Source organism: Borostomias antarcticus (genome assembly GCF_949987555.1).
Source record: "Borostomias antarcticus genome assembly, chromosome: 19".
Taxonomy (NCBI): Eukaryota; Metazoa; Chordata; class Actinopteri; order Stomiiformes; family Stomiidae; genus Borostomias; species Borostomias antarcticus.
Window position 1 is genome coordinate 14,186,999 of NC_140252.1, and position 70,389 is coordinate 14,257,387.

At 47.1% G+C, this 70,389-nt stretch overlaps 6 protein-coding genes across 7 annotated transcripts; 3 read left to right on the forward strand and 3 right to left on the reverse strand.

Moving 5' to 3' along the window:
* Positions 1–2,854: 2,854 nt before the first annotated feature.
* Positions 2,855–6,237, forward strand: clu (clusterin; the record flags this gene model as incomplete). Its single annotated transcript, XM_084454004.1, has 7 exons — positions 2,855–2,951; positions 3,352–3,500; positions 3,863–4,033; positions 4,200–4,641; positions 4,892–5,032; positions 5,267–5,493; positions 6,058–6,237. 7 exons carry the CDS (start codon positions 2,855–2,857, stop codon positions 6,235–6,237), a joined length of 1,407 nt encoding a protein of 468 aa, XP_084310130.1.
* A 946-nt stretch (positions 6,238–7,183) lies between these two features.
* reps1 (RALBP1 associated Eps domain containing 1) lies at positions 7,184–24,028 on the reverse strand. The gene is made up of 19 exons (XM_084453330.1): positions 23,457–24,028; positions 22,236–22,359; positions 20,619–20,818; positions 19,919–20,078; positions 19,649–19,710; positions 18,531–18,693; positions 18,314–18,377; positions 17,524–17,678; positions 17,264–17,385; positions 16,408–16,488; positions 15,600–15,687; positions 15,009–15,107; positions 14,631–14,703; positions 14,318–14,519; positions 13,957–14,121; positions 13,667–13,750; positions 13,394–13,542; positions 9,454–9,559; positions 7,184–9,340 (listed from the first exon to the last, which is right to left on the reverse strand). The coding sequence occupies exons 1-19, from the start codon at positions 23,607–23,609 to the stop codon at positions 9,272–9,274; spliced, it is 2,319 nt and encodes a 772-aa protein (XP_084309456.1). The 5' UTR covers positions 23,610–24,028; the 3' UTR covers positions 7,184–9,271.
* A 1,794-nt stretch (positions 24,029–25,822) lies between these two features.
* Positions 25,823–28,849, forward strand: abracl (ABRA C-terminal like). Of its 2 annotated transcripts, XM_084454209.1 has the most exons (3): positions 25,823–25,916; positions 26,682–26,747; positions 27,403–28,849. In XM_084454209.1, exons 2-3 carry the CDS (start codon positions 26,687–26,689, stop codon positions 27,585–27,587), a joined length of 246 nt encoding a protein of 81 aa, XP_084310335.1. In that variant the 5' UTR covers positions 25,823–25,916; positions 26,682–26,686; the 3' UTR covers positions 27,588–28,849. The 2 variants fall into 2 exon arrangements, with proteins under 2 accessions (XP_084310335.1, XP_084310336.1); XM_084454210.1 differs by lacking the exon at positions 25,823–25,916 and having other exon boundaries at positions 26,588–26,747.
* Positions 28,850–29,394: 545 nt separating this feature from the next.
* On the forward strand, positions 29,395–43,059 carry heca (hdc homolog, cell cycle regulator). Its single transcript, XM_084454203.1, has 5 exons — positions 29,395–29,718; positions 35,560–36,553; positions 37,615–37,781; positions 42,002–42,156; positions 42,633–43,059. Exons 1-5 carry the CDS (start codon positions 29,556–29,558, stop codon positions 42,795–42,797), a joined length of 1,644 nt encoding a protein of 547 aa, XP_084310329.1. The 5' UTR covers positions 29,395–29,555; the 3' UTR covers positions 42,798–43,059.
* Positions 43,060–43,982: 923 nt separating this feature from the next.
* Positions 43,983–54,848, reverse strand: txlnba (taxilin beta a; the record flags this gene model as incomplete). Its single annotated transcript, XM_084454005.1, has 12 exons — positions 43,983–44,981; positions 45,194–45,331; positions 45,447–45,542; positions 45,746–45,838; positions 47,027–47,089; positions 47,175–47,249; positions 47,869–47,988; positions 49,518–49,712; positions 50,737–50,907; positions 53,785–53,876; positions 54,369–54,495; positions 54,672–54,848. 12 exons carry the CDS (start codon positions 54,846–54,848, stop codon positions 43,983–43,985), a joined length of 2,346 nt encoding a protein of 781 aa, XP_084310131.1.
* Positions 54,849–68,772: 13,924 nt separating this feature from the next.
* On the reverse strand, positions 68,773–69,477 carry cited2 (Cbp/p300-interacting transactivator, with Glu/Asp-rich carboxy-terminal domain, 2; the record flags this gene model as incomplete). The annotated part of the gene is made up of 1 exon (XM_084453419.1): positions 68,773–69,477. The coding sequence occupies one exon, from the start codon at positions 69,475–69,477 to the stop codon at positions 68,773–68,775; it is 705 nt and encodes a 234-aa protein (XP_084309545.1).
* Positions 69,478–70,389: the final 912 nt, after the last annotated feature.

The window sequence follows — 70,389 nt, forward strand, 5'->3', positions numbered from 1 at the left end:
GACTGGTAGGAGAAGGGGAGGTTACAGGAGCGGGGTGTGGGTTGAACACTCATTTTGTAATGACATTGTGAGTCAAAGGCCTATCTATAGGTATGGGGTTAGTAGCCCTGTTCTGTCGATGGTTAACCACTAATAATTGTCCTCAACCCTGCATAAATGCTGTTTGCTATTGGTCAGAACTACCATGTTCAGGTTCCTCAGTCTGAATCATGGAGCTATAGGTGATTTAATCACAGATCCGCGTGTGCCCGTTTGTTTACAAAACAACACATTTCTCCATCCCTCCGATTTTTTGCTTCGTCTCAGTGGACCAACAGAGAGAGGCGTCAGACTACTGACAGTGCAACACTGCTCCCGCCTGGCCGGGCCACGACTAAACCCTGCAGCGTTGACCAGAAATTACACAACTTCTGGAAAAATCCGGGTGAATCACCGCGTCAACAACGCCGCTGACCTCAGTATAAATACCTAGCGGTGTACGGCGAGACTGCGCTTCATTCCAACCGGAGAGGCAGAGGTGAGTGGTCCAGGCGTCCATGAGCGCTTCCCTCAAAGGAAAATGCGTCTTATGCATGTGTGGTTTCTTGGTTAAGGTCCCTGTTTTTTGTTTTTTTTGCTGGAGCCTGCAGGGCATGAGACTGACCATGGTTAGAATAATGCAATTTTTTTAAATCAAGTTTTTGTTTTTTCTTGATAATTAGAATTGGTTAGGAATAGTCTGTGTACCTATGATTTTGATATGATTTATGCATCGTTTGTAAAAATGTGACAACAAATTGTGATTTGCCCATCTGGTAACCTTATACAAGAGTGCTTACTCATTGGTGACCTCCATCCCTCTGTGTGTGTGAGCGTGTGTGTAAGCAAACAATTGTGACTATTGTTTAATTCAGCTTATACTGCAAGCCCTGTCCCATTATGAATGTTAGAAATCGTGCGTCATATCCAACATCATGGGGATATCACCCCAAAAATGATAACGCTATTGACTCGTGGCAGTCTGCCAGGGCTGGACGCTAACTGGAACAGCTACCTGTGATCCTTTGATGTTTTCCCAGCAGAGGAGAATTTGAAAGCCCAAATCCCCTCTAATGTGATTGGTCTTGCAGAAGTGTCCTAAAAACTATTCCATAGAATTGTTGTGATTATATTTTGGAGTAAATAACGTTTGTGAATGTTTTTTTTTCCACACATGGGTATTATAGCGTAATATTAACTTGATTAACTTAAGCAATTAAAGAGTCATTTTTTCGTGGGTTTGGCAGGCTGTAAACCTTGAGGACCTGTAAATTGTGCAGTAGAGATACTTAACAGTTTCTAATGTTTGTGTAGAAACATTCTGTCTATCTGTCTGGTCTCCGCTAGACACCCTGAGGAGCTGATCCACACAGCTGATATACCTGCTCACAGCTGCCTCAGTCATCTAGGTCAGCAGTGTCCCTATGGACAGATAGGCAGACAGACAGAAAGGCAGACAGACAGACAGGTAGGCAGACAGACAGACGTGACCACAGTCCCCTTAAGGAATTCAGTGACTGCAAAGCCTCTTATATAACCCCGGCTCCCAGCTGGCAAAGAACAGTCTCCTCCAGTTTATTCACTCTCTCTCTCTCTCTCTCTCTCTCTTTCTCTCTCTCTCTTTCTCTCTCCTCTCCAAATGATCAATCTATTCTCCATCTAAAGTTTGCTCATGCTTTGTCCACTCTTTCTCTATACACTAATTTCCTTCTGGAGGCCTCCTTACTTGCTTTCCCTTCCCAGTTCTCTGTCCCAGCCTGAATTCCAAATGTGACTAAGTGTATTGGTATGCACCATCAGACCAAAGCACATACCTTTTATATGAAAACACTCGGCAATAAACCTGATTCTGATTCTCTCTCTTCATGGCATTATACTCTCTCTATTTCTCTCCTCTGCATTGTATCCCCTCCCTCTCTCTCTCTACCCATAACCTGCCCTCTGTCTCTCTCAGCAAGGACACCTACATACGGAGTAGAACATTGCTGCGGTCAGTCGGCAACATGTAACGTTTTCTGGCAGCTGTGAGATTTGCAGCAGACCAGCCTGATGTAAACACAGGAGGGATTAGGGTGACAAGGCTGCAGGAATAATCAGTGAAGATTAGTCTGGGGGAGATCTACGTTTCTGGACGAAAGACAGAAACTCTTACCAATCAGCCTCATAAGAGGGAAAAGAGCCACGTTCTCCTCTCTGCACAGACATCCTTATATAATTATAGAGAGGGCAAGAAAAGGAGAGAGAGACAGAGAGAGAGAGAGAGAGGGAGATGAGTTCTGACTAATAATGATAACCTAATGTTGTTATGGGGGAAACAGAATTGCTGTTTATCTGATAACTATCTCTAATGGTCTCGCAATCTCCCCAGACCTCAGCTGGATGTCAAACGCATACTCCATCACAATGATACTGAAAAGCAAGAGTCATCATGACAGGAGGAAAAGGTTCTCTCTCTCTCTCTCTCTCTCTCTCTCGCTCTCTCGCTCTGGGCACTGTTTCCCTCTGATGGTCACTGCTGGCATTGCAATAACAACAAGGTCAGACCAAAGATGAGGTCGTCAACCACAAACATAACGTCATGCTTCAGAAATACTGCCAACAGTCTCCAGACAGATGAGAGTATGCTATGAAATGACACAGACTATGCGTTTGTCTACTTTGCTTCACGTAGCTGTAGGGTTTAAATGATATTGTAGGGCTTTAGGGAAAGGTTTGCCATAATCTCCGTACAAGCTTGCAACACCAAGTGTTATGACCCTGCCTGTGTATGTGTTGCCAGGTTTGTTGTTTTTCAGGACCTAAGCTTCCCTGAGAGACATTGATGCTGATGATCATGATGTGGAACAAGAAGGCGCCTACGCGTCTCATGGCTGTGGCCATGCTCCTGCTCTCCGCCCACTGTCTTGTGCCCCCGTCCCAGGAGGACCTCAGTCGTAAGTCTGACACACACTCAGGACAGGTTCCCTAACACCCCTCTTCCTCCCCCAAAACCTGCATACTCTGCACAAGCCAACCACTCTGCACAAGAAAACAGGGATCAGTCTCCCGGTTGAATGTCGGCCATCTTGTCCTTGCCTCTTCCCCTCCTTCGAGATCTAAGAGAAGAGGCTTGTGTCGATTCTGAATAGAACCATTGAAGATTTATAGTGCTGTCATGTTATTACTGAGTGATGGTGGTTTGACTGATTGATTTATCGATTGATTGATCGATTGATTGACTGATTGATAATACTGCCGAGATCTTGTTTGCCTATCAGCAATTTCTCTGTCATTAGTGTCAGAGGTCAGTATTCAGGGTTATGGTTTGGATGACTCTAGCTGTCCCCCTATCAGAGATCTCTCTGCTGGGAGAGAAGTACCTTGACAAGCAGATCGAGAACGCCATCAGCGGAGTGAAGGAGATGAAGAGTATGATGGAGAAATCTGGAGAGGACCACAATAAGTTACTCAGCACCCTGAAGAAAACCAAACAGCAGAAAGAGGTACAAAAGGCTACTCTCTCAGGGCCCTATTTTCATGTCAGGGCTAAGTGCTAAGGGCTAAGTTTTGTCCGTCACAAACTCAATATTTCAAAGGTCTTCATTGCACACCAAACTTAGCGGAGGGGAGAAATATTGAGTTTGCAACGGACAAAGCTTAGCCCGTAACACTTAGCACTGAGCCCCGGCAGGAAAATAGGGCCCTCAATGTTCGTAATGTACGATGAGCCGTTCGGCTCATACTTCGGTTAGCTCTGGCTGTGTACCCTCAACTATACAGTATGTTTCACCGATAGATGACCGGATCCATTTGAAGTTTCTGCTAACCTTGAGCGTGTCTCCCTGCGACCCTGTGCTTCTCCCAGGACGCCTTGAGTGCGGCCCAGGAGATGGAGCAGAAGCTGGACGAGCAGCAGGAGGTGTGTAACGAGACCATGCAGGCCTTGTGGGAGGAGTGTAAGCCCTGTCTGAAGAACACCTGCATCAAGTACTACTCCAGGACCTGCAGCAGCGGAGCCGGCTTGGTCGGCAGACAGGTGCGCATCAGCCAGAAGATAACCATGATGACCATGTAGCACACATTACGCTGTCAGGCCCACGTGATTCACGACAATCAAATTGGATTACACAACCGAGGAGGGCCACGAAACAAGTTGTCAATATTTTCTCGATCTCTCCTCTTCTCTCTCTTTCCTCCTCCAGCTGGAGGAGGTCCTCAATAGAACCTCTCCGTTCTCCATCTGGGTGAACGGCCAGAACGTGGACGTTCTGCAGCGCGAGGACCAGAGGCAGAGCCAGGAGCTCCAGGACCTGGAAAGGCGCTTCACCAAGGTGGCCGACGGCGTGGACGGCATCTTCCAGGACAGCATGAAGGTCTTCGACCACATGGGCTCCTTCGACCTCAGCCCCTTCCGCGTGCCCAGCCTCTGGGGGGGGCCGAGGCGAGGGCTTGGCCAGGGGGGGGCCAGGCCGGGCTGGGAAGACCGGGGCGAGGTCCGCGTGGCCCGATCCCCGCTCCGCGACCCAGAGTTCCAAGGGTTCCAAAGCATGTTCATCCCCATGATGGACATTGCGAGGAACTTCTTCGATTCCATAGGGCCCCTGGTGGACCCTGAGAGCAGCCTTGACACCATTCCCTCTGGGGGTAAGGCCTAGATGTGTGGCTGTGTGTTGTTCTAATATTTAGGATGACTAGGTCTTTACTCACATCACACTGGAAACAGGCATACGCTACATGGCAATGCTAACACATCCATTATGAGGTTTTTGTGTACATACAATATGATGGACGCCGAAAAGCAACCCTCTGGAATAGACAAATATCCCTTTTCAGCTATGCATGCTGTGAGCTGCCTGAGATTTGACCCCTTTTCGGTCTCTGATGTCTTCCGCAGACGGGGGCCTGAATGAGGACGTGGTCGTGACCCGGCCATTCGGGAACGGCCAGATGACCTGCAGGGAGATCCGGCGCAACTCTGCCGGCTGCATCACGCTACGCGAGGAGTGCGAGAAGTGCAAGGAGATCCAGTCCGTCGGTAAACTCGACTTGTCTGAACGAGATTGCGACAGTCATAAAACAAGCACATGTGGATTGAGAGACCTAAACAGGTTTCATGCATCACTGCTGGCACATACAGTAGCCTACAGTACACCATCACATGCAGTACACCTGAAAGAGCTCTGGATATCAGGTTCAGGACTGGCGCTAGGAGGTAGGGGTAGAAATTGGGAGCTTGGAGGTTTGAACTGCTGTCCTCTGTCCCCCCCAGACTGCTCAGGCACGAAGCCGCTGGAAGGTCCCCTGAAGCAGGAGCTGGAGCAGGCCCTGGCCCTGGCCGAGAGGTTCACCCGGGAGTACAACACCCTTCTGAAGAGGTTTGAGGAGCAGATGGTCAACACCTCTTCTGTGCTGGACCTCCTCAACCAGCAGTTCGGCTGGGTCTCTGCCCTCGCCAACAACACCAAGAACAAGGATGGCATCTTCAAGATAAAGACGGTGAGACAGAGAGAGAGAGAGAGAGACATGCACACAACACACACAGACTGGGCCTGATTGGTCAGAACGGAGCAAGAAAATACTGTAATATTGTGATAGTCAGAATAGAGGGAAAAAGCACCTCATATCAAGTTTCAAATGTCAGCGATGCCATGACATTTTTGCTTTGTTTACACAACTGTACTTCAATGATTAGCAACTTTCCTGGGAAGTCATGAAATCAACTTTTAGGGGATCAATATTACACTCCCAAAAGCACAATAGTTTCAGTTTTACGGTGAAATCTACTCCAATTTGATCAATTTTGCTTCCAGCAAATTCAGGCCCACAGTGCATTGAACACTCCAGCACGAAAAGTTACAATACTCATACTTCTTATACATCTTATTCTAAAATGTATTATCTCAACCGTTCAATTTCTCTGGAACCTTGTAGTGTCATTATACAGCTGAGGTTGAGGTGAGCTGTATGTATTTATCGAACCACAGGCTCTTTAGCCCTCCTGAACATTTCCTCTGTAAAATGTCTCACCATCCTCCGTCCTCCATCATTCCCTCCCTCCAGGTGATCTCCTCAGACAGCGAGAGCCCAGAGGAGCCAGGTGAAACCAGTGTGTCGGTGCAGCTGTTCGATGCTCCACCCATGACCTTCTCCGTGCCCTCGGACCTCACCTGGGACGACCCAAAGTTCTCCGAGGTGGTCGCCCAGGAGGCTTTGGAGCGCTACAAGCAGACAACAGTGTGAGTAGCAGTACATCTCTCTAGGACTGCCCTGTAAAGCAGGTACTGTCTAGATACTTTTTTATGTGATTCTGGTCCTGCCAGTGTAACCGGTTGACTAAGTGTCCTCATGATTCCCAGGTAGTGGTGGCCAGTAGTTGGTTAAACTCACTCCTCAAAGGAGCGCCAACAGTCCCTCCAAGAGAGGCGTCCCTATTGGCGCAACTGTAAGTGCGTCTGCCTCACAAGTGGGCCCTGGGCAAGCCCTTAACATGGGTTACACCAGCAGCAGTATAGCCAGGTTCCGGGCTGATCTGAGAGGTTGCATTAGCTTCAGTTTGGAATAGACGGAAGACAAATGGATCCATTATTTTCAGTCAACCTTTTCTTGTCCCTTCCAGAGTTGCGAAGTGAGCGTCGGAGGAGACCCTGTCGCACGCCATCCTGTCAGAAGAGGAATGTTCCAGATTGAATGAAACATAATAGAACACTCCATGTTGTCATGTCAACCTTAGATCCTGTCTTTTGCGTTTAATAGTTACAGTATGCCAGCTCCCTAGAGCTTTTCCTGCTGTGAAAATCTAACCACCTATAACAGAGTAGAGATTATGCTGAGTCTCAAATGAGACAAGGGGGTAGGAGACCCATTGAGACCCCCCGCCCGGTAGTGTCCTAAAAGACGATAGTACTACTGTTAGTGCTGAGTGATCCCTGCTCTCTGCTGTAGCTGGCTACTGCTCCAACATGTTTTTGTACTGTGTGCTCCTAATGCAGGGCTAGAAATAAAAGTCTGGTGAGACCCACAACACGTCGTGTTTCTTCTTCTGGCTTGATGTGAATTGGGCTTTAAAATTCAGCCTCTCTTTGAAATTATTTATAACATTTTTCTCCACGAGAAACCGTGAGAAAAGTAAGAGGACGGGAGAGGGGGCGATTAAAATATTGTGCCGTTTTTTATTTTGGTGTAAAAATCACACAGCTGCTAGTTTATTCTGCAGAGATATATCCATGCAGTATAACACCTAGGATCCCACAGCCATAATAGAAGCAATTAAATAGAGTATTTTTGCTGTTAGTCAGCAATTAATGCAAATTTACACATGAGATCAAAAGGTGTGTATCATGTACAATATACAACATACTCCTCTCATACAGTACGTCTTCATCATCATAGTCACCCTCTACAACAGAAAAGAAGGCTGACCTTGGTGCAACGCAAAGAGATTACCGTGACAACCTGAACGTCAGGAAGGAGTAAGGCTTTAGAGGACAGGTTATTAAGAAAACACAGGAAGTTCGAGGGGAAACAAACAAAAATAGACAAGTTAAACAAGATTTTAGGTACCAAAACAAAAAGCCACACTAGTTTTTAAAAGATATACAGGTATAAATCGAGTGGTTCGGTTTTATTTGAAAGCCCCGTTTTCGGACCAGGTAGGACATGCGGGTTTAGATGACGTCAGAATTGGAACAAACACAACAGTACAAAACATGAAGGGTTTCGGGGGGAGTGCAGTCGGATCAGTCAGGTCTCACTTCCATAGCTGGTTATCATCTGACAGGGGAGCCAGGGGCTGTGATAGGGACAGGGCAACACCTCACACCTTTACAGAGAGAGATGAAGAGGTCTCTCCAGATTGACTAATCTACAGATCAGGGAAGCATGTCAGTTCTGCGTGATATATTTCTACCCGAGCATTCCACAGCACTGTAGCAGGTGTCCTGCTAACAGTAAGGACTGCCCCCGCTTGCCTTGAGCACAACACCCGGATAGAAGTATAACAGTGGATTAAACTACTAGTGTACATCAGAGATGTTCTCAATTATATTCAAGTCTCTTCTCCAGTGCAACGTTTACGTTAAACAATGTTGCTGGCTCTTGAATGAGCCCTTGGTGTTAAATGACAAGAGGCAGGTCTGGATTAGATGATGGGCCCTGGCTGGAGGAACAGGAAGGCTATTCTGCATGAGCGCCTAGAGAAGGCAGGATTAGAGAGAGAGAGAGAGAGAGAGAGAGAGAAAGAGAGAGAGAGAAAGAGAGTTGCTAGTCTTGTCATCTGGGAGTTGATCTCTTCACAAGCTTGTATGGCTCTTATCGAAGTGCAGATCAAATCGCAGAAAAAAAAAAGCAGAAATCGTCAAATGAAAGATGAGTAGAAAACAATGCATACACTCATTGCATCATGCTGTTTATGTAACCATTGCCTGCACACACAGGTACATATACACACGCAAAATATGAACACAGGTACGCACACAAACACACACACAGGTACGCACACAGACACACACTTGTACACACACAGGTAAAGCACGCACTCACTCACTCACTCGCACACACACAAGTTCTCAACTGTTACATCGTGGAGGGAGTAACATGTAGATTAGTTCCTGTCACATGATCACAGGGTCAGTCCAAGGCCCTCCAAGACAGGGCATCATCATCAACATCATCATCCTGTAGACTCCTCCCCCATATCCTAATCAGGATTCTATGTCCTTTACAGGCTGACACACACACACAGACACACACACACACACACAGACACAGACACACACACACAAGGGCACATGCACAAACACACACCCACCCCTGTTCATCAGTTATCTGGACATTAATCATGGTGAACAGGGGAAGGACTCTTTAGCTCCTATTCAGTGTGTGTGAGTGTGTGTGTGTTTGTGTGTGTGTGTGCGTGTGTGTGCCGTGATTCTTCAGGACTGCTCGTCATCTTTGTTTGCTCTGGGAGAAAATAAAAGTGCCAATACAAGTAACATTCCCCACCCCGGCCCTCTCTGGTAAGACTGGTCGCTGTGTGTGTGTGTGTGTGTGCACGTGTCAGCAGTCAGCCCATGACAGAAGAGCAGAGTCCAGAGGGTATGGAGGTGATGGGGAGGGCGTTGGAGTTGGGGCACGTGCGTCACTCAAAAGGCCCCTCTTCAGACTTCTAGAATCTTCTGTTGCGGAGCCATCCTCCGCACACACACATACACACTCAAAACGCACCGTGCAAGCACGCGCACGTGCACACACACACTCACACACACACATACACAGGTTAGAGATGAGAGAACGGTCTGAGCTGCTCCAGTTGAACCTCCAGAGATATCCTCTCTTCTAGCAAGTCCTGAAGAACAACACACAAGATGGGGCCATGTTATGAGGTTTCATCTCCATGGTGGTTGTAGTCCAAACTCCATGTTTGTGGTCCGTACTCCATGTTTGTAGTACCATGCGTACCTTTAGCTGCTGTTGTAGTTCGCTGTTGAGTCTGGCCAGCACTGTGTTGGTCTCCTTGTTTCGCCTTATGGAGGCTTGGATGGCCTTCTTATCTTTCCCCAAAGACCTGGAGGAAACACAGAGACTGGGGGTTAGTGTAAGATTACACTCCCAGTATGATAAAGATCTTTACATTTTGATAGTTTTCATACATTTCGCACAAGAACAAATCCAAGTTAATCCATAGTGTTTGAGTTGAAACTAGAAGGGCACTCGAAGCGTGCAGACCCCCACTCATGATGCATGTCGTCAGCATGTACAGCTCTTGAATGATTAAGTGGACTGGGCTTTTCTAGTTTAGAGAAACACGTCTCTCGATGTCAATGTTAACGAAAGCTAAGAACAATTTGTGAATCTGCCAAATGCCGCAATATCAAAAATAACTAATGAACTAACATAAACACCGAAAACATAACCTCCCTCGGACCTCGTCCTGGCCGGAGGCAACTACAGAGCAATCAAGATATAAGCCTCAAGAACATGGCATGTGTGGTAGAGACTTTTCAAACATATCATTTGTGTCAGCGTTTCCCATACTGTTACAGCCATTAACACAGGTCTTTGTTATACAGTTTATAACTCCAGAGTAAATAAGCTCCTGTCAGTTGACCATTTGGGTTAGGGTGGGTTTTAGCAACACAAACTAGTTATATACACACACAGTTGTTTTATATAAAGGTTTTTTCATGGTTTTAAACTACTTAACATATCGATGGACTTTTGCACTTTGGACTATTGGATGAATTTGAAGTTGTAGGACCCCATGGGGCAGTTGTATACTGTGGTCTACGTCGCATTTACCTCTAACCTGAAAACGTGTTCTGCTTGTTAGTATTGTCAAAGGGATTTTTAATATATACTATTGTGGATCTGTTTTTACAGTTGGGGGAGTCTTGAATGGGTGAGCGGTTGTGTGTGATCATGGACAGTGAGACACCTCCAACATAGCCATGGACTGCAATTGCGGGCTGTGCTTAAACACTGACACTGGATGTTGTGTTTTTGAGAATTAACTGTGCCACGAGAGAGAGTAGTGTGCATGTTGCCTTACCAACTGCCACAATAGCCATGTTTCAAAAGTCCAGTCGCAGCAAAAACGGCAATTAAAGTAGATTCTTGTGGACCTACATTATTTCTATATTTCATTTGGGATAACTCTCATGGCAATACTGAGATGAAATCAGCGAATTCTTCACCACGGCTATTAAGGAATTGTTTTGAGAAAGCTTTTTTTCTATCAAAATCTCTCTTAAAGTCCCTTTTTCCCATATGCCCTCTTTAGCAATAATGTTAAGCCATTTCACATTAGAATTATTTTGAATGTATATGATTAACAAAACCATGCTTCATTTTCTCAATCTTACTTTCACTTTTCATTTCTATCTCTATTACTTTGGGTATTGTAAAGTGCGAGTTGTCTAGAGTTGATCAATTATTGGTACTGTAAGTATATTGGTAAGAAACATTCATTCATTCATTTTGTTTTGAGGGCCACCAAATATGAGCACCTAATGTCAAGTTAGATGACCAATCAAGATTTATTTATTTCAAAGACAATGAATGAGCCCTATTTTGTCTCCACAGACAGTGAAGATGGCACATGTCCTCTTTATAGTGATCTTGATGGCAACCTGCACTGGAGGCCCCTCTTTAGGTCAAGGTGAGTTACTTTTCTTATCCGGTAAGCATACTGTATTCATACAATATTCAATACTGTACAACAGTGTGTATTTACCTTTTTGTGTCCTGTTACATACTGTTGTCAATGCACGGGACTCATGTGTTTAATTATACAGCAGCATGGACGATTGGTAAAGATAAAAAGAGTGTGATGACGAACCCAAGCCAGGTACAGTTTGTCAGTCACATGGGCACGTTTACTGGATCACCAAGAATAAAGGTTTGAGGGTTCAGGTGGAGTCCGTCTCAGCTTCACTAAAGAGGGTAGGTGTTCATTTTCATCAAAGCTCTGTTACTGTATGGATAAATCACCATGGTGTGTCAAACGACTGTCACATCTTGTTGCTGTTATACACTCATTCTGTTCAGGATTCACCCATTGTCTGGTCATCCATTTTTAGCTGCAACCAGCAGCTCTACAGCTTGGTCGGTCAGTTGATTGGTCGGTCCACAAAAATACAATGCTGCTGTTGTCCACAAAAGTCCAATGTGGCACCATGACTGTTACTAATCCACTAATTAGACCAGAGAGGAGAAAATTCACCAAGATGGAAAATGCTCCCCCCCCCCTTTTTTCTCTCTCTCTCTTTTTTTTTTTTCTATATCTAATTATATATTCTATATCTTCGATATCTAAATTATACTTTTCATACTGTTCCCTATTTGCTAAGTCTGTAAACCCAACAGAAAGGCCACCAAAGGAAAACACTGGCATGTTGATGTGAATATAAGTCGTATGTAAATATGTATTTTATAATATTAATTATAGCTCTTCTGGGGCTGTTGTTGATCAGTGCTGGGTGTTCTTACAATAACAGAAGGTAGGAGCTTAAGCTTACCTTACCTGGCTTAATGTTGATAAATATAGAACTGTCCTGTCTTTCTTTTCATTTTTAAAAAATTATGGTGGTTTCAAATTTGGTTCAATGTTTTGTTTTACTTGTTTTGTTTCATTATTCTAAGGAGGCTGGGCAATCAACCGTTCCTTCTGGTTTTACGCTCACATTCATTAAAGGAGGAGAGAAAACAGGGATTTGGACAGGGAGCCAGCAGGACCAGAAATGGAATGAGTCTCAACAGAGCCAGCCGAAGACACATGCTTATATTCTGACCCACCCATTATGACCTGTACACTCTCGTCAGCACATAACAAGGCTGGACAGCATAACAAGGCTAGCTGTAGGCCTAGAGGAATCCAATGATGTCCACCTCTTGACATTTGGTCGATTTTACTGACCACTAGATCAACAAGAATCATTGTTGTTGAATTTTATTTCAACAACTGTACCTGATGACGACATGCGTCAGGGGTGGGGGACACGAGTTTCACTGTGCACTTGTTGAAATATGCATCGCTGAGCAATAAACGTCCCCTTTTTTAATTCAGAAATCTGGTCACCTTATGTTTAATTGCAGTCTGCTATTTGGTGCTTTTGGTGGACCCTGTATGCAACCTTCCTCTGACATAATTCACCAAAATGAAGTGCTGATGTAAAAATAAAAAATAAAAAAATAAAAAAAATAAAAAAAATACTTTTAATAATCGATGATGTTGTTGATTGTGGCTGCAGCCCTAGTCATTACAGCTTAGGGATTTCAGTGCACGTGGAATGATTTCTTCCAGTGTGGAGATCTTCTGTCAGAATCAAACAAGCACTGATTGTTTTTCCAGGTTGAGGCCACAGTGAACTGTCCTCACACTGCCTTAGCCAGCTGAGTCATAGTCTTTCAGTCACACACGCCCCTGCAGTGCATACATAACGCTGATAATGCAGCAATACTCCCCCTTGTGTGCGTGTACAGTAGCATATAGACATTTACTCAGTTCAAAAGAAATATGGCACCAGGTTCTTATGACAAAAGAACTGGTAATAGTTAGAACACCAATTATAAAGCCCAATTTTATGCTTTGTCGAACGACACTTTTTTTAAACCTTTTGTCGAGCATCACTTCTCAAGAAGCATAAATTAGGCTTAAGCCGTCTCTTTTACAGTTCCCCAGAGCACTGAACCTCAGCCTCCACCTAGAGTGAGTTCTGTGACAATAATCTGAATCAGCTTTAGTATTCTAGAGCAGAAAGCCTAGACTCATGACTTTCTCAGACAGGGAGAGCCGGACACCAGTCGGGGCTGAGGACTGTCCTGCTCGGAGGGCGCCCTCTGGTGGGCAGAGGGGGCAGTGGCCGGCGCAGTGAGGGTGATGAGTGTGTGCGTCTCTGACCTGGGTATAGAAGGCTGCGTGGCCAGGACGGCAGCGATGACGGTGGACTTCTGCGGCAGCTCGTCCTCCGGCCTCAGCTCGTCCTCGGACTTCAGTCGCCGCCTCACAGGCTTAGGGGGCGGGGCCAGGGGACCGCTAGGGCCCTTGGCCTGATGGGAAATAAAAATTAAAAAAAACAGAAATGATTGGGGGTTCTTGTCCTAAGCAAGGAAAACTGACACTGAATCTCCCAGGCTGTCCCGTGGCCATCTTTAGAGAAACGATGTTACTTACAGAGTTGACGCTAGCAGCCGATCTCTCCTCTTCTGTGCTCTTCACTGTTCTCAGCGGACCTGCCGTCTCTGCCGCCTTCTCCACCTCAAGAGACACACCCACATGAGCACACACACGGAAAAACAGACACAGTGACATGCGTCACTACCTCGTCGTAACGGTGTGACCGTTGCCCCCAGACAGAGAGTGATGAACTGACGCTACAGGGGACTTCTCGGTGATCGCTACAGTCTTCAGTCACCTGCCCTCTCTTAGAAGAGCACAGATGGTTAAGTCGCCACCCCTCGTACCTGGGGTGGGTCTGGGTGTTTCTCTGTCTCCGTGTTGGGCTGGTCCGAGGTGGCGAAGGCCTGGAACTGGCTGAAGTCGGCAAAGTTGGGCTGTTCTGGGATCTGATGGGGAGAGGTGGCGGACAGACCCTCCCCCTCCGAGCGATGGCCGTGAGAGCCTGACGACTGGGGGGGGGGGGGCAGGATGTGGAGTAGTCATACCTCTGTGCGTAGATGTGTGTATACCCTGTGTGTGTGTGTGTGTGTGTGCCGAGTGTGTATGTGTTAGTATAACATCTGTAATATCTGTGTGTGTGTGTGTGTGTGTGTATGCATGTCTACCACCTGTCTGTATGTATGTGTGTGTGTGTGCGCGACCTACCTGTGTGGGTAGCGGTCTGGGAGGCACGGCGGGGGGGTAGGCCACGGCTCCGGCCTGCTGCTGGCCCGTGGGGGGGACCACGGCCGAGAAGCTCCGGTTCATGTCCAGCGAGGAGGAGCGCGAGTGCGAGGCCTGGGGTCTGGGGGGAGGAGGAGGGGGGGCCACCACCTTCAGACCCTCCGGAGATGTCCCCGAATGAGACCTGCAACACTCACACACGCACGCACGCACATACAAGTGGACTAGTCGGCATCATAAGAACAAAACATCAAAGCGTTGTTGTAGTGTAAACCAGCCAGTGGGGATTGGTTACCGTTGTCTTGTTACGACAGTAGCGATTGGTTCCTGGTCTGAAGTGAAGGAATCTGAACTGCTATATCCATCACCTGCAGGGAGAGAGGACATAATATAATAATAATAACACCTATCACATTCACAAACACAATCACATTCACAAACACAATCACATTCACAAACACAATCACATTCACATTCACAAACACGATCACATTCACAAACACAATCACAATCACAAACACAATCACAATCACAATCACAATCACAAACACGATCACATTCACAAACACAATCACATTCACAAACACAATCACATTCACAAACACAAGGTGATGCACTACAACACAAGCACACTAAATCATGGTTAAATTCGGGTTTCTGTGGTTCTACCCACCGGCGTTGGCGGGCACAAACTTCATGGAGGTGGCCAGCTTGGCGTCTTCGGGCAGCTCTGCGGGCTTGGCCATCAGGGGACTGGTAGGGTGGGTGTGGTCTGCGGGGAAGCGAGAGAGACGGAGAGGAACGTGTCAGTTCCCTCCGCGGCCCACCGGTTCCTTAAAAACAGAAGCTCGTGCGCCGTTCCCTCCCTGCGGGTTACTAATTTATATTAGATATCTGAGGCCGAAGGTCAACAGAAACTGCCACGCCGATGTTTACACTGTGTGTCTTCAAACAAACGCCGGACGTAACATTGTACAGCCACTAACGCGTTACTAGAACACTGCACCGCAGGTCTGAGTTCTGACTCAGTTCTGAGGTGAAGCTCTACATCTCTCTCCGATGCTTGGGAGAAGTGTACCTAGTGCTCGGACAAGGGGACGGGGACAGGGGTGTAGGGGACAGGGAGACATGCTAATAATATGAACGTTATAAATATATATAAGTATACAGTAAGTATATATAAGGATATGAAAGTTATAAATATAAAACGCCTCTTTGCTGCCTGACAGTGGCTGTGTGTTTTGAGTGTCGTAAGACGACTGACCGCTGCCTGTCCTCTTCAGTTCCATCTCCTGCATGTGGATCTTACTGGGGGTCATCCTGATGGGCACCGGGTGGACGATGGCCGTGTCCTGGCGAGGAACAGAGAGAGGGAACGCGGAGGGGGTCATGATCTGACCATGAAACACAGCACTTCGTCATTTAGGCTACATGTTACGCTCAATAAATCAGTGTATCTATCCATCCCTCCATCTACTGACGTCAAAGAGAGATGGTGACAGAGCACGGTGAAAACACTGCTTTATAAAAGGTTAGAGAATAAGCAAAAGCGTGGTAATTATGCCGATAAAGAGCAGGTAGTCCACTTGGAACGCAATTCACGTGGCAACCGCATATCTAAATTAGTTCACACTTCACAGATGGATAGAAGCACCCGTGATGTCACATCCTGAATCATGTTCTGGAACAGGAAATTAAAGCATGACCGAGTCAGTTATCCAATAGGCTTAGCGAGCCAGATCACATGACCGCTTCAGAGTCGGCTGATCGGCAGGGATCCTCGTGCACTTTTTAAGATAGACGGGCCTGTCTCAAAAATCTCTCCTTAACTCCTCGCCTCCTCTCTCCCCTCCTTCCCCTCAAAACTGCATGGGGTAGAGCCCATCTAATGTTCGAGCTTCTGTCCTGGGGCGGTAAGAGGAGGAGGCTAGGAGAGAGGACACGAGAAATGGAGGGATCTAGGACAGACTATGAAGTTAGGCCCAGAGAGCTCTCTCGGGCCAGGGTTCGAGGTTAAAAGGTCACTTGTATTAAGGAGAAGGGGTGTGTGTGTGGGTAGGTGTTTGACTTACAGGGTCTGCTGGTGCAATGTTAGAGTCAAACTGGGTCAGAGTTTGTGAGCTGGAGGAGCGTTCGCTAAAGGTCTCCCACTGCTGCAGGGACAGAGCAGAGACACATCAGCACTCCAATAGCATCACCACAACAACAACACTGTGACATCATCACACCAACAACAACAACGACGACGACAACAGCAGCAACAGCAACAACATGACGCCATCACAGCACAGACAATAGGACCACCCAGGACACATGGGGGATACGACTCTTCAATCTTTTCCTCCGTGACAGATCTTTCAAACTAATATCTGGTCCAAAGAATGAATGGATAGGTGACAGTGTTCCTCTGTACAGCTGGCACACATTCCCTATCAGATCAACGATGCCGCGGAGGAAGAGAGAGAGAGCAGGAAGAGGGATGTGTACAAAGAGTGTTGAGAGAGTCTTCAGGAAGAGATTAGAGACCGCTTCCTGACAGCGGATCTGCTGCTAAAGCAGCTGGCCTGCTATTCACTCCTCACTCAGAGAGAGGAAGAGACAACGGTCTTAAAACAACTGTCGTTTTCAGTAAGATATGTAGAGTGTGTGCATGTGTGAGATATATATAAACTGTGTGTGTTAGTATGTAGTTTGCGCGCGTGTGTGATATCTTTGTGTTTGTATTATATTTATGTTGAAATGTTGTCTGTAACTGTATGCTGCTTTCTTGGCCAGGTCTCTCTTGTAAAAGAGATTTCCAATCTCAATGAGACTAACCTGGTAAAATAAAGGTCAAATAAAGGTCATATAAATGTGCGTGCATGAGTGAGTGAGTGAGTGAGAGAGACAATGAGTGAGTGTGTGTGTGTGTGTGTGTGTATGTCCTACTTCGTTGCCCTGGTTCATCTCAGGCCAGGTCTGGTTGAGCGAGGGCATGGAAGGCGACTTGTTGGGGGTCACCTCCACGGGCGACCCCGAGTAGCCCACGTCAGGGGCGACCTCTGGAGCCTCTGGCACAGAAAACAAGAAACACAACATAAAGGGAAGAGTGAGATGAGGGCCTGGGTGTCTGTCAAGACTGTGTGCGTGTTTGTGTGTGTGTGTGTGTGTGTGTGTGTGTGTGTGTGTGTGTGTGTGTGTGCGCGTACCTGCAGAGTCGTCCAGGTCTATCAGCTTTGGCATGAGGCTCTCAGGCAGTTTTTCGGGCAGGTCGTAGCCGTTCTTCCTGGCCACCACCAGGTGAAACGCGGCGCAGAACTCGTCCAGCGTCAGAGCGCCGTCCTTGTCGAAGTCCGACAGCTCCCTGGGACACGCAGACGCACAGAGAGTCAACGGAAGCTACCCATGCAGAGAAAAGCATTAGTAAGACTGCTTTTTGGTGTCCCCGCAATTCAGCAAAAAGCATTTTTAACGCTCACGATTAATCTTTCAACTTTAACGTGTTAAAAAGAATTATCACAAACTAATCATATTACCAAAATTTACCCCCACTTCCTCCCGTAAATCCAAATGTGAGTGTTTACTTGGCTGAATTATTGAAAGGCATGTGAGACGTAGATGAATCTGTGTTTCATATGCAGTAATTCAGCCAAGTAAAAACTCATGTAAACACTCGCTGAGCAGGTTGCGCTGAGATAACAAGATGGTCTGAGGGGAAGTTGTTTTCATATTGGACATTCAACATTCACATCTGGCATGGTGAATTACATATTGCACTGATGTCTTTTCACCGACGCAAGTGAAGTAAAAAAAAAAAAAGATTCCTCTAACAAGCCTGGCTCCAGCCCCTGAATCTGAATGTCAAGCTACTAAAGCCAGTCATGCATTTCTTTATTGGAACACCACACTTGCAGGCTCTCTCCATCTGAACCACCGCCTGGTTCATGGAAGGCCCAGCTGCCCCAGGCTGCCACCGAGCGGTGATCCACGCTGACTCACCAGATGTGCGAGAGTTCTAGAATAGGCAGCTTTGATTTGGTGAAGAACTCTTTAGCTGCCGAACCTGAAACGCAAAAACACAAACGACGGACGAGTGGTCACACTGGTATCTGGGAGTCTTTGAATACAGGCTGTGGTCTCTCCCTCCCTCCTTCTCTCTCTCTCTCCTTCCTTCCCTCCCTCCCTCAGTCTCTCTCTCCTCATTCCCATCTCTCACCAGGTATGAGTCCGTTGAGATCGGGCTGGATGGTCTTGAACTGGTTGATGTAATACTGCCTCTGCTCGTCTGTGATTCGCCAGGGGTCGTCGTAGGTACTCGACTGTCTTTGGATCTCATTGGTCGTTGCGGCCGAAGCCACGGTCCGTATCGACGTGCTCTCCTAAGGCCGGTCATGTGACGCAGTCAGAGAGAGAGAAATAAAATAAAATATTGAAAACATCTGATGATGGATTTGTTTACTCTATAAGAGATGAATGGGGATAATCTGGGAACAGAAACGATGACGTGTGAGTTGACAGGGTCATATTATGGGAGTGTTGACTGACGTTTCGCTACTCGTTAAAACGTTGATCAAAATAACATGGGACGAGTCTTGCACAATCGGAAGAGAAAAAGAACGGGGGAATGAAAAAGGCGACTATTACACAGACGACGAGAAGATGGGAAAGGAGGCGGAATGAGAGAAGGAAGAGTAGTGAGTGTGTGGGACCGTGGGTATCTCCCGATGCACATTCAAACCATTTCTATGGACCTCGCTTTTTGGGACAGGAGCTGATCACAGCTTTGTGAACTACGTACGCTGTTCATTTGACTTGACCTATGACTGCCATGTTGACTAAGGTCAACAGAATCAAACATCTGGAGACATTTCCTGAAACAAGGAAAGCATGATCCAGCCGCTGCCCCTATCCCCCTAGGCCCCATAGATCCAGCCCCCATAGCCCCAGCAGACCCAGGCCCCATAGACCCCAGCCCCACAGAACCATAGCCCCCTAGACCCCATAGCCCCTGGCCCCATAGCCCCAGCCCCGTAGACCCCCAAGCCTCTAGCCAGAAAAAGCACAGTCTAAGAACGCCGGCAGAGATCAGATCCCTTCGTCGTACTGCCGTGTAGTTACAGCCATGTAGCAAAGCTCTTGTGCTCTTGCGCTGGTGCAAAGCATCCCGGGTGTCCGTCTTGAGTGCCTGGCTACAGACAAGAGTGTGGGCAGAGACAGGCCGACGGGACGCAGGTGGGTGGGCAGGCCAGCGGGGGGCTTACGCTGCGCTACCTGTAGGGGCGAGGAGTGCATTGGTGGAAGTGTACTGGAGGGGGGGGTGCCTTTGAAACTGACCCAGCTTTCTTGGACCGGAGGGGGGGAGTGGGCGGACCACATCCCATCGCTGGACACTGGTCCTGGGGAAAGGGAGGAGAGACGCACAACGTCAAGCACAAGCGGACAAGAGATCTGGCGAGTTATATTATGGAGAAACAACACCTCAAGTCGTCTAACGACACTGTCATAGTGTGTGTGTGTGTGTGTGTGTGTGTGTGTGTGTGTGTGTGTGTGTGTGTGTGTGTGTGTGCATGTGTTTGCCCATGTGCTCGGGTGTGCGTGGCTCACCTGATTGTGCCTCTCTGAAGGGAGTCCAGACGGCCCCGGCCACCACCGGCTGCCTGTCTGAGTTCCCCCCGCTGGCCTGACGCTTGTGCTGCTTCCTCCAGGAGGGGGGCGAGGTTGGGGGAGACTGGTGGGGTGACACCACCGGGGAGGTGGAGTCAGGCTGGGGGGGGAGAGCGAGAGAGCGAGAGTGAGTGAGAGAGAGAGAGAGAGAGAGAGAGAGAGAGAGAGAGAGAGAGAGAGAGAAAGAGAGAGAGAGGAGAGAAATACATAACATGAGAGGTACGAAGACATGTAGGAATCAAGTCAGATCTAAATCTGTAAGTTTATTTCTCCCAGCATGTTTCAGGTGTCACCCCCTCTAGGGTTTTGATGGTACAAATGTGACCTGTGGTTCTATGGTGGTTCCATGGTGGTACTGTGGTGGTTCTGTTGGAATTCAACTATGGTTCTAAAGTGGTTCTATGGTGGTACTAACTTGTGGTTCTTTGGTGGTACTGACCAGTGGTTCTATGGTGGTTCTGTTGGTACAGACCTGTGGTTCTACAGTGGTACTGACCTGTGGTTCTAACTAAGGTGGTGCTACAGATGAACCGACCTGTGGTCCCATAGTGGTTCTACTCAGGTACTGACCTGTGGTTCTGCGGTGGTTCTACTGAGGTATTGACCTGTAGTTCTAAGGTGGTTCAGCGGTGGTTCTGACCTGTGGTTCTATGGTGGGCCCGCAGGGCTGGATGACCTCGTGGTGTGCGGTGGGGACCTTCTTGGCCAGGCCCCGGCCGGGGGGTCTGGGGATGACCCCAGAGTAAGGCCCCTGGTTGTCCGAGTCGGGGTACAGGGTGTGGTGTCTCGCCTCTTGTTCATTCTTACCCACCACAAACCTGGGCAGAGGCAGGTCCTTCACTGTGGGAAGGAACCAGATATACATGGTTAGAGCATTGTTTGTATTAGTAGTGACAGTGGTAGTAGTGTTTGTGGTGGTGGTAGTAGTAGTAGTAGCAATAGTGGTAGTAGTAGTGTTTGTGGTGGTAATAGTAGTAGTGTTTGTGGTGGTAGCAGTGGTGGTTTTAGTAGTAGTGGTAACACTGACAGCTTGAGACTGATGATAAATAGCCTAATGCTCCCATCTCTCAGCAAACCAAGTGGTGGGGCAGTCTGTTGAAGTTTGTTGGGCCTGCAGGCCTCTATATACAATGCTCCAAAAAGTTAAGGGAACACTTAATCATCAATCATTATCGCGGATCTCGATGAACAATATATTCCAAGTTGAACATTTTTATTGATTACATTGTATAATTTGTCAAGAACAAAATTACCTAAGAACCCACTGAGTGCTGGATGTGATGAAAAAGTGTTCCCTTATTTTTTGGGAGAAGTGTATTTGTATTGATTCTTAATGAACAAGTCTAAGCTTCAAACTGTGACTGTCCCAGACTGTAGTTTCAGCCATCCACTGCTAGTCACTTGATCAAGGGTGTGCCAATTCCAGCAGAGCTCAGTGGCTCATTCATATTTTCAAGGGCATCCTAAAGTGCTCTGGTCCCTGCTAGACTCTCTCCCCTCCCTCCCTTCCCCCCTCCCTCTCTCCCTCCAGCCTGAGGTTAGCTACTTCCTGTTGACGTAGAGTCTCTATTCTTCCATTCTTGTCCTACAGGGATGAATTTGTTTCCTGCTCACACAAACTCAGGATCTTATTCATCTCTCGCTCTCATGGAATCTCTATCAATAATTCATCTCTCTCGCTCATCCAAACTTTTATCTTCCTAATTCATACACCCCTCCCTCTCTCTTTCAGAAGATGCCCGGGTCGAGCATGTCATTCTACATGCTACCTGTAATTTGTACCTATAATAAACATCCTTGAATCGTGGAATCCCCAACACAACACGTCCACAGGCATAGTACCAAAGCAGGGCCTGATCTGTCTCTCATATGTCCATGTCAGTGTGAGGAAGTAGCAAGAGATCACGGCAAATTTATGCAACCAGCTCTGTTGTTGCAATGTTGTTAAATAAGTGGCATCGTGCAGAACATTGCCTACAGCATGACCGTGAAAACATCCCTGTTTTTCACTGAAACCACACAGACAAACACCACCATGGAAACTACGTGACCCAGCCTGCCCCTGAGCCTTACAAACTCCTGTATCAACCCTCACCCAGGCTAAGGCTTCAGCAAAATATGCGGACAGGACATTCTAGAATTATCTGACAGGCAATTCTAGAGCTGTTTATCAATATTGACACATTCTAAAAAAGTGCTCTTCAAGCGTGGACCAGGTCAGGCCATACATGTTAGATGTATGCAACTAGACACTCACCAGAGTTGAGGCTCTCAACACGTAGAGGCAGTCCAGACTGGGCTATGGCGATCAGTTTCAGTGCAATGTAGAACTGGCTCCGTCCAAAGTGGCCCAGTCTGGTAGCGCCACACAGTTCTGTGATCTGTGAGGGAAAAAAAACACAAGCAGCGACAGACAGCGCCAACATAAGCCTCAGGAACATAAGCCGCAGGAACGAGGGCTGGTCACAGTGGGTGTGGACATTCAGACGGCCTCTCCAGACACTCAAGGTCATCTTTTAAAGTCTGAAGACAGAACACTGGGAGAGGGTGGGGGACATTGAAAGGGACAAAACAAGTAACTTAGTTCACCAAGGTAATATGCAGGTCTTATCACGAGACTCTTAATAGCGGTACATCCTGCCTTCCTTCCTTAAAGCTCATTACATTATCTTCCACTGTGCTTTATCAACTCATAGTTCGAGATTATGCCCAAGGCTGCGAGACTAGTCTGTTTGTGCCAAACAGTTGGCAATGGACCTTTATCATCGCAGAATGGAAGGGAGAGTTCCTGGGGTGCTGAATCATGATGCCTAGCTGACTAAGGGCTGCTGCCCGATCAAATGTATACTCTGGTATGGGACATAAACATCAGAGAAAAATGCATCACATGACCTTTTCACGTGAACATCTGCTACTCAATTACGCTAGCTACAGCTACAACGATCTGCTTCATCGAAACTGGATTTCAAAACATCCAATGAAATAAGCAAAAAAAATAGGCTAACTATGATTTTTGTTGTTGTGGTAAATTGGCTAGCTAAGTCGCTTTCTAGACAATTAACGTTGGATGATGGCGAATCTGAAACTAGCAAAAGAATGTCTAGCTACTCAACCGGCCCAAAATGGGTTCATAGTCCACAACGTCGGGCACAGTGAACCCACTCTAGGTTCTAGCTATGGTGAAGCTGCAATCCCGTTATAAACACATAAGCCCTTCTCAGTCATTTTGCTCTAGAGCAGTAAGCTTTAGCCAACAAGAAGGTGTGTCTCGCCCATGGTCGCCCCCATTCGGCTCACTGTCAACAAGCACGCCACGGTTAGCGTTAGCTAGCCGGCTAACACACTGTCAACATGCGTATTGGCTAGCCATCCGGCTGGTTTCAATATATTTCTCACGTATTCACAAACAGCTTAGGCACTGACAGGTTCAGTGGCTCCATCAAACTGGGCAGTTGAAGTGAGCTGGCTGGTTGGTTACCTGCAGGACAACCTCGCTGGGGAGCTGGGCCGCCCGGAAAAGGTCCAGAACTCTCCCGTTAGAAGCCACTTTCTTGGTGTTGTCCGTATCGCAATAAACGAACAAATCGGAGTAGTATTTCTGCTCCACGTCGCTTAACGTTAGACTTTCCATTATGGCTCAAAGGTACCCGAAAAAACGGCTTCAGTCCTAGCTAACGTGACTTGAAGAAGTGATCCCCAAAAAGGGCGAGAGGACCGACGATGCTGGTTTTGTTAGCAGCTAGCTGGTCTTCCTGCTCTATCTAGCTTGCGGAATGCCCCACAGAAGCCTACAATAGGATATAACGTTAACACTTAAACGGCTGCATGCGTAGGGAACTATTTCAACTATTTATTTAGCAAAGTTATATGTAGACATATATAACTGCCAGAATAACGTAAAACTGGCCTGCAAACAAATGCTAGCTACAGGCTGTGGCTCTCGTCTACCTAGCCAGCCTAGCTAGCTTCAAAGTCAGCAGTAGTGCACTCTTTAAGTCTGGACGTCTGATTCCAACCGAATGCTGTTTTTCTTGAACTAGTCGGTGGTCGAACAACGTGTCTGCCTCTCTCCAAAGTGAGGTTCGCTCTAAGCGACGTTAGAAGTAAAGTTTGAGGGTCTTTTGACTCCTTCCTCCATCAGTCACAGCCGCCATTCCTATGGCCCTGTGATGTCATCCTACAGACTGTGCGAGTCAGCGTAACCTGCATGGCAGGAGGCGGGGCAACACAGGGACCCGGATAGAGGATGTCAACAGTACATTCAAATATTCCAATATTCATATCACCCTGTAGCCAAATATTTGGCATCCTTTAATTTGAAAACTGAGTCACAATGTTTTTATCCACCCCCTGTTACTTGCTTCATTTTATGTTGATTATTTATTTATTTAAGGGGAGACACTACAGTTGAATATGATTTTTTTTTCCTTTAAAGATATCCTCATGAAGTTTTACCAGTTTAATATTCACATCATAAATATCTGCAGAATACATCTGAGAATCAGTATGTAAAGTTTAGTGAATGCACCTGACCTGGAAGTTGAGATAGCAGGTACCGAGTGACGTCAGGTACTGAAAAAACGTAATTTTAAGAAATGGCTGATAAAGATAAGCATCATGAATTCATTGCTGTATTAATTGGTTCAACTAAATTTAATGTTACAGTCCAGTCCTCACTTAGTGAGGATATAACAATACGTACATCGACAGTGGGTGCTGGGTCAAATATATGATACTGATACCGCTGATATGACACTCCAGTCCACTCCAGTCCTCACCGCAGTCATATCAGGGGCCATATCATATTGCCCATGAGTAATGCTGTGTTCACACCGGGCATGTATCTCCCGGGCCGGTGCCCTCCGCCTTCACTGCCACCTATCTAGCAGCGCACCCAACCCCGACAGTTCCTCCTATGGGTGGTGGGTCCACAGGATGGAGGAGGAGATGGTGTTTCCACATTGCTCTTTCGGGCTGGGCCGGACTCCGGGTCTCTCTTCCTTTGATCTTGTTTCATCAGGGGTTGTTTCCCCCAGGTAGGGGGGCTAGGAGGGTACTACCACTTGCCCAAGGTTACTTCTCCATTCTAGTTTGCACTGAAACTAGCCACTGCCCCTTTGCGTCGAAAGGAGCCAGTTGAGGTGGTTCGGGCATGTAGTGAGGATGCCTCCTGGACGCCTCCCTAGGGAGGTGTTCCAGGTGTGTCCGGCTGGGAGGAGGCCACGGGGTAGACCCAGGAGCAGGTGGCGGGACTACATCTCCGCACTGGCCTGTGAGCGGCTAAAGATTCCCCAGGCAGAGCTGGTTGATGCTGCTAGGGAAAGGGATGTCTGGGGCCCCCTGCTGGAACCGCTGCCCCCGCGACCCGCCCCCGGATAAGTGGATGGCCTTTTTGTGTGGAGTTTGCATGCTCTCCCCATGTTCACAAGCGTTTCCAACCAAACGAACCCCAATATAAAAACATCTAGGAGAACAGATTGCTTTCCTGTTCAACCCTTTCCCCTGTTTACCGTTGGAGGAAGGACAGCAAGGATGGGTGCAGGAGACAGTTGGTCCTCGTTAAGCCTATTACACACTAAGCAAGCAAGTTTGACCATTTTCTAACGCCCGAACAGACTATCAGTCTAGTTCACCTATCTTCTGCCTCCCAATTTCATCTGAAATGTGAGTCATGTCACTGAAGTGTGCACACCTGATCACAGCCCATGAGTTAACAAAGCCTACTAGTTACATAGAGCAGAAGGGTGGGTTGATAAGTGCACACACAGAGAAGTATGTAGAATTGGCACGCATCAGAATGTCACACCCTCCGCCCAGAGGGAGGGGTCATGGGTCGTGACGTCAGCAACACTACCTTTCATGGTGCTTTTTTGAGTCGTCGTCTGCCCACCCTGTTCCGTATTCTGCTCCCGACAGAATTCCGGCAAGACTAACTCTGGTAAGTATTGCAACAAGTAAAGTGTTCTTTGAAGGGTTATGTGGGCTTGTGTCGATGTTTTTAGTGGCTTGGTATTTACGTTTTAGAGCTCCCAGGCTATTTTACCTATCCACCCAGTGCATCCTTCAAGCCCGCTGCATTGAATCAATTAATTATGGAGATGATGGATCAATTTGCAGACCCTGATGGGTCATCATCGGCTATTATTGCCTGCTGTATGTTCAGTGTTACTGTAAATTCCCCTGCGGATGCACATTGATTCAGCTGGTCGCAAACCGGCAGCCACTTCCGCATTGATTGTGCTTCCAATGTTCAATAGAAACGCGTAGATTGTTACAATGTTGTAGATTTGTTCTTATTTGAGTTTGGTGGCGGATTTGTCTCTTCTGACGCGACCTTTTAAAATGTCAGTGTAGAGTATTCATCGTAAATTTTCTGTATAGTAACCAGATTTAAGATATTAGCCCCCGGCTACTCCGGATAGATTAGGCTACTGTGTCTAATCCTTGCACCCGGTCTATTGTTGCCATGAGTTGCACCAACTGACTAGAACTAATTCCTAGTAGCCTATGTGTAAAAACCTACCTGGCGAAAAGCAATCTGATTCCGATTCTGATTGTTTTTTATAGTGTACGATAAACAGCCAATAAACTGTAGCCCACTCCTATCATATAATGCTTATAGGCGATAAGATAATGTGTTCCATTGATGCAGAGTACAGCTGCAGATATACAGTAGCCTATGACTAAACTCTTTCTCTTGTAGTGACAATGAATGTCCAGCACGAGGTAGAACTGCTTGTTGAGGAGATCAAACGTCTCGGCACCAAAAGTAAGTGTGCAGCCCGTTCAGTACCAGATCTGATAATACTGAACTCTGATGGAGGACTGGATAGACGTTATGCTTAAATGTGACCCAACCCCGTTCAGAGCTCCTGTCTGGGAGTGGTTTGTGTGGGGTTATTGCAACCGGTTTGCACAACCAGTTCCTGTTCCATCGCAAGCAGCTGCTGGTTAGCTGCCCTGCCGCACTCTCCAATGTTGAAAATCCTCAGGCTAAGCTAACACAGACTGCTTTCAGGTTTGTTTACATAGGCATGCTTTCTCTTATTACCTCTCAGCTGCCATGGCCTATTTTAGCCAGGCTAGCTTCGGCGCAATGATCCCCTGTTTATCTGTGCCTATAATGAATGGGCCAGTCTGGAGGGACAGATGGAGAGATGAAGGCAGTCTTCCTCCTGACCCTTCCTGGCCATGCCCCTGCAAGGTTAGGAGGAAAGGTAAAGCCAGCCTTACAGGGTTTCAGGACCGTTCTTTTACCACTTAAACTCTTTGAAAAAGGAATGCTTTTGGCTGATTCAGCAAGTCCTCTGTCATTTGAGAACATCCAATCAGAGGACCCATAAAGCAGAATCACTGACACAGGAGTTTTGTGTTGCTATAGATACGGCTGGATTGATGATCTATCACTTATTTCATCTGGCTAGATACGGACGGGAACATGAGTGTGAAGTTCGGAGTGCTGTTCAGCGACGACAGGTGCGCCAACATCTTCGAGGCACTGGTCGGGACCCTGAGGGCCGCCAAGAGGAAGAAGATTGTCAGCTTCGAGGGAGAGCTGCTCCTCCAAGGCGTCCATGACGACGTTGACGTGATTCTCCTGAAAGAATAATAGACAGGGTGGTGTGTGTGTGTGCGCATGTGTGTGTGCGTGTGCGCGTGTGTATGTGTGTGCGCGCGCACGTGTGTGTGTGCGCGTGTGTATCAGTCTCTGAGGCTTTACTATTTCTGCTCCCAGGGGTCAAAGTTGTCAGCATTTTGATACACTTTTAGGACTGTAAAAACAGGTTCTGAATGTAACATTTTGTATACTACACACGCACATTGGAATATTGCTTTTTCATAATGTTTAGAAATATTTTATAGAAATCAAATGATATTACACCTAGACTGTTTGAAATCCAACACCTCCTTAGTGAAACTGTTAAGAAGCAATGTCACCAAAATGATTCCATCTATTGTTTACATAGTTATTTTGCTACCTCTTGTGGACTTTGTATAACATTCTAAGACCAACTCCTATAAAGTGTATTGCAACATAGTGCAAGTGCTGCCCGAAAGATTGTTTGCACCTATTTGATTTTGTATATGCTACTGTCAATATGAGTCAGAGCCAATATGCAAGCTTTTATATCTTGCAAGATTGTCTTTTCTCTAATTCACCATACAAACCTTTGCCTTTAAACCAAGCAGGGAGGGATAAGCCAATGGGGGGTTCCTGTGCAATGTGTATTAGTATTAAGTGACAGGGTGATTTGTGCCAAATTGGTTTTGTGATTCTGCTCAGGACTTAATCAACACAACCAAACTGTGTTTAGCAGACCTGTGGTGAAATGAGATGCCTGTTCAGGAACATGTATGTATTTTAGCATTTAAATTAGGTTATTTTTCCCTTCATTCCAGATAGTGTAGGCTACCATATGTTTTGAAAACAAGTGCCCAGTATGTTCTATTTTGATATGTTGGCATTTTCTCTGAATTTGCATATCCGTCTGTATACTTGGTGGACTCACTGTGATGGTGGAGATATCCTGTGTACAACAGGGCTGAGGTTGATTCCATTTCCGTTTGGTATTCAAATGGAAATTCCTAATCCTAGACTTTAATTTCAAATGCATTCCCTGAATGGAAATGAACTGACCCCAACCCTGGTAGATCATAAACGCAGCCTAATCATGTATGATGTTACCAATCAAAGCAGAGGCAATAGTCTTACAACTGGGATAGATGTGAAACTTTGAGAATGAATCAGGAATGAGTAGGCCATGTCCATGCTCAAACACCAGACCTGCTGACTGAATGAGGCCAAGGTGCAGATCAAAGTGCATCCTTGAATTATGAATAGGAACCGACTCCTCGGTGAACAGCACAGAACTGAGGAATACACTGAGAAATAGGCTACACTGAGAAATAAACAAATGAACCCTCTCACGTTGTTGATGCCTGGTTATTTACACCAAATATAGCACAAAGTTTACTTGCATTGCAAATGGAACTGCAGTGCGTTTCAGGTGCATAATCCTTCTCCATGTGCATAGCATACAGTAGGGTTATGTACTACTCTGCTGATTGGTGCACAACCTGTCTGGCTGGTGCCTTGACCTCATATCACCCTGGGAGACGCTGTCTAATGTAGGACTATACCCTACAGTCTACTGGGGGCACGAGTTGGGTTCCCTCTACCCACCTCTCCACACGGCCTGTGCGGGCAGGACTCCCTAACTGGGGTTCTAATAATAACTCGGCTCGCGGACCGGGGAGGCGGGCCCGCGCTGGCTACGTCACAGAGGCAGAATGAAAACAGCGCCTGACCAGATCCACATTCAGAGCAGGAATCAAAACAAGAGACGGACACGCCTTCTTTCGTAGGTTACATTTGGCTGTCATAACTGCAGAAATCTGGATGGTGATATGGCCATACTGTAGTCGTGAAAAAAGCTGCAGACTAGCCACCTAGCATCAAGAAGACAGTAGAACCATTGTAGCTGTAATTCCAAGCGGGACTGAAATGGAATCCGCAGATGTCAGACGACGACAATCGTTGATTGGGTGAATTTATTGATACCAGGCTCTCAGTAAAATGCCCAACCAGAAAAGCAACAAGGGGAAGAGGAATAGACGCACGAACAGCAGCGGAGATGAACAAGAAAATGGAGCCAGCGCGGCCGCAACAGGAGGAGCGCCCGGGGTAGCGACGGCTTTATTGGGGGCTACAGCTGCACCGCTGAACGAGCACGCAAGTGGTAAGAGTGCAATTGTGTCAAAACAGGCATTGCTGAAGTTAACGATGCAAAGGGTTTATAAAGCCAGGGAGCTTCCTTGTGCAGTGCACAGTTGATTTGACGTTGCTTCCAAAAAACATTATCGGCAGACGATGAATATGTATATTTTGCATATTTCTGATTCGATGTCGATACTGGGCACTATGCAATAATGCATGTAGTTCGTGTGTGTGTGTGTGTGTGTGTGTGTGTGCGTGTGTGTGTGTGTGTGCGCGCGCGCGCGCGCGCGTGCTGTGTTGACATTCTGATATCGCGACGCGCAGTTTGGTCGTGGCCTTGCTAAAGGGTAGCCTAATTCTGACACCACCACTTGTCTACGCGCCCAAGTTCAGCTGACACCCTGGCCTGTTGGAATGAATTGTCTGCGACCTGGATTGTTGCCCTATAAAGCGACACCCATGAACACGAAAAAAATCTGACCCATGAATATGATACTGTATCATAGGCTATAACAATAGAGCCTACTTTTCAATAGCCTACAGAACAGCTAGTGTAATGACAGATCCATGTGTAGGAATGAGTTTGAATCTATCACTGAGAACCTCAAGAAAGGGAATCTAGTCATATCTAGCTGAAGCTTCATACTACATATTAGTTACATCTTTGTCCGTTTTGAGAGAGCATTGTATGGTATGGTAGGATATTGAATCGGGGATTGGCAGTAGCCTATCTTACACAGTACCATATGACTTAGCAGTATACCACAAGCAATAGCAAAGTCTTCTACTTCATCGATGATGTACAGGAAACGAGAGACGGAAACCCATGCACAACCTGTGTACAGACACATGAACGCACACGCACGCACACACACACACACACACACACACACACACACACACACACACACACACACACACACACACAGTGTATGTCAAGTCATGTCATACTTTCATTAAAAAAAGCTTGCGAAAACGGGTGGTATATGGTTTCCTCTTTCACTTCCTGTGCCTCAGTGTGGTAAATAGTCCTCTTTGTGTGTCATAGTTACAACCATGTTAAATGTCCTGTAAGGTCATGGTGGGCCGTAAACATACAGTACCTACTATCCCATCATCATTATCTGAGAAGCAGGAGATGCAGTGAAGCAGAGCTGAGGTGATGAAGCTTCTATCAGGGTTGCATCACAAGTGTCAGGGCTGGGGCTCCACCACTACACAAGATACTGGTCTGGAGGGTCTAGGAGGGCCTGCCCTGGCAGTAATTGCTTTCCCGAGGTCTCCTGTGGGTGGCCTGACGGTAACATTTTCACAATCTCCTGCTGCCGGAGTCACCCACTCGCTGGCATCGATTTGCACATGGGGTTCCCTGCCTGTTAGCACACAACCTCTTCCTCTCTCTCTCTCTCTCTCTCTCTCTCTCTCTCTCTCTCTCTATCTCTGAGTTCTCAACTGTGTCTTCCCTGATGCTACAGTTCTTTCACTGACAGAACAGAGAAAGTTAGGTCTAGTTTTTGAACTATTACATAGTTTCATTGTTTCCATTGTCATGTTTGAGGTCAGTAGTCAATAGGGGTGTAACAATATATCGTGCCACAATATATCGCAATACAGAAACGTCACAATAAGTATCGTCAAGGTAAAAACAATATCGTAACATGTTTATTGTATATCAGTGAACGCAGGCTACACAACGCTGGTAACAAACACGTCTTTTGTCTCTTGGCCTATCCATGATATTACAACAGTTAAGCTCTAACTTCACAAAGTGTATTGGAGTAGAAATGTGGAGAAATGCACTATTGGTGTGAACAGCAGCACTACTGCAACGCTTGACACCTGCCCTTAGTGTATCGTATCGTATTGTTATCGTCAACCCAATATCGTGTATCGTATCGTATCGTGAGATTAGTGTATTGTTACACCGCTAGTAGTCAACATTATGTATTCATTAACCTGACCCTCATCACCAGATTAATTCATGTGATATTGCCTTGTATTGCTCTTGTTGCATGATACCCCTTTACTTTGCTTTAATAACTAATACTTGTTTGTCATGTCATCCCAAAATAAAATAGTTTGAACAGAGCTGTCCATGGTGCTGAATGTTTAGGCCAAAGTTGGGCATAGGCTATTTTTCTTACTTTTCATTTAATGTTTGGCCGTAGGCCCAATGATGTAGGCCTAGGCTATTTGTATTTTTGATCACAAAGATGTAATTCGACAATTTAATTTTGTTGCAGAGACAGCAAAGTAAATCATGTGAAATAATGCCTGACATGTCTCTGACCATCTGCTTGCACATGAGGCAGGTGGCTCCTGGTCATCGTCAGAGTCTTAATTTCCATGCTCCCCGATGCAGACCCACATCCATGCACAGTCCGGCTCTCATGGCAATGTTGAGCAGGATGCAGCACACTACAATGATCTGGCATACTTTGTGGGGATTATATAGCATTGCCCCACCGCTACAATCCAGGCATCTAAGTCGGCTTTTTAAGATGCCAAATGCGCCTTTCCAACGTTGGTAGGATTACGCACGGGAGTCATCAGCAGGGACGGATTACAGACCGGGCCAATGGGGCCGGTGCCCAGGGGCCCTAGACTACCAGGGCCCCTGGCCCTCTATAGAGCCCCCTGACTACTAGGACCCCCAGCCCTCTATAGAGCCCCCTGACCCTGACTAGCCCTGGTCAGAGGGCCCTATAGGAGGGCCGGGGGTGTTGGTAGTCAGAGGGCTTTATAGGAGGGCCGGGGGTGTTGGTAGTCAGAGGGCCCTATAGGAGGGCTGGGGGCCCTGGTAGTCAGAGGGCCCTATAGGAGGGCCGGGGGTGTTGGTAGTCAGAGGGCTTTATAGGAGGGCCGGGGGTGTTGGTAGTCAGAGGGCCCTATAGGAGGGCTGGGGGCCCTGGTAGTCAGAGGGCCCTATAGGAGGGCCGGGGGTGTTGGTAGTCAGAGGGCTTTATAGGAGGGCTGGGGGCCCTGGTAGTCAGAGGGCCCTATAGGAGGGCTAGGGGCCCTGGTAGTCAGAGGGCCCTATAGGAGGGCTGGGGGCCCTGGTAGTCAGAGGGCCCTATAGGAGGGCCGGGGGTGTTGGTAGTCAGAGGGCTTTATAGGAGGGCCGGGGGTGTTGGTAGTCAGAGGGCCCTATAGGAGGGCCGGGGGTGTTGGTAGTCAGAGGGCTTTATAGGAGGGCTGGGGGCCCTGGTAGTCAAAGGGCCCTATAGGAGGGCCGGGGGTGTTGGTAGTCAGAGGGCCCTATAGGAGGGCCGGGGGTGTTGGTAGTCAGAGGGCTTTATAGGAGGGCTGGGGGCCCTGGTAGTCAGAGGGCTCTAGTGCCCCTAGCCCTCCTAAAAAGCCCTCTGACCTCTCTCAGGTGGGCACAATGTCTCCAAGCTGTCTACAGCGTTGACACCAACTAAATTCAGGGAATGCGTTGCGCACGGGACATAATGGATCAGTGGGTTTTTTCGTTTAAGATGTGCTTGGACCCCATTGTACTTTCCAGACATGTTACTCACATTATCGTATGACTGGCCCCTAAAGTTGGACAGGTCCAGCCCCAGACTGTCCACCATAGCAATAAGGTGTTCAGCTAAGAATGGATCAAACTTTGCCAATAGCTCTAGGATGACCATGAAATTTCCATTGTGAGGTGACCGCAGTAGTACATCATCCCCCCTAAAAGCAAGCCCTATCTCCCCCCAAAATTTAATCACGGCCACAACTCTTCTTAAAACCTCCCTCCAGTACTGCCTCTCTCCATCAATTTGTTTAACTTGCTTAGCCGGCCTGAGCGCAGATGTTTGGCGATATGACAATATCAAGTTCGAATTGTCAGTTGTAGGAGAACACCTGATTGCTTTGTTACCATTATGTCAAGCCAAGAGGCAACGTTTATTCAGTATCTTGCCAGCGACCAAAAATATTGTAAAACAGTTAGCGCATCCTCCTTTTTGTCTTGACGTTGTATAATAGGCAATTACAAGCAAATATTATATCAAATATGCTGTAAATATATTATATAAATCCTGCATGACACAATGTCTACAGGTGCTTTCTGGACACAAAGGCTGCGTACTGAAGCTGATTTATGATTTATGTTTACGTGACACAAGCAGTTGATTTTCTTGCAGTCAGGGCTGTTAAATTCTTGTGTTGTTTAGCAATAGTGTTTTTTAGCAATAGTGTTTATTTTATTTTTTTTAAGTAGTGCAATGATTTTGATGCTCTAGCCTAAATCCTGGTGGGAAATAATAATAATGATAAAATAAATAAATAAATAAATAAATAAATAAATAAATAAATAAATAAATAAATAAATAATAATAATGAATAATTTTAAAATGTTGTGACCGTAGCGGGGGCAGGGGGCTGTCGCGGGGAGGAGGGGGGGGGGGTGCCTCCACAAACTCCCAGCCCAGGGGCCCACACACCCCATAATCCGTCCATGGTCATCAGCCATGGCTGGAGTTGATAGCCGCCGTCACCTATGATACTATACATTTTCGCCCCCACACATTCGCAATGAATATTAGAGCACAAACGTTTTCTCAAAACAACTTTCTTACCCAGTAGCCCCATGTCTTGCATCATTCCGTACAGACTGCTCTTCCTAAAAATGTAGGCTAGCTGTTGTGCACCGACTCTGGGAATTTGGCAACCACATTTGTTATTATATTACTGGCGTTGCACACTACCTGGGTGTTGATTGAATGCGTTTGCTTCCTATCTCTATAAACATTTTATAAACGTTTGTTTTCCCATGGTGGTACAATTGGTACGTGGATGCAGTCAATAGCGCCTACAATATTTGGGAAGCCGGCAACGTAAAAGAACTGCTTTGTCTCCGCAATTTTCCATCTGTTTTGGGGAAAATTGATGTATCTTGCCACTCTGCTAATAATGACTGGTACAACATCCCATAAGGCCCTGCTGATGGATGGTTGTGATAGTCCAGAGGCACCTGCGATGGGTGTCTGGAAGGAGCCAGACACAAGAACCTGGAGTGTTGACAGTTTGACAATGCCAGGTACTGCATGGGATCTCTGGGTGGCAGGCTCAATATCATCCTTGATTTCATCAAGTAGAGCAAGAATTGCTTGAGCTGGCAACCTATGGGCTATCTCCGGATGATTTCGGTCTCGCTTAAATCAAAAAGTGATATTCTCCTTTGAAATATTCTCTCACAAGCACGCCTGGCATTACGATGCCTTCACCTGGCTACAATAACTGCTGTCATGATCACTGGAAACGCTGGCCATGACACCCCTTACAAATGCGCTTCAATTACCACCAACTCTCTGAGGACGCAAATAATTTCACTATAACTGTGTGTGGCAATTAGCGCCCATCTTTGTGAATTGGACTGTATTTGCAGTGAGGCTCATTTGCATAGAAATGGGCATATTTTCCGCCCGTATTACCTCATTTAAATATCCGCAAATAGCACAAGCGCACAGAAACGCTATGATGATGGCAACGCAGTTAGCGCGGTATTTCACCCTTTGCGAGTGCTTTGTGAATAGCAAGGTTTATTTTGGGGTTATTTGCACAGGTATAGCGGCAGAAAAACCCGCCCTATCCCTTTGTGAATTCGACCCATAATATCTGTATAGACATGTACAGTATGTCTAACCATAACCTTTCACCTTTGGCCCCTGTATGCCCTGCCTGTAACCCTTGTGGTGTAATAAAGTATAACATCTGTACAGAATTGTACTATAGATCTCCAACCAACACCTTTCACCCCCTATACTGTAGATGCCCTGTGTGAGACCCCCTCTGGTGTAATAAAGCTAGCTGTAATAATACAGCACAGACATGTACTATAATCGTGACCTTTCACCTCTGACCCCTGTAGAGACCCCGTGTGCGACCCCCCTGTTGTGCAGCCTGGGCCGGCCCATCCACCTGGACAAGGACGACTACCAGCGCGTGCAATGCAACAGTGAGCTGTGCCCCTACGGCAACTGGATGCACCTGCAGTGCTTCTACGAGTGGGAGAGCAGCATCCTGGTCCAGTTTAACTGCATTGGCCGCGCGCGCTCCTGGAACGAGAAGCAGTGCCGGCAGAATATGTGGACCAAGAAGGGCTACGACCTGGCCTTCCGGTTCTGCTCCTGCCGCTGTGGCCAGGGCCACCTGAAGAAGGACACAGACTGGTACCAGGTCCGACGCTCGCAGGAAGACCGCAAGAAGAAGCCCGAGAAGAGCTTCGGCAAGGGCGGCGGGCTGGGGGCGGGCGGAGCCGCCACAGGGGGGGTGGAGCCCTTGGACGATCCCAAGAAGGGTAAGCTCCCCGGGGGCGCGGCCGCAGCGGGAGGCGGGGGCAAGCAGGTCCAGCGGGCCTCCAGCCAGGAACTGCCACACAGGCAGTCGGCTGAGCGCCAGAGCTCGGCGGAGAGGAGCCACTCCGGCCTGTTCTCCGGTGGCGCCCTGGGGCCCCGGTCGCCCTGCGAGTCCCCGGCGCAGTCGCCCCCCTTGGGCTTCTCCTTCTTCTCCCCCCCCGCCGCCGCCTTTGCTGCCGGCCCCCGGGGGTCCCGTCACCTCGGGGAGTTCCTCAAGACCGCCGTCCACATGGAGACGCATCGCAAGCACCTGTTGGCCAGCGGAGTGCTGGGGCGGAGCGGGTTGGGCGGAGGCCACCTGGACCAGGGCGCGGTTCTTCCTCTGTCCCTCCCCCTACCCCGCCTCGCCCCCGGGGGAGCAGGAGGGGGCGCGGAGACCCCGGTGCAGTTCCTGAGGCGGCTGGACCTGACGGAGCTGCTCACTCACATCCCCCGCCACAAGCTCAACACCTACCACGTCCGCATGGAGGACGACACCCACACCGGACAGGGGGAGGAGCTACGCAGGTCATTGCTCTTAGCTGTCGTTACCACAATCTCAGAAAACAGGGCTCCAAAAGTCTTCGTAGCTTGTCCCTGTGAGAGAATGTCCCTATTTAGTTCCTGCTAGAACCTTTTATTGCTGATATGAATCATTTGTTTAGTAAAATGGTTCTATCTGGATTGGGAAATGATAATATCTGGAGCCATTACAAAGTAGCATATTAGCTCTATAATTGTTTGGCATGATATGAATTTCATATAGCCAATAGGTAGATACAGTACTTGCTTGACTTGAAAGCACTCGTGACACCATCCTGATCTTGCGAGCTCACATTCTGTTTCTCTCGCAGAGTAGTCTGGACACTCTCCATAGAGATCCGTTTGTGCCCGATCAGAAAACGATCTAGCCAACCAGCGCTCTACTTCACTTTTAGTAAACCATTTGTAAACAGTTTTGATTGGTCAGGAAATGACTAGTAAATAAATACACTGGACCACTGCGTGAGATTGATGTAGAAATCAAACCCACAACTTAGAGAATCCTGACGACTGAGCTTAGTCTACCAGAGGGACACTCACTGTACCAGTGCATCAGTAGGATATTTGGGTTTAAATGGGATTTCAACCTGGTCATACTGTGGTTCTGGGTATATAATATTCTGGGTGTATAAAATTAGCCTGGCATCGCCAGACCCAATTCGCAAAAGGGAAGGGTCTGGAAACTCACAGTCGCTTTCCGATTCCCAAGGGGCGTTACCAACGGGCGTAGATCAAAATGCCTCTGGACGCAATTGGATAGACCTACAACCAATCAGCAAAAATGCCTCTACGGCGCTCCTCTGTTCCGTCATCTTATTAAACCCGCCCCATATTAGATAAACGGTTGTGAGTGGCACAAACAAATCTTTCTGCGAGCGGATTCCGTACGGTTGGACATCCAGACTGATCTGCGGAGTGAAATCGAATGTGGGCTCTCGAGATCAGGCTGGCGACGCCAGGCTAATATAAAATGTTGGTAGTTATTCATTTATCAATAAAAGGCTCACAAAGGATAGTTGTTATAAAGTGTTACTTGTGTCTTGCAGGTTCATCCTGTCAGCCCTGAGTGCCAGTCACAGAAACGTGGTGAACTGTGCCCTCTGCCACCGGGCGCTGCCCGTGTTCCAGCACTTCCCCCTGGTGGATGGAACTCTGTTCCTGAGCCCCTCCCGACATGACGAGATAGAATACGACGTGCCCTGTCATCTTCAGGGTGGGTGTTGTACACACACACGCACACACACACACGAACACATAAACTAACATAACATAAACATACACACACACACACACACAACACTCTAAATGTCATCCACATCATTCTTGCTTGATAGTCTGTTGACATAATATTTTCCTACAATTGAATGGAGCGGTAATGGAGGAGTGGATCATGATTGGCGCAGCTTCCTGGAAGAACAGAGGAAGTGTGCGTGTGTGTGTGTGTGTGTGTGTGTGTGCGTGTGTGTGTGTGTGTGTGTGGTGATAAGTTCAGGCAGATTGTTAATGTCTGGAGCGTCAAATATTCAGAGCCTGCAGGCAAATGGACTGCTCCTGATCTCAGCTACTGTACCTACTACCTACCTACTGCATGTACATGACGTTACATTTCTCATTTAGTAGACGCTTTTATCCAAAGCTACTTACAATAAGTGCATTCAACGTAGGTAGTCAAGTGTACTACTACTCACCATAACTCATAAGTGCATTTCTTTCTAAACAAGCATCCAATAGCTTACCCTACTGTAGTGCTAAAGTAAAAAGAAGAACAGTGGAAAAAAAGTGTTGAGTTTCAGGTTATGAAAAGCAGACAGAGCAACACCAACATAGACGACTGACGGCTTACAGTACATATTCAGGGGGAACAATCAAGGAACGAGGTGCAAGTGTGAAGACAAGACCAGGCACAGGTGTAGAGAGACAATCACCCAAGACACAATGGCCCTCATATATCCCTGTCATATATCCCTAGCATAAATGGGTATTTCCAAGTTGTTTGCAATTAACGGGGTAAACAGGTTTTGGTGTAAGAGTCATTTTGAGATAGATACTTGTTAGACTATGCAGCCTTTCAAGTCTTAAAATGAAAGCAAAATGAATGTTACACCAATTAATCAATGTACTGGTGACATAATTACTAGCAATCAAAATTAACAAGTGAAAAGAAATGGGTAGGCTTCAGTCACTTATTTAAATTATCAGTCATCAAATCGGTAATGCCATGATCTATAGAAGACCTACAGTATGTGCATTTTATCTTACCGTTCAACCGAGGTGAGAGGAGTCAGTGAACGAAATAGGTTATTACCTGACCAGTTTCTATAGGCCTACTGGTTGAAATAGGATATGTTACATTCACACAGGTGTTAGCTCTAATTTGACACGGTCTGATTGTGTGAATTTACACGTGTGAATCATCTCTTATGATCAGATTGTAAAAGGCGAGATGCTCTTCCGCGATCTTTCCCTGGAGAGTGAAGAGTTGCTATTGGACGGGATTCGGAGAAATGTCTTGTCTTGGTCGTATTACGCATCATGCCGTAAACTACAGGGGCGAGGCCAGAATATGTAGGGGTGTGATATTTAAATGCAGATTGTTTTCATCCACCACATTTCTCAATGGCCGATCATACGATGTGATTGGCGGCATACGAATGTTTGATGAATCTCACGTGAGCGCTGTCGTACCATCATTTCTGCGCTCGGATCTATGCTCGGACCGAATGAGGGCCAGTGTGAAGTGAAGGGTACCAAACCACACACCAACACAGAGGGCAGGGAACTAGGACGCAGGGAAACTGGGACCGGGACTGGGATTAGGACTGGGACTGGGACTAGGACTGGACTGGATCAGAGCACAGAGCAGGGACTGGGAATCGGGGTTGGGACTGGGGCTGGGGACTAGGGCTGGGACTAGGACTAGGATTAGGACTAGGACTGGATCAGAGAACAGAGCAGGAACTGGGAATCGGGGCTGGTACTGGGGACCGAGACAGGGAACCAGGGCTGGGTCTGGGAACTGGGCCTAGGGCTGGGGACTGTACCTACGGCTGTGGCAGGGAACAGAGCCTGGGCTAGGAACTAGGGGCTGGGAACTAGAGAGGAAAGACAGGAACTCAGCCACACCAGGTACTAAAGAAGGTACTGGAGGACTATTGCTACACCAGTACCCCTAAGGGAACAGTACCGGGCCACTGGAGTAGGGAGGGGCTAGAGCGAGGGTGACATTGCTAACCTGAGGGGGGAGGAAGTAGAGTGGAAGAGCAGGGTCACTAGGACCTAGGGGGGCACAAGGGAGAACCTGAAAGCGGAGCTGCGGGGACAACGAGGACCAGGCAATGGGCACTAGAGTACAGGGGGAGGGGGGCCTAGAGCTGGGGGGGACAAGGAACCGGGACGAGAGCTGGGGACACAAACAAGACACGGAAAACAGGACCAGGAACTAGACAGTCCACACTAGGAAGCAAAACGATATAATAGTGACATGGTGCAAAGCCTCAGGGGGAAGTGACAGGAAGTGCAGGGTTAAGAGTCACAGGGAGGGGCGGGGGTCCGGGCCGGTAACGGGGGGCGAGCATGGGAGAGACAAGAGGCTGAGAGTCCAGGGGCAAAGGCGAGGGTCCGGGGGTCAGGGGCGGGGGTCCGGGCCAGGAGCAGTGGGCGAACAGGGTGGACCATAACGCTAAGTACAAATACAATAAGTACTAGGAGATGTAGAGATGTGGGAAAGAGCTTGAATTAACACAACATTCTCTGGCCCTGAAAATGGTCACGCAGAAGGACTAAGGCAAATGCCAAATAGCAAACACAATAGGTATTTATAGTCAAATTTTGGTAATTCGCTCACACAGAGTATGGGGTGGAATAAATGAATGAGGCGGAACAGGTGTGCCTTTCTCAAGCCAATCGAGTGTGCCGCAGTATTAAAAAAACAGGCTAGGTGTGAGAATGGATGAATGACAACGGGACAGGTTGGCAAACGGACCTAACGTTTTTCTGGGGACTGCGCTGTAGTCGGATCTATCCAAACATCTGAAACACATTTTCAGGCGACCAAATGCTCTATCACACTCTTGGCTGTTGACAGGAACCTCATGAATGAATTAATCAGGGAAGAGAGAGCTGTATGTAGGCCTATGTATAATGTATAAGCCACTTAAGGGGATAAGCATTGTCTCCTATAAATACACCAAAGTTACGCGCTTCCACGGCCCACTGTGTGAACCACACGGGTTTCCATTCCAACATACATCACACGTTTTGGCTCACATTGGCACACTCTTCCCTGAGACGGCATGAATCGTCCCCTTGCATTTCAAGGCATATAGAGATTCTTTTTTTTTACCATCTCATTAAGAAACTTTTTCATGAGTTTGACTTCAGTTTTGATGGCAGCTCTTTTGCATGCATAAGCTTACATTTATATTTTGGGGATGCACAACAATGGCCACAGTGCCCAATGAAAACATTCTCCAGAGTGTTTTATTTAAGTAATTCATTTATTTAATTTCTTGTGAAAAAAAAGTTCCTGTTCCTCCTCCGTGATGGCAAGAACGGATGAGCTTTGTCTCCCGACACTCGTGATGATCAATGACCAGCTGCACCTACTTTGAGGCAAACTTGTGCCATTCTGGCAAAAGTACCTTTAGGTGGCACAAAATGCCTATCGCCTTAACCTTTGCCCCCTGTGTGGTCCAGAGACCGTGTTTGTCCCAGGTCACAATAAGAATTAGACGATAAGTTCCTAGTTATTTTTCCTCCGTCTTTACTCTGGCCTGTTCACCTCACCTTACCTATCATAACAAGTGAACACGGTTAATGTCACGATCAAACACATTTCTTTCATCGTGAATTGAATGAAAGCTTTTATTATGTCACATAATCAAGTGTTTTATACATATGAAAGGAGACAGGCGATCTGAGAGCTCTGTAGTAACCATTCATCACAGCACTGTGGATCAAAACAGTGTCTGGATTCTTGTTTTACTGCTTTGATCCTCAGCCTTTGATATGCCTGATTTATATGCATTAGAATGAACGAAATTACATTTTTAATGGTGTGTCCAGCTTCTTAATGGGTCCCATTGTGATTCTATTGTATTCGGGTGTGCTGTGTGCTTGTGTGATGTGTATACAAATACATAATATCACACTCGCTGTACTGTATATACACTGACCGCACTACATTTTGTGTACTGTTTTATCTTAATTTGCATTCGTATTTTGTACTTGCTCTTTGCACTGTCCCGCCTCGTCCCTGCACCCTGTCCAACGCCGTCTCCGGCTTCTGCACCATCGCCCCAAGCAAATTCCTAGTAGTTGAAAAACTACACGGCAATAAAAACGAATCCTGATTCTGATGCGGGATGCGTGTGTGTGTTCGTGTGTGTATGTGTGTGTGCGTGCGGGCGTGTGTGTGATGTTTGTGTAATGCAGGCAGGCTGATGCACCTGTACGCCATCTGCGTGGACTGTTTGGAAGGGGTCCACAAGATCGTCTGTATCAAATGCAAGTCCAGGTGGGACGGGAGCTGGCACCAGCTGGGCACCATGTATACGTACGACATACTGGCGGCTTCGCCCTGCTGCCAGGTTAGTGCCCGCCTCAACACAGGCCTGCTCTCACACTGTGTCTCGCTAGGAGGTTATTTACAGTACGATCATATACAACGGTCCATATCATTTTGACAGACTTTGCACTCTTGAGATATTAGCGCTACGGTTAAGTAGTACAAAATGGATCTCTATGGGCATATTAAGGCTCATGCTGAAGGACACAATGTATATGCCCATAGCGATCCATTGTGTACTTAGCTGTGGCGTGAGCAATGAGCACTAAAATCTCAACAGTGCAAAGTCTGTCAAAATGTTTCTATGGACTGTTGTATATGATCATACATAACCTTCTAACAGGGCTGAATGCCAAACTACTCCTTTAAACCCTGCCTTTGATCACTGCAGATATCTCATATATTGCACAACATACCCCTAAAAAAAAAAACTCCCCTCTCTCTCCTCCACTTCCCCCTCCTCCCCTCCCTCCCACCCCCGCCCCCTTCCTCCCCCAGGCCAGGTTGAACTGTAAGCACTGCGGGAAGCCTGTAGTGGACGTCAGAATAGGGATGCAGTATTTTTCAGAGTACAGTAACGTACAGCAGTGCCCCCACTGTGGGAATCTGGACTACCACTTCGTCAAGCCATTCTCCTCCTACAAAGTACTGGAGGCCTATTGACACATGTTGTATATGCATGCTAGAGATGTTTGTTTGTTTGTTTCTCTGGATTACAGATTTTATAGCTAGAGGACTTCTTTTTTTTTCTTTTGGGCCTTACAGACACGTTCTGGGCTATAGATTTCAACTTTTTTTTTTCTCTTTGTATGTTTTAGAAAAGAGTATGACTCCACTATAAAGTTCTCAGACAGGTTGTATCTTGTCAGACGAGGTCCCTGGTAGATCTGAAGATTTTTTTGAACTGGCACTTAACAAGACACGCAGCACACATCATACTGTGACAAGTGAATGTATCTGTATGCCAAATTTGCTTTTTTTACAAAAATAATAAAACAATCTCTTAATAAAGAAGAGGCAGTTACATGTTTGGTTCGGTGTGTGTTTCTTGTGTAATGCATGTTTATACACGCCATCGGAGGACCTCAAGTTCCCTGTATGGTAAGTCTATGGAGGGATAATAAAGATTTTGAACTTGAACTTGAACTACTGTATGATAGTGAGGAGGAGAAGGACAGGTAGGAGAGTTTTGGGCCAGGGTAATTTCACACATCTAGGAAAAAAAAGCGCCATCTAGCGGCCATATGTATGAACTGACAACTGTTTTATGGGATAACATAAGACAAGTCTATCTGAAACAGATGTGTGTGTGCGTGCGCGTGTGTGTTAATGTGAACTCACAGCATCATAAGCTGCTCTTTTTCAGAGTTGCCATGGAAACACCTGCGGATCCATAATTCGTCGAGTCCGTGTGAACAGAGCGACCAACTGTGTGCGCGCCGTGCATGCATATGGACCAAGGAACACACCGCAGCAATACAGACACGTCTTAACCAAGACCTTTATTCAAAGTTAATATCATTGTAGATTCTGGTGAGGCCATGCCTAATGTGTGACTGTTTCCATTAGGCCATATTCAGACTTCTCCCAGGCTGGGAATAAATAATCACCTGTTTGCTTATTCCCTCAGTAAGGTCTCTGTATCTGAAAACTAGATTGTATCTGTCTGTTCGGGATCTGGTACTATACAAGTTCACCACTCCGGGACCACCTCACCCCACTACGAGTACATGCGCACCTGTCTAGACAAAACCAAACTGGGTATACGACAAAACTCAACCATCACACAGTGACAGAGCACCTACTAGGCTGAACTTACACTCACACACACACTCCAAACTCCACACTTCAGCTGGCTTTCTTGGTGTTCTTCTTCTTTGGTGTCTGCTTCTTAGAGGAGCCAGCTCCGGCCCTGGTTGGCTGCTGCAGCCTGGTGGGGCTGGGCTTAGCCCCGGCGGTTTTAGAAGGGTCTGCCTTCGCTGCAGGTGCTGGCTCTGGTTTAGACACATGGACCTCCTTTACCTGTTCTACTGGTACCGGTGCTGCTGCTGGTGCCTTCTCTACTGGTGCTGGTGCCTTCTCTACTGGTGCTGGGGTCTTCTCTACTGGTGCTGGTGCCTTCTCTACTGGTGCTGGTACTGCTGCCTTCTCTACTAGTGCCTTCTCTACTGGTGCCTTCTCTACTGGTGCTGGTACTGCTGCCTTCTCTACTGGTGCCTTCTCTACTGGTGCTGGTACTGCTGCCTTCTCTACTGGTGCCTTCTCTACTGGTGCTGGTAGGCCTACTGCTGCCTTCTCTACTGGTGCTGGTATTGGGACTTTCTCTACCTCTGCTGGTGCCGGGGCCTTCTCTACTGGTGCTGGTACTGGGACCTTCTCTACCTCTGCTGGTACTGGTGCCTTCTCTACTGGTTCTTGTACTGGTGCCTTCTCTACCGGTGCAGGTACTGGCTCTGGTACTGGTTCCGGAGACTTCTGGAGCTCCTCTGCCTTCACCCGTGATGGTAGGGAGGACCCAGAGGGAACCACCTGGACTTCTGGTATCGGGGCCAGTTCCACGGACCTCTGGACCACCTCCGCCTGAACCGGTTCTGGTTTGGGCTCAGACACCTGCGGGCCCTGAACTGGGACCTGGGCAGGTTCCACAGCCTCCTCCTCCTCCTCCTCCTCCTCGCTGTCTGAATCGTCATCGCCATCCCCTCCAGCGGGGGGCGCCAGCAGGGAGGCGGCGAAGGCCTGCAGCCGGGCCTGCTCTGCCGTCAGCCTGGACATCTCCTCCGTCAGCACCTCTTCCTCCTCCAGGACCAGCTCAGGCACCTCCACCCTGGCCTCAGCCTCCGCGTCGGTCTGCATGAGAACAACCACCACGGTTTTTATTGTGTCATCCTAGAGTTTCAAAGTACAGTATGCACTGCCAATGTGTTTTGTATATCTGTTTATATATATACATATATATGTGTTTTTATATGGTCAAAAAATTCAACCAACCTATATGAAAATCAATCAACCAATTAATCAATCAATCAATCAATTAACCAATCAGAATTCATCTCTGTGACCTGGGGTTGGTTGGAGTGTCGTATCTCTTTGATCTTTGTGTACAGGCCCTGCCTCTCGTCCTGCAGCGCATGGCAGAGTTTCTCCAGCTTGTCGATCCTCAGGGTGAAGAGCTCAAACTCCTTCTCCTTTTCTGCCCTCTGTGGTGGGGGTGGAGGGGAGGAGGTTCAGGGGGAGATTCTCCTGATATAACTCGTCATGACGTACAGTACAGCAGTTGCGATGCTGAAGTGCGTGTTGCACAGATGGCCTCACCTCTTCAATCATCTCCGCCAGAGCCTTGTTGCAGCTCTCGAATCTCGTCTTCCATATATTCGACTCTTTATCCAGCTTCGTCATCTTCTTAGTCATCTGCAATCATACATTTGTTGCCTTGATAATGACGCAATGACGTGTGTTGATAATGTGGCATTGTGCAAAGGCATATCGAAACGGTCATTTTCAGCATGTGTCAAACGATCCATCAGTTACGCAAGAGGTAAGAATGTTTCAGAATGAATGGCCTGCCAATATGTTGTGTTTAAAGAAGGGTTTATTTCGAGCGTGCCGCATACCTTCTCCATTTCCTGCTTGAATCTGGCGTACACGTCGTTACTCTTGGACAGGGTCGTCTGGAACTCGTCAAACTTCTGGGAGTACAGCACCAGCTGGTCGGAGGCAGACAGACAGGGCCACACGACATGAACATCCTGGCATCGCCATCAGCATTTTAACAGTAATATGCGAACATACACACTCCAAAAAAGTGCAGTTTCCTATTAATTGGAGTGGAAATGTGGTGTCTCTGTAAAAATACATGATGAATTATCGTTGGGCCTGGGCGCAGAATTCATATAATTAATGCTGTTTTCATAACTATGTCGTTTGATTTAGTTGGCCGGCTGGCTAATGTTCCTGTTGAGGGAACGCAGGGCCTTTTAAACAATGGCCAGGCCTCTCAGCTATTAATAACGGCCATAGAAATTGTCAGCAGTAATTTATGAATCCAGCTGAAAACCATTTATCTATGTATGATTTAACATTTAACAGTGTGAGGAGCCTCAGACCAGCTCACTTCAATATATCATTTGTCTCGAATCTGCACCACAGATTAGGGCCCTATTCAATGGACATAGACATTCTATCCTCATAGTCAAATTAAATAATCAACAAACTCAGTTATCAGATAGAGATAGAGAGAGACCAAGAGAGACCGAGAGACAGAGTGAGACAGAGAGAGGAGTATAAAGAGAGACTGCTGTGTTGCCTGGATGCAATCAGCCCTTCGGCTCCATTTAAAATGTAAATTAATTAAAGTGGCAGATCTTTCTTTTCCCCCTCCGCGCCCCCCCCCCCCCCCCCCCCCCCCCTCTGCGGCCTGCACGGCTGCTATCACAGACGAAGGAGGGAGGGAGGTGAGGTCGTCAGCCCGTTGTCGAGCGAGAGTACGGTCTTGCGGTGCAGTGCATTCGTTCACAGTGCCGGCTCTGTCCACCAGAACACCGAGCCCCGCGGCTACCCGGCTACGTTGGGTTGCCAGCCCCAAATCTCATGTGCAGGGGGTAAGTGAAGGGGCCACACCGGCCCCTAGTATATTGCCCACCCCAAATTTCTCAGTGCACATCCAAACGGTTAAAAGTCATGTTCCATTTAAATTTTAAACAACCAACCACTCCCTTCCCCTCACGACCTCTATCCATTTTTATTTTGGGGGGCCCACGGACAGAGGGCCCCCTAGAATCGACCCAGAGCGTCGGGCGCTACATCCAGAGATCCAGACCTGTAAGAGACGTCTGTAGGAGGTCACAGACAGATCGGTGGTGAGCAGCAGAGCGGTAGACTTATCAGATATTCACCTGGGCCTGCATCACTGTCTCCTGCTCTCGCAGTAGTTTAGCCTGAAGTTTCCATTCTGCAGCCTGTACCAGTAACTGGTTAGGGACAAAACACACACACATACACACACACACACACTCTGAGACAGGCAGGGGCAGAGAGATTTACCTTTTTCTTCAACAGCAACTCCTCCTGCTTCATTGCGTAGCATTTCTTTGTTACGTCAATTGCCTCCCTAAGCAACTATGGAGACATTCAGCGGTTACTGTGGGTCTTACAGCCTGTCATACAACAGGCCTTCATGCGAACAACACTCTGACACAGCAGCTTGGACTGAGTTTGGATTAAACATCTGAGACGTGGGATCAACTGGATGTTCTTGTTTTCCCACTAAGCACACAACATTCCTTAGACATGACATTACATGACACCTTAGAAATAACTTGCCTTTAACCTGAAATGGGAGTTCATAGTTGTATTGTCCTTGTATGACTTGCGTGTGTGTGCGTGCGTGTGTGTGTGTGTGCCTGCATTTGTTTGTGTGTGCGTGTGTGTGTGTCACTGTGTGCATGCATGTGCGTATGCCTGCTTGTGTGCGTTTCCGTATGTGTGTGTGTGTGTGTGTGTATGAGTATGTGTGTCTGTGACTGTGTGCGTGCGTGTGTATGTGTGTGTGTGTGTGTGTGTGTATGAGTATGTGTGTCTGTGTCTGTGTGAGTGCGTGTGTATGTGTGTGTGTGTGTATGAGTATGTGTGTCTGTGACTGTGTGCGTGCGTGTGTGTGTGTGTGTGTGTGTGTATGAGTATCTGTGTGCGTGCGTGTGTGTGTGTGTGTGTGTGTGTAGTAGCAGCAGCAGCTCACGTATTCCTTCTCTCTCTTGTGTTTCTCGTCAGCCTCCTGCAGCTGCGCCTGGGCCTGCTCCAGCTTGGCGTCGGACAGCTTCTGCTGCAGATCATGGTGCTTGAAGATCTTCTCCAGACTCTGCCGGGAGGGAGGACGAGATAGCGACGTAGAGTGAGGCGGATGCGGTCTATTATATATATTATCGGTTATACTGACATAGCTATGCGGAGTTATGGTACGATTTATAGTGAGATAGAGGCATTATCAGCTTTTTAATGTTCAGCCATCACTCATTACTATGCAGAGCTTATCAAGACAATCGATGAGTTGAATTATGATGCATAGTAAGTACAGTAGGCTATGTAGAAATCAAAGATTTTTTATTCTGGCTCCCTTCCTCATCATGACATTATGTACCGTCAGCAACCAAGAGATGGCAGTAGACACAAATGGTTTGAAACACATCTCACCATAGCTGTGAGACAGAGTCTGTGTGTGTGTGTGTGTGTGTGTGTGTGTGTGTGTGTGTGTGTGTGTGTGTGTGTGTGTGTGTGTGTGTGCGCGTGCGTGCGTGTGTGTGTGTGTGTGTAGGGGAGTGTTTATTAGTCCAGTGATTGGAAAGTGAGGTGTGTGTGTGCATGTGGGGGAGAGTGTTTATTAGTCCAGCGATCGGAAAGTGAGGTGTGTGTGTGTGTGTGTGTGTCTACCCAGCATGGTTTGTGTGCGTCATTTACAGTTTGTCCTCTCTCTGGTGTGTTCTTCTGTGATTAGATCTGACAGGTAGGAGCGTTACACAATGATCGGATCTCTCTCTCTCTCTCTCTCTCTCTCTCTCTCTCTCCAACCCCCGCCCCTCTCACTCTCTATCTCTCTCAGCAGGATGTCATTTTTAGGAGGAAATGGAGGGTGTTTGTTCTGGATCCATCTCTGTCAGCTGATTTGAATAGAGACATCGATGACATTAGCTCCTTTTATATCTCCTCCACTCATATATCTGACTGTACGCAACATATTGACCTCTACCGAGAGAGGAACTAATGACTAATCAATAGTGGCTGTGTGTGCATGTGTGTATGCATGTGTGTGTGTGTGTGTGTGTGTGTGCATGTGTGTGTGTGTGCGTGCGTGCGTGCGTGCGTGTGTGTGTGTGTGTGTGTGTGTGTGTGCGTACATGTGTGCATGAAGACATTCATGTTAATCAAGCTGACATTTTCATTACTTTCATTACATTACAAAGAGGCAGGCCTGGGTAGGGTGTAAAAGTGCCATGCTTGTGGCAGAAACCTAACCTAGGCCCTCACCCTCACCATGGAAGGATTTTAATACCTACCTTCACCACACCAGTGTTATGCATAACCTGAAATATAAGACTGTCCAAAAAGTAACGAAATGTAGGAGACAAAAATGACACCCAATTGGAATTGAATGTACTGTATTGTCTTAGGTGTCAGTACATCTGATGAAATACTAACGTGTACAGGAGTCAGAATGCTACTGTACATATTTGAATGATAATATGTGGGTGTGTGTGTGTGTGTGTGCGCACACACGTGAGTGAGTGAGTGAGTGAGTGAGTGTGTGCGTGTGTGTGCGCACACGTGTGTGTGTGTGTGTGTGTATGTGTGCTTGTGTGTGTGTGTGTGTGTGTGTGTGCGTGCGCCCCGTACCTCCTCTCTCTGTTCGTACTGGTTGATGATGCTCTTGAGCTTTTCGGCCAGGTTGGCGTTCTCCTGGCAGAGCTTGGTGTTTCTGCCGCTGTGCTGCTCGATCTGCGCCTGGATGTCGGTCAGCGTGCTCTGGAAGTGTCCGGTGATCTCCCTCCGCTTCTCCTCCTCCTCACGACAGCGCTGCAGCGTGTCCTCCTGGGATGGGATGGACGAATGAGGAAGAAAGAAAGATGTACAAGACTGTCTGTCTGTCTGTCTGTCTGTCTATCTGTCTGTCTGTCTGTCTGTCTGTCTGTCTGTCTGTCTGTCTGTCTGTGGGTCTCTCTAAGTCTCTTCTCTAGTTTTTTTTACGTCTCTTCTCTCTCTCTCTCTCTCTGTCTCTCTCTTTCTTTCCCTAGGTCACTCTGTGACTGTCTCTTTCTCTCTCTCCTCTCTCTCTCTCTCACTCGCACACACACGCGCACACACACACACTTTGCAGAGGGACGGTGTCCAATGACTAGGGATTAGAGGGTAGGAGATGTGATACTTGTCAGGTGTTGCGTAAAAAGTTACATTATATATCGGACACATAAGGACGGTACTTTTGTCCATAGATACTTCAATATCCCTTGAATATACCACAGATTGATGTAGCCTACAGTAACCTACTGTACTGTGTAAACTAGGTAGATAGGTCTTGTTGAGCAGTGTTGAGCTCCATTATAATACATCTATAATACATCACCGTTCTGTGATTATCCAGAACCTACAGATGGCCAGCACGCTCCTGGTTCAGTGAGGAGAAACCTAACTAACTGACTAACTTGCTAATTTACAGATTAACGAACTATTCAACTAATTAATTAACTAGCTATTCAACTAACTATTCAATTAACTAATCACCTAACTAACTGACCAAGTAACTAACCAACTAAGAGGTCTCGCATACCCAGACCTCTCTCCACACATCTGTATACGCTGTGCCAGTGCTGGAGAAAGGTCTGGCTGGACTCATTAGCATTCAAGCATGGATGGGATCGCAGTATTTCTTCAAACCAATCACAATCGTCTTGGGCGGAGCGATTGCTAGGTTGTTGTTGTTTCATGTAATCTGGATTGAATCTGATTGGTCCGACAAAATATTCCGTCTCCATTGATTGGGCAGTAACAAACGAATGACAAGGCTTATCCCCAATACCTACATCCGTTGAGTCAGACTAACAACTAAGTAACTGACCTTCAGCGTCTTGTTGTGTCTCTGTAGCTCCCTGCAGAGCCCCTCCAGTTTGCTGCGGGCCAGGATGGCTCTGCTGTTCTCCGACTGGAACTGGTCTCTCTCCTTCAGCACGTGGGCCTGCTTCTGCTGCAGGAGCCTCTGCTGCTTCTGGTCGGCCCAACGCTCCTCCACCTGGGACACGCGCGCGCACACACACACGCGCACACACACACGCACACACACACACACACACGGTGGATTGGAACAACAACCTTGTGTGTTGAGCTACTGTAGTCCTTCCTACCATATTCTGCCTTAAAGCTAACAAGCACAGGGGTGACTGGGAGAAAGAGAGAAAAGTCATAAAAGGATTTGCTGTGCCTGGCTGGATGGCCCAGAGGGTAGAACAGGTTATACATTAATCCCACACACAATTTTATTTCCTCTTATTCCTCAACACTCTCTATCTGTACACAGAGAAGAGGATGTTGTTTTTGAACTGTGTGTTTTTCTGGGTATTCTACACATGGGAGCATAATGACTGAGAAAGAACTTCATAAAGAGGTCAACAGTGATTCCTTCAGGAGAATAGATGTTTTATTTGGAGAACAGTTGTATGCATAAATATATAATCAAGGTTGTAACATCACACGGTTGTTAGTATGTCTTTACCTACTTGGTGTACTTAAAAGCCAGTACCAATTGAATGCAGGATTAGAAATACTATTGGCCATAACATACAGGTAAGTGTGTAATGTTTCTCTTCATAGTGATTGTTATTTTTTAATAGATATTTTTTCAATTGCTAATTAAAATCTAATTTTGTGTACAATAGAAAGCAGTTTATTAGGGCTGAAATGTTGGTTTATGTTGTAGGCAGCCTACACTGAATAGGCTAGCACATTATAGCAACCTGTTTGAAAGGCACAGTTTTGACCATTTATGATGTCACAATAGGGGGAGGAACCTTATTATTATTTAATTTTTGTTATTATTTTTTTTTGAAAATTTTTGAAAAAACCCAAACAAAAAAAATTATTATGATGTCACATTTACCTACAGACTAAAGTTAATGTTCCATTTTTAGTTTTCAGACAGAACTTGTCAGAGCTGAAATTGACTGTGATATTTTCTCATTGCATACATAAGTTCATTGTTTAATTGATTTACTGTTGATAGTATTAAAAGAAAGCATCAACATCGGCTTAATGGCTGAAGCCCAAAGTGAACCTGGAGTCTCTACAGAAGAGAGAAGGGAGGAGATAAAAATGAAAGAAAAGAAGAAGAAAAATGAAAAGCCAGCTGTGACATTTTTCCAACTATTATCATTGCTCACCTTCTGTGGTGGCAGACGCTTGGGAGGAAAGTATGCCTCCTATCACGGCCCTTTCTCAGGCCTCCTCGCCTCGTTTGGTGAAGATGATACTGACACGGGTAAGCAATTTAAAGAGCCCTTTAACAAGCATTTACAGGTCGAAAGTAAAATGGCTGATATACAGTAGTGAATGTAAATGTGCTTTTTCAGAAACAGAAACAGATCAACCTCTCTCAGCCGGCAAAAAAGACAGAGTGGAAGGACATAAGTACCGGGACACGGATAAGAAGAAAACGAGTCAAGTTAACGGACGTGCAAAGAGAACGCATGGATGGATTAAAGGACAAAGTGCAAAGACTCCCCAGGAACCTCACAAGGTTAACTCCCTAGAGAAGGACCAAGCCTCTAGAGTCAGCACTGTAAGACAATCTCTATACTAAATTGGATGTTATTATTGCCCATATTTCATATCTGATTGATTTATGCTTTTTAAAAAACATTTTCTTTCCCCTTTTAGCGATCCTCTAAGCGAGCAAACTCTCCTGTGTCAGAAACATCCCCGAGACCAGATCCTTCTAAATCAACCAAGTCCGTGAAATTGACTGAGGTGAGCTCCTGACCAGCGTGGACAGATACAGAGATAGCTAGCCGAGTCTGTCCCTCTGACCTCAGCTCCATGTCTTTGTTCCTCCTGACAGGCCTGCGTATCTCAGACCTCCCTGGTCAGATACCCGTCCCCACCTCAGACCTGCTGGCAGCTGCCCGGGGTTCCTGACCAGGCCCCCGCCAAACCCGTGTCCGGGAAGACCTCCACCCCAACGTCCCTGAGAACAGAGACCAGACCGTCCACAGACGCTACCGACTATGGGCTCGCTGGCGACGGTGTGGCCGTTCTGACCAACGAGGACGAGGGCAGACTGACCGTCGGCGAGCTTGTGACCGGACTGCCCGTCGAGGTCGAGGCCGGACTCGCGACAGATACTATATGATAACTCAGGACTACGACGCTCCCTGAACTATGGGAGATCAGAGAGAGATACTAGCGTATCCCGCTAAGGACTTTGCCGGCACATGAAGACTACTTCTCTTTTCTCTCTCTCTATTAATAAATATATTATTTTTTACTTCTGCACTTCTTTGTCCTGGACATCTTTGTAAAAGACTATAACCACTGAATGGTAAATGGACTGCACTTATATAGTGCTTTTATCCAAAGTGCTTTACAATGGCCTCTCATTCACCCACCAATGGCGGCAGCTGCCATGCAAGGTGCTAGCCTGCTCATTAGGAGCAATTTGGGGTTCAGTGTCTTGCCCAAAGACACTTCGACATGTGGACAGGAGGAGTCGGGATTCAAACCGCCGACCCTGCGATCACTGAGCACTGAGCCACAGCCACCCTCTGAAGCACAGTAAACAAAGAAACTTCTATAACTTTTGATAGACTCTTCCTCTAACTCACATTAGTCACACTCACAATGAGGCATTATAAATATTTTAGGAGGTAATAGTCAGCGTACTGTATGGCCCTAGTCTGATCTGCCTCTGCTTCCCAAGGCAGACAAAATTGAGGTCTTTATCACAGTGGCAGCTACAAGCCACTTCCAATATCTCACCAGGCTCTCTCTCTCTCTCTTTCTCTCTCTCTCTCTCTCTCTCTCTCTCTCTCTCTCTCTCTCATCGCTCAGTGTCTCTGTTAGTGACAGCTGTGTTGGAGCACTGTGGTCCTCCTGTCTGGAAGGCTGACAGACTCACCAGCTCGGCGTACTTCTTGAGGACGGCCTCCAGTTTCTCCTCGGGGCTGCGGAGCTTGTTGAGGCTCTGCATCAGCTGAGTGGCTTCCTTCCCTGTGAGGAGACAGAGACAGACAGGCACATCAACCACGGTTTACTTCACGCCTGAGAGGAGGAGGAAGAGAGGGAGGAGGAGAAGGAGGGAAAGGAGGATTTCTATAAGAGAGCTTCAGAGAGAACAGCTTCTCCCCGGGGTGGATAACTCTTAACTCTGACACCTATGACTAGGGGCAGCAAACTGGAGGGGAGTAGATGAAACTTGTTGGGGTTAGAGAGGGAGGTTATTACACACTGGGTTGCTGTCCCAGTTTGATCTAGCGTGGCACAGACTACAGCCTGTCTCTATTATTGTTAGAAAGGAGGTTTTCTTCCACCTGAAAAGTAAGGATGGAAAATATAGGTTTGTGTCGTTGGATTCTGCAGGGCTCTCAGCTTGACTCTACGTGGCTCTCATCTTGGCTCCACAGGGTCCTCATCTTGACTTGTCCTTGACTATGACCATATCCCTAAACCAAGCCTGACCCCTGAACCTTGACCCCTACCTACCCAGTCCCTTCAACAGCTTCTTCTCCGCCTTCTGGTCCTTGCCAGCGCCTGTCTCCTTGGCAACGGTGACATCATCTCCGCTCATCTCCTCCTCCAGCTTGTCTTCTTCAGGCTCCACCATGACGCTCTTCAAATATAAATCAAACTTTATTAATCAAACTTACTGATGAATCCAATCTTTCTGTTTTTATTATCCAAAATAATACAGAGATTGAATACATCTTTTGCCCAAACCCTAATAAAAGTCCTAATTCAAACAGGCGGTTTGGTGATGCCACGCTCATCCAATTGAGCCGGTCTTACCTGTTTGTCCATCAGGCTGGCGACAGAGCCGTAGGTGTTGATGATGTCCTCCAGCTGCCGGCTGAACTCCTCCATGGGGTCTGTGGTGTCTCGCTGGGCCTCGTCCGGGGTCTCAGTCTCACCCAGGGTCTCTGTAGAGCTGGGCTGGGCTGCCATCACCTCAGCTGCCTGAGACATGACTAACAGTAGAGTGCATGTTAGTCAGGGAGAAGTTGCCTACTTGGTAGGCCATTATGCGTTAGCTATCCCTGTAGTCTCTACTAGCACAACTCTGAGAGCAGATCAGTGTAGATGGGGTTAAAATAGCACAGAACCAAGCAGGCTGTCACAGGCCCAGTGGGACTGGGAGAGGGCATTAAATATGTCGCCTGTCGCGACGGCCAAGTCCCCGAGTCCCCCGGGAGCCCCCCGTTCTGGGGCTGATTTCATGCGGAATGAACTCAGAGCATCCAGAGGTTGTTTATCCCGGGGCTCGGCTCCGTTGCGACATCACGGCCGCCGCTCCCACCGCCGCTAATCAGGCTAAAATTAGCCTTCTAGTCACCGGGCTCCTCCCCCCTCCCCCTCTAACACACACACACACACACACACACAGACACACACACACACACACACACACACACACACACACACACACACACACACACACACACACACACACATCCCTACCCAGGGCTCCCTCCTCTCCCCCCTATCTCGCCCTCTCTCTTCTTCCCCTCCCTCTGTCTTTGTCCCTAACTCTCCCCAACCCCCCTTCCCTCTCGTTCTCTCACCCCCTCCCTCCCTCCCTCCCTCCCTCCTATAGCACCTGTTCTGCAGCCTGTCTCTAAATCGGGAGCCTCTAAATATGGTCAAGCTATTTTATCACCCCAGACACGCCTCTGCTGATGTCAAAGACGCCACCAAGAAGTGAGGGGAACACACAGTGTTCCCACTACCTGATAAACATCTCTGTTCACTATGGCCAATCCTGCCCGGTGACAAAGGGTTTTGTCTAAATGCAGGACGTGCTTCAAGACGTGTCTCGGTTATAACTTGGAATAATCACTCACCACTGCTAATGTAACATAATCCAGTTAAAAACTGGGGGGGGAAATCTAATCCCTTTTGTGCCAGTCAAAATCAATGTAATAGGTAGGATTCTTATTGACCAACTGTGTAGAGATCGTAGAGTAGGCCTAACACATATCTAGCACATGTGAATGTTAAGCAATGAATATTCCCCATGATGACTCAACAGTAAAGCCACAACCAACTCGTAAACATATTGTCAACACACACACAAACACACACAGCAACTTTAAACCAACCACTCACACACCTACACAACTACTCTGGAAAGAAACATAAACAAATCCCACCAAAAATAAGAATTTCAGCCGTAATTTCTTTGTTTGAACAGGACAGGAAAGACATGGAACAGTTAAGGTACTCACCCAGAGCAGTGGAGAGAGAGGATAGAGAGAGGAGAGAGAGAAGGGGGTCCTGTTGGAAACCAGTGACTGGGACAACAGCTGTGACAGGACGACCCCTCAAAATAACTTCCTGCACGCACTCACTCAGGACAGGGTGTCAGTCAGCCCTGTGTGTGAGCGTGTGTGTGTGTGTGTGTGTGTGTGTGTGTGAGAGAGAGAGAGAGAGAGTGCGGCATGCGTGAGTGTGTTTGTGTGTGACTGGCCCTCTAGCTTTTCTGAACAGGCTTTCTTTGAGGGCTACTTGACAATGAGTCCTTGACATCCCCCTGTGTCCTCCCTGGAATCTCCGAGGGCTTTGTGTAGAGTTTTGCCGGGCCTTAAGTCTACGGTAGCTCCCACAGGACAAACACTGGGCTGCAGCCCTGGGCCCACACAGTGGCACCTGTTTTGATATGTTGGATCTGAATGGAGACATAGCATTTAAAAAAAATGTTTATTTTTTGTTTTATCCTGGCAAAGGCAATTAATCAATCAATTAGTCCACGCCGCGAGGAGAGCTTTAATGGAAGTGTTCTGGGGAGTCATTTAAGCAGCGTTAATTCTCCCTGCGTTGGTAGCGATGGATGTTCTCTGTCAGTGCTCAGGGGCGGGGGCCGCGCCGTCACCGGACCGTCTCAATGACCTCTGCTTAATTAAAACTTTATTGAATGATTCCCCCATGACGAGCACTTAGCGTTGCCGGGGGAGCGTTGGGGTGCGGCTTCGGCTCGCTGGGTTAGCACTGGCTAACCAACACCGCTGTTTCTGTGACGGTGCTCTCTGGGTCATGAATGTTCATCGTTTCCATGTTGCAGGTTTTATGGGGAAGCATTCTCTTTGCCTCATTGACTTTACAGACCTGCGTTCAGGCTGTGTTGATGAACTGTAGATAAACATTTTATTTACTTACCGTCCTTGTCCTACGGAATATTGCGATCATGTGATAGAACCAGTGGTTTTAAGTTTGAGTTGAATAATTCTGCCTTGCAATCTTTACGAATTGAATTATGCAGAATATACAAAAATACACAAAACACAAAACCAATGTATAAACATCATGATAAACATCATTAAAACATTCTATCATTTAGAGAGAGTTAAAAAGTCTGATGCCGCAGGCGATGGTGGAGTTTCTCAGTCTATTTGTTCTGATCTGTGTGAGTGAGAACCGACCGCTTATCCCGAGAAGCCGGCCGGTCCTTTCTCCCTTGCTAGGAGGGAGGATGCTGTGGCGTTGATGGGCAGGCTGATGCATGGCTTTGATCAGCCTCACAGTAGCCTCTACCCTTCTAGTCTGGAGGTCTGGGAGGTGCCCAGGGCTGTTTGTGGACGTGGTCATTATTCTGACAGCCCTTTTCTGAACTCTGTCCATAGTGTAGCGTTGTTTTGCTGTACAGCCCATCAGCACCACACTCCCATATTCCCAGACATGGTCTGATCAGTGTGTTATAAATCTCAACTAGGTCTTCTACAGGGAGCCCATTTCTGGACATCACAGTTAAGAAGTGCAGTCGCTTGGAGGCCTTTTTTACAGCCTCGTCAATGTGAATGTCCTCACTGAGCTGGTTTAAAATGCAAACAGTATGTATTGCTTCTGGTTGTGCTTGAACGTTACATTACATTACAGTCATTTAGCAGACACTTTTATCCAAACCGACTTCATAATTGCATTTAACGTAGGCACCTGGTCAGTGTACCACCACTCGCCAGAACTTCTAAAGTGCATCTCATTTCTAAACAAGTGACTAAGAGCATAATCTAGTGCTAAAGCCAACATCCCAGAAACCCAGTCCAGTGACAAGGTGAAAATGACTCATCGCTATAAGTGAAATATGTAATAATGCAGCTGGCGTTGGAGGCAGTGCGGCCCAAATATGTTGGCTAACTGGGAGCACAAAGGAAGGATTACGGAATGTGGACCAGGCTGACTGATGTGTGGTTTGAACTGGAGAATGGGATGGATGGTTTGGCGGTGGGGTCAGGCGGGGTGAGGGTTTATTGCACATGTCGCGCAAAGCCTAGGGCCTAAGGTTGACTATGACGTGTGGTTGGATCTGGAGAACATGCAGAGACCCATTAAGACCGGCCCAACCCTATCCTCATCACCCCCCCTTCCCCCACCCCAGCTGAACGGTTTCACTCTGAATGACTGCGTTTGGGATTAGAATCCCATTCCCGTAGCAGGAGGAGAAAGCCCACAGAGCCACACCTAGCATACATACCGTCCGCTCCGTCTATCTTTATCAATACCCAAGTTCGTACGGGCATCGAACCCGGCACCGGGTGCCCTAAGCCCGCTTGTCGATGCCCTAAACCCACTGTCCTTTCCCACCAGAGCGAGAGGCTGGCCTCACACTCGCGACGGAGTGGCTCACGGTTGCGTGGCTCATGATGTCACCGCCCCGTGGTAGCGGCTATTAGCCACATATAGAGCTAGCTGTCTGAAGGAGAGCGGAAGGCAAGGCCATCCATCTCTCTCGTCGGGGGAGCGTCTCTCTCCTTGCCCTCTGCTCCCCTCCCCTCCCCCTCTCTCATAAACGGGTCTTTAACAACCTGCGAGGTGACGCTGACGTTGGCTCTTTAAAGCCTTAATTATTTCAATGAGGACCGAGCGGTCGGATGAATGTGCGTCCTGTCCTCTACCCCGGGGAGAGGGGCTTCGCCCCCAGCCCTCCCGGGGAAGATGGATGGACGGACGGACAGTTCACCTTGACTGGGCGGCTCATCTCTATTCAAAAGCAGATAGAGACAGACAGACGGACAGAGAGACAGACATCAGTGTAGTCTCTGCTGTACGCTGTGATTTCATTTAGCCTACACATTAAACACACACACACACACACACACACACACACACACACACACACACACACACACACACACACACACACACAAGTTACTTTTAAATACCATATTGACATCCTAGCAGGTAAACTACGTCAGAATTTTTTAAATTTTTATATATATATATAGAAACAAATCCAGCTTCCCCATGTTGTGTAGGAAAATAATTGTGGAAGCTATATTTTTATCAGTACTAGATTATGGTGATATAATTTATGGTAATGCTGCTGCTTCTGCCATGAAACCTCTCAACTCTGTCTATCATTCTGCGATTAGATTTATCACAGGTGATAGTTACCATACACATCATTGTCTTTTATATGACAGGGTTGGTTGGCCATCTTTAGACCTAAGACGAAAAAGGCATTGGTACCTGTTCATTTGTAAGGCTCTTACTGGGAAGCTGCCTCCTTATATCTCTTCGATGCTGAGCCATAAACCTAGTCCGTACTCAACTAGGTCTAGTGACTGTGTCCAGGAATTTACATCCAAACACCTTAAACCTTTGTCCTGGTAATTATCACCTCCCCCCCAAGTCCCCTGCAAACCCCAGTTTCAGTCTAATGTAAAACACCAACTCTCCCCCCCTTTGTAATTGTAAACACACTCTGCATAGCTCTTCCTCATCTCTTTGTTTAAGTCAGAAGGGCCCCACCTTAGTCTTCCTCGTCCTGATTCAGACCTTTGTTTTTCTTTGTTTTCTCATGTCACATGTTTTTACTCTTGGCCACGCCTGCCATTCATGTACAATGCAGTAGCCAATCACATCCTGGAAACACTGTACCTTTGTTTGGACTGTACATAAGCCACAGCTAGAAGAGGCGGACTTCACTTCTCTGACTGAACCACCTTTGCTGCGTTTGTCAGGAAGTCCTTGCGCTCGTAATGTTTTCCACAATAAAACAGACTCAACCTTTGAACGTATCTTGGTAAATCTTTGGACTAGACCAGTCTAAAAAATACTATCACAGTTTGGCGACGGGGATGGGATCACTGCCTGCGTTTGCTTCGGGATTCCAGTGGATAGGACTGATCGGCAGACGTGTCGGTCCATAGTGGGCGTTGGAAAATCAATTTTCTCTCTTGCGCTAGAGCGCCAGCCGAGATTATTTCCTCAGTTCTTCCACTGGATTCTTGAAGCGCACAGGTACGTTTAAACGAACCCTCTTGTGGTTCTGAGTTGTATTTGCCTTGATTTGGTTCAGCTTGTTGGTCTGGATTGTTTGAAAACAGAAAACCCCAGCGTGGGTATTTAGTCCTACCGAGGGTAGGAAGAGCATGGTTGATGTTTCGTTTCAAGAACGATACCAACTAGCTTAAGCCTCATTGTTGATGTTTCGTTTCAAGAACGATACCAACTAGCTTAAGCCCCGTTGTTGATGTTCGTGTTAGCACGATTGCCAACTAGCTTCGAAGTGATTGTTGATGTTCGTTGAAGAACGATTACCAACAAGATGGTAGCTACGGGAGTGATTGGTGTTTCCAATCCGCGTTTCTTGGAGAAACGTTGTCCCTTTGTTCCCGGGTGACTTGGTAAACCTAACGAGCGTTAGTTTTCACCAAGTGGCTGTACAATTTGGTAGGATCTAAACGGAAGGTTTAGCCTGGACCAAATTGCTAGTGCAGCCGAGCATGCTTGTTGTTTGTAACGTGGGCCTTTGTTTTCGTCTTGTTCGTCTTATGTGTTCACTGTTTGAGCCTCGGCTCTTGATTATTGTTTGTTATGCGCGCCATGGATCCAGGTAAAGTATTGTTTTGTACATTTTTACACTGTTAAAAATTCTGCTAGATTCCCAGTAGGCTAGCTAACTGGTTGCCTAGGAGACGCAGGAAAACTCTCGCGGTGTTCTGCCATTGAGCCAGAAGAGAACAAAGCACTTCGCTGACTAGGTGAGTACTAAGCGAATTTAATGTGTCTTAATGTGTGCTTTACCGCCGTGAGTTAACCATAAGGTTTCCTTTCATTGCTGTTTTGGGGTTAGGCTGCGTCGTAGTTATTAGGGATTTTGTTTCTTTAAATTTCCCCGCGCTGCCAAAGACAACTTCCGGGTCATACATGCAACATTTTGGGATCACCACTAGGTGTCAATGTAACCCCGGCTAATAACATATGGCTAGAGAATGTAACAGAATTCTACTGCTAGCCTGATGAGATTGATGTGCTAAAGCATTTTCGATTTCTTACATCCACATCTGACATTTTAGTGTTAAATTCTAAGATTCGGGCTCAGCTAGAGGGTTGGGGGAGAAGCCTGTTGATTCTCTAGACTGGTCTGTTTTTAAGATTTGGGAGAGTAGAACGAGAGTTTTTTTTTTTTTAGGTCAGGAAGGAAAGATAAGGAGATTCAGCAAACAGTCTCTCCGCCATTTCCCCAGCAGAATAACTCTGATTTAAAATTAGATTCCCCCCTCGACTTGTTGCGCCATTAGCCACGCCCCTTCTTTCTACGAGGTATTTGTCCGAACAGGGCCGGAAGGAAGAGCCTCCGATTTTGGGGTCGAGCGCCACCTGCTGGAGTTCCCTTGAACAACCCATAAGGGAGATTTTAACTAGCCAAGATTGAGAGATTTTTTTTTTTTTAAGATAATGGTGGCAGGATGAAATAGATGTAGAGCCTTTGAGTCTTAAGTTGCTGTTAATGTTTCTGAGCAGATCTTTTAGGTAATAGTGGAGAACTCAAAAGTCTGACAGGGTTTTGAATGTGTGTTTGATTCAGGAGTTGTTTCAATAGTCAATGAATGGCCATAAGCTGTTCGTGTTATGCATTCTACTGTATGAATTTTCATTCATATAATGATAATGTGTTTTGAGGAGTTGGCTCTAGGCCTTCTCCTCTGCTATTGAACCCAGTCTGTGTTTTGAGTCTTAATTTTCAGGTGCTATGGACCCTGGGCGGCAGGTCTTTGAGGAGCCTGGATCATGCCTTCCTGGGGACATTGGAACCTGCTGTTGGTCTGTTTAACTGTTGTTTGTTTTGTCTCTCTTTCTGATATGTAGCTTAAGACATAAGGTTTGTGCATAATAGTGGGGGGAATAGATAAGGGTTGCTAGTGTCTTAATCTGAATGCAGCATCTCATAACCCAATTATATATTTTTAAATGGTTATGTTAAATATCTCATGTTTATAGTTTGAGGCACATTCATCGGGCCTGAGTGTTTTTTCTGAGTGGTTTTTTACAGACAACTGTCGTTCCGGGAGTGATGGGTGAATGCCGAACCAGGAGACGGGCACGTACACCGGAGGTTACTGGCCTGTTTCCCTACAGATGGGCGATCTGGGGTTCGTGGGATGCAGACCAACGCCATGTCACCAACTCACTGTGAGCGACAGATAAGTATGAAACAGGAGCAGTGCCCAAATACTCTGTCCTCAAATGCAGAAGAGGGAGGTTTTAGATATACAAATTTTAGCTATACAAATGAAGCTTTGATGAAGTTTTTTTTTTGATTAGTTAATTGTAAATGAAGCCAGTTCATTTTAGTGTCATTTTCTTTGCCCCATCTCTATTTTTATCCTGACTTCAGGAAATTTTTGCTTTCACCCTTAGGGGGTGTTGTTTTGTTGAGACGAGAATGTGGTTATTTTGTTTTATTTTCATAAAATCGCGAGAGAAATGCTAGAGCCAAATCCAATTGCCTTGATCATGACTGAGGACTGGGCGTGTTGAAGTCATTCTAACACTGCCCTTGATGTCACTATAGGCTACTGCAGACTGGCTCTAAATGACACTTGAACAGTCACCCTGTTTAAGTTTTCCTGACAGAATAACAACATTTTTCCCCAAAGCAGGAGCTTGCGCTTAACCATATTTCTGAGTATCTCCTACAGACTGCTGATAACCGTTCCTGACCAAAGAAGGGAACAGGGAGACCAGACCAGAGGACTCTCTTCTTTTGCTCTTCTGTTTTGTCTCTGTTTGTCTCTCTCATCTGTGGATCCACAGACGGAGCACTTCATCAGCCTGTACTGGGGGACCGGGAGCGCCGAGGTGGCCCTCCAGCAGCACGACCCGGGCCGGCCCTACGTGGAGCAGTACCGTGTGGACCGGGTTCAGCACTCGCCCTGGCTGTGTGGTGTCCCACCGCACCTTCACCCTGCTGAACCAGGACAGGGACTCCCTCCTCACCCTCCGAGAGCTCGCTGGCTGACCGCTCTATGTAGACCTGCCAAATGGGGAGACAAGAGACTACCAGGAGCAAATGAGCAGCCTGAGAACAGGCCAGAAAACATGGAAGAGAAGTAGATGTTGCGGGATGAACCTACCCGTCAAAGAGATGTAGCGGGGTGAACCTACCCGTCAAAGAGATGTAGCGGGGTGAACCTACCCGTCAAAGAGATGTAGCGGGGTGAACCTACCCGTCAGAGATGGAACAATCAGGACCATGGCATTCTGGCCTGTGTGGAATAGCTGTCAAAAGTAGCTGAGAGGACGGTCCATGCAGCCGAAACCAGAGATCTCAAGGGCAAAGCGGTCACCACCACACTGTCCTCTCCTCTGATGAGCAATCGGAGAGTGACCTTGACGGTCACCGCCACACTGCCCTCTCCTCTGATGAGCAATCGGAGACTGACCTTGCCGGTCACCTCCTTCTCGTGGTTGTTATGACAACGTGGACAAGCTCAACAGCAATGACTGCACCTCTAACCGCACACACTGGAACCTACATTGAACATTCAGAAACGCAAACATGGAAGCTACGATCCAGAAGAAATTACATGCGATTATTCACAACAAGAGTGAATGAACTTTATAATTATCTTGAAAAAATATCATATTTGTTTACAAGAGTTGCAATGGTTGAAACATGAGTTGATAAATAAGTTTGGGTTTTTCCTCTAAATTGACCAAGAGGTTTTTTGCCCCTCTTACACTGGTAACCATTTTATCTTTTTTTTTTGCCTTGTTAAATCAAGTTTGTTTTTTGGTGAATGGTTGTCCACTCTTAGACTATAAATAGTATATAATCATGTCATTTTTTTTAATCTTGTTTCCTGTCAAATTTCTGAAGCAAGGGGTTTTGGTGTGTGATTTAGCACGTTGAGAGAAAATAATTAAAGTTTCCACCTAGTGGAGAGATTATTTCCTTTCCACATGTATAGCATAGCTGACTGTTTACACTGTGTTTGGATTTTATATTTTATTTTTGTGTGCCTGTTCAGGCACAAATGAGGGATTGTCCAGGAATTTACATCCAAACACCTTTAACCTTTGTCCTGGTAATTATCACCTCCCCCCCAAGTCCCCTGCAAACCCCAGTTTCAGTCTAATGTAAAACACCAACTCTCCCCCCCTTTGTAATTGTAAACACACTCTGCATAGCTCTTCCTCATCTCTTTGTTTAAGTCAGAAGGGCCCCACCTTAGTCTTCCTCGTCCTGATTCAGACCTTTGTTTTTCTTTGTTTTCTCATGTCACATGTTTTTACTCTTGGCCACGCCTGCCATTCATGTACAATGCAGTAGCCAATCACATCCTGGAAACACTGTACCTTTGTTTGGACTGTACATAAGCCACAGCTAGAAGAGGCGGACTTCACTTCTCTGACTGAACCACCTTTGCTGCGTTTGTCAGGAAGTCCTTGCGCTCGTAATGTTTTCCACAATAAAACAGACTCAACCTTTGAACGTATCTTGGTAAATCTTTGGACTAGACCAGTCTAAAAAATACTATCACAACTGGCTCACACTTAAAGTACCCCATGTGACCAGACAGCTGGGAAGGTCTGCCTTCTCATTTTTGGCTCCTAGTTCTTGGAATTGCCTACAAGACTCTCTGAGATTAGAATCACTTCCCTCTCAATTCAGGACTCTGATTATGGACTATTGTGTTTCTGTTTGTAATTGTTTTAGTTAATGCATTTGTTATTACTTCATTTTATATTTTATCTCGTAATGTTTTTATATGTCTATGTATGTGACTGTGTGTTTACTGACTGTATTTGTTTATTGTGAACTCAACACACTTGAAAATGAGGTTCACACCTCAATGTGTAACTTGAGTATAAATAAAGGTTTAAAAAAAAAAAGAACACACATGGAGCAGCAGAGCTGAGACTCGTGGAGGATGTACCCCTTCTCTCTCTCTCTCTCTCTCTCTCTCTCTCAGTGGATCCACTTCACTGTCCCCGACTGTATCTATTTAACTCTCTCTCTCCCCTCCACTGTTTCTCTCTGACTCGATCTGTTTAGCTCTCTCCCTCTCTCTCCATCACTCTGTCCCTCACTCTGTATCTGTTTACCCCCCTCTCTCTCTCTCCCCATCCACTGTCTCTCCCTGACTGTATGTTTACCTCTCTCTCCACCTCTCTCTCTCTCTCTCTCTCTCTCCTCCACAGTCTCTCCCAACCTAGGCTAGAATGAGGTTCATTCTAGGTTCTCTGAAAGCATTCAGTAAGTACATAAAGACAGGTCAATTCATTCCTCATTATAGAAACAGTAAACATTCAGAGTGAATACTGGACCAGGGCTTGTTTGCAGAATAGACAAGGTGTTAACGACAGGTCGCATGGGTCCAGACGTCACCTGACATACGGCCTCCTCTCCTCCTCCTCTTTCCTCCCCTCTCTCCTCTTTTCTTCTCCGCTCTCCTCTGCTTCTCTCCTCCTCTCTCCTCCTCCTCGCCTCCTCCTCTCGCCTCCTCTCAGTAGACCCTCACTGTTAGTATAGCTCAGTCTATACACACAGCATTACAGCTGGCCAGCAGCGGAGGTGTAATGGTAAATATTTAATGTTTATAAATGTGCTATTTTTTATTTTGGTTTCCCTCCCTCTCAGTCAATCACTAAAAGTCTCTGTATGCAGCCGAGAGCCCAGAGTGAGAGCATGATTATGATGTCAGCCACGTGTCATTAAAATTTTATAATGAATACAGTCACTTAAGAGAAAGAGCCGTTATTCTGTAGCTAGCAGCGCTACTGCGCCGGTGAAGGACGACACCTGTCCAGTTGCCCTCCTCCGTCCAGATGCCACCCAAACCCTCCTTCTCTCCTTTTTTCTCAGAGCACCTAATCCCCTCTTTCTCTCCTGTGAAAGGGACGGCTGAGTCAGAGATGAACGGAAAAAAGACCCTCAAGGTCGATATCCTCGTTCTCCTCGTCCATATTCGTCTGAGAGTCTCTGACTCATGGGGCTCGTCTCTCCAATACTTTATTTTTTTTATTGGTCTCAATAATTGATTTGAACTGCCGCTCGTTGAAAAATTCTCCTGAAATTAACTTTGCGAAACAGGTGAATGTGACTCAGGACTCTGTAATGTGAGAGAAGGAAACCTAGTCTCTAGCCTTGTAAATGTCAGTACGCTGACCTAGTTTGGACTCAAGACCGATACAGAAGCCTGCAATTTTCTAACAATAGACCCACCTCCATTACCGTTTCAAAAGTCAGTATTAACATTGTAACCTCACGTGGCATGGACCACAGTCATCCATTCTTTTATGTGTACCCAAATGGAGAATGAACACCAGACACCAGGCCTGTAGCCGGGGGGGGGGGGGGGCTTCGGTGAGCTTCTTGTCTTTGAAATCGAGAGTTTAACATGTTTTTGAAAGATTTTTCAAGGTGCCCCCCACATCCATTGTATGACCAAAACGGTGGTAGAGCACTTATCAGACTTTCTCAAAAGTGCTAGCTTTGTCAACGTTTTGATCTGAACCATTGTATATGATCATAAGTAACCTTAAAACAGGGCTAAACATGCATTTTCCCTTTACTACTCCTTTAAGACCAAAGGTCCAGAATTTAAGACAAAAGGTCCGCACTCATTGAATCTCATTGGGCCAGGAAAACCTTCCGTTGCCACTGATTGGGCAGTAATGAACTAATGACAAGGCTTATACCCAAAACCTACATCCGGTGAGTCAGACTACCATGTGATAGATGGTTATTCTTAGGTCAGTTACAGGACGATAGTGTGTTAAAACCTGCAAATATTCAACACAATATTCAAAATGCAAGACTTGGATATCAAGGTCCCATAATAACACCATGTTGACGCCAGTGATACACTCTGGCTGCTTTATTCATGTTTGCAAATTAAAATAGAATAAATTAACATTTTTGTCTAAAAAATGTACAAAAATACTGTTAAACTTTCCTAGAAAGCTTCCAACACAGTAGTATATTGCCATGTACCGCGCACACAAGATAAGCACAGTGGAGTCAGCTGGGGTAATGTCTAAGGGAGAAAGGAGAGAGAGAGAATGGAGGGAGGGAGGGATGAACACTATGGTGAAATGGAACTCTCCCCATCTTGACAACATTACACACAATTTATTGTCAAAGCATGAAAGAACATGGATGGGAGAGGTGAGGGAGAGAGAGGGGGGGAGGTGAGGGAGAGAGAGGGGGGGAGGTGAGGGAGGGAGAGAGGGGGAGGTACGGGGAATGGAGGGAGAGAGGGGGAGGTACGGAGGATGGAGGGAGAGGTGAGGGAGGGAGAGCTGAGGGAGGGAGAGAGGGGGAGGTACGGGGGATGGAGGGAGAGAGGGGGAGGTACAGGGGATGGAGGGAGAGATGAGGGAGGGAGAGAGGGAGAGGTGAGGGAGGGAGAGAGAAGGAGAGGTGAGGGAGGGAGAGAGGGAGAGGTACGGGGGATGGAGGGAGAGAGGTAGAGGTGAGGGAGGGAGAGGGGTGGGTGAGGGAGTGAGAGAAGGGGAGGTACAGGGGAGGGAGAGAGAGGTGGGGAGAGGGTCCATTCTCAGGGACTACTGTTCCCCCCTTCCCCTCCTCTCTCACAGACCAAGTACCCATTTCACCATGTGGAGAACCCACCTTTTGATACACTCTAAAAAATAAAAATAAACAGTGCTACGATACACAGAACAATTTCTAACAATAGAATAACGCTCTAAAAAAAGGTTCCAGATAAAAAACTTCTCAGTTCTGTGAGATGCTGTTCATTCTATCTGGAACCTTTTTTCACAAGGTTATTTTAGTGTTACAAATTGTTCTATACAGCACTATTTTTTTTCTAAGAGTACAATGTTAACTGATGTAACTTCATTGAATATCTGTAATAAATGTATTTAACCAACCCCCACCCCCCTCCTCTCCAGCAGTGAGCTCACTATTCTTCCTGGTGTAGACTAACAAGCTATACATGGGGCATCGGCAGTGGTGGCAAAGAGAGAGATGAACATAGCCGACGGTTCTCTTCCATGAAAACTAGACAGAACATTGGACAGCTACAGTATAGCACAGATATGTGCTGTGAGTACATATGGCCACGGAAACAAGGTATCGCAGGGAGAACAATCACACAAGATTTCTCTACAAGCGTGGCTTAACCATCTAGGTCATGTAGAATATGGTTCACCTACTAATGATACTTCATCACCTCTCTTCATTCAAAATGGCTGCAGGAAAAGGACTGTGCCATGGGTAGTAGCAGCAGAACACTTCAAATAAGCTAATATCTTAATGATTCAAATACGTTGAAATCTCTACCCATCTACTGAGCCGGCTGCATCTCCAAAGTTCTGTGTAGACCTTAATCAGTCATGGTGTGTATGGTGCATGGACCTGCAGATGATTTTGTCCTTTTGACAATGACACAGCAGTGATAGGCCTAGCAGGGCAGGCTTGTGTCCAATCAACTCTCTCCATATCAGTCTGCAGAGTTGGCACATCCCCCCAAAAATATCTGAGGAGTTGAGTGTCACGAATGATGTTGGCATGATTATTCACTGAGTATCTGGATAAGCCTACTTCAGACAAGTCTATATCCTCCTCGGTTTAATCTCAGGGACAGAGGGGATCATTCCAGTCAGTTCAGCAGCACGTTATTTAGTTCACTTGACGACATCAGCAGCTCACTCTGCTCGGCTGCTGCTTGCACACAAAATCTGTCATGAAGTCAAATTCGTTCTGTCCCAGCCACAGCTCCGGTAACTCCTTGATCCGGTCCAAGCCCATCTCCACGACCAGCGACATCAGGACCTCCTCGTCAATAAAATCCGTGTCTATGACGTTAGGGGGCAGTATTGCAGCGGGCACAAGGTGCGCGCCGGACGGAGTCAGCCCGGACGCGCCGAGTTTGGCGCCCGTGTCTCTGAACTGCTGTCCCGTTCCGTTGAGCTGGTGGCTGGCGGGATGCAGCTCATGCATGTAGTGGTGCTGGGCGGTGGGATGCACGTGGTGGCTGTAGTACTGCGTGTTGAGCTTCTGCAGCTGCATGCTCGCTGCAAGTTGTCCTTGAGCAGCCGCCGCGGCGGAGCCCACGAATTGTGAGCTGTAGCGCGCACCGGGTGGCATGTTTCCGTTTGGGTGTCCGGCGCTCACACTCCCCTGGCGGATGCCGTGGTTGGCCGGCACGTTGCCCGCTCCGAAGTGCAGGTGGTCGGTCATTATTCCAGTGTAGCCGTGCTGCTGCTGGGGCTGCGGCTGATGGTGCAGCTGGGGCGGGAACTGCCCCATGGCGAGCCTGCGGGCCGGGTGCTGGTGCTGGTGGAGCCCGTTCACTGCCTCTGGGAAGCGTCCATGGTTCATAGCCATCCTGCACTCTACCATTACCTGGGCTGTGGGACAGAAGTCAGAGCAAGCACAACTGTTAATTTGCATTCATACCGGATCGAGCTGTTTACAAACCGCTGCCCTTCAGCTTGTCAGTTAAACACATTCTCGGCAATGAACAGTTTTGCGTGTCAAGTCTAAATTATCAAAATCAGTCCAGCAATTAAAAGTCACAGTTGTCCAATGCTGTAACAATATTCTGCCAGATTGAAGCCATATGTGTGTTTCGTATAAAACCACTCTGTCCTCATTAGTGTTTTACTAGTCGCCGGTAGCTCTTTTACGCACAGCGCGTGTTCTTTACCTCCGGGTCCCTGTCCGCTGCACGCTGTGGATCAGTCCAGTCTAAAAGCGATCTGTAGTCCAACTCAGTGAACGCGGTGCATCCTGAAATCCCAGATAGTTTGTAATCATCCCCGGTGCCAACAAAACATACAAACTGTTTGATGCGCGTTTGGCCAATGCTGATATACGGATACTCGTGGGCGGAGACGAGAGAGAGAGCGCGCGAGAGAGAGAGAGAGAGAGAGAGAGAGAGGGAGAGTGCCAGGTCCGATCCGACTACTAGACACAAGTCTGGATTCTGGAATCAGGTTCGTGCAAAACGTGGAGCAGAGTATCCTCGCACCCACCCCCCGTCCACCGCCTCTCTCTCTCTCTCTCGAGCGCACAGCGGCACCTAAACACATTACCTCATTGCAGCTATTTCTGCTGGAGGCGAGGCAGGGAAAAGATCACATGAGACTCGCGTTTCACAGCTTTGGAAAGATCAACATGCTCCTTTGGCCCTCTGCGCACCGAAGTGGCCAGAGCAGATCTTTTCTATGGTGGGTCGTTTGGGTTTTAATCAGTTTAGTTTCATACTCATTCATCAACCCACCGTCTGACCCGTTATAAACACACACGTTC

Bases quoted from the DNA above. Each gene is read 5' to 3' on its own strand.
- reps1 (XM_084453330.1), bottom strand. From the start codon at position 23,609: ATGGAAAGTCTAACGTTAAGCGACGTGGAGCAGAAATACTACTCCGAT. The intron at 18,694-19,648 runs GTCAGTTTCAAA...GACCGGCCTTAG, and splicing joins CTCCGGTCCAAGAAAGCTGG to GAGAGCACGTCGATACGGAC. The intron at 17,386-17,523 runs GTACGCGCACAC...TTTCTGTGCCAG, and splicing joins AGACCTGGACGACTCTGCAG to AGGCTCCAGAGGTCGCCCCT.
- abracl (XM_084454209.1), top strand. From the start codon at position 26,687: ATGAATGTCCAGCACGAGGTAGAACTGCTTGTTGAGGAGATCAAACGT. The intron at 26,748-27,402 runs GTAAGTGTGCAG...TCATCTGGCTAG, and splicing joins CAAACGTCTCGGCACCAAAA to ATACGGACGGGAACATGAGT.
- heca (XM_084454203.1), top strand. From the start codon at position 29,556: ATGCCCAACCAGAAAAGCAACAAGGGGAAGAGGAATAGACGCACGAAC. The intron at 36,554-37,614 runs GTCATTGCTCTT...TGTGTCTTGCAG, and splicing joins CAGGGGGAGGAGCTACGCAG to GTTCATCCTGTCAGCCCTGA. The intron at 37,782-42,001 runs GTGGGTGTTGTA...TGTGTAATGCAG, and splicing joins CGTGCCCTGTCATCTTCAGG to GCAGGCTGATGCACCTGTAC.